The following is a 72,089-nucleotide window of genomic DNA, read 5'->3' as shown; positions in this document are numbered from 1 at the left end:
GGACAGAGGTCCACCCAACATAGTTTTAGAAAATCCTATGGGAAATAACGATCATTTATGAACTTTACTCCAGCATAGTATAACAAAGTTCATTCTAAGTCAGTAAAACTACAACTGTTAATGCCAAATTAAAATGTCCTTGGACAAACTATACATTTGGCCTGCCTAAGCAGGGGCCTACAAGACATTGTGCCCAGGGTCCTCTGAATTATTAATCCGGCCCTGCCTGAGACGTTCCCTTTCGAAAGTGAACTCGCACTGCGTCAGAGCGCTATGGGGAACGATCTACCCACGCTGCCATGCTGAGGGCAGTGCTTGCCAAATTATGGCTGTGACAAAAATACGTCAAAAAACGGCAGATTCACTGCAATGCCAAAAACACTCCCCCTTCGGGTCACATATAGGCTGTCAGTGACAGTATTTCCTATGGCCACTGCCCGAGCTAAGCGAGGAAGTAACTTTTTGCTTCACATAAAGGACTTGACCCAGAGCCAACTCAAGGGCATGGATACCACAGCCCAACTTTAGAGGAGGGTTCCTTTAAGGGAATATGGCCAGGGGGTCCAAAGGAGTCCCGTCCAGTCACTTTCTGAAGGGGACATGAAGTCAACCCCACATGCCACCAGGGAGGCTGACCTGGTCTAATTTAATGACCTAGTCTTGCCAACAACCTGTCTGTTTCCTAAACAGAGCCTCTGTCATATTTTGCCTCACTTGTGGAGCTAGGTTTTGCCTTTGCAATGCTAAGCATCCAACTCAATGTATGATCCAACTGTATGATCCAAGATGCCGGCGCGCGACTGTGCAGCGGCTCCTAGCTCTTCTGTCGGTGTTTATTTATGTTTCTCGTTTGTGTTCTTTGTAATGTTCCCATGTCGAGGTCTTAAGTATAGCCGCACTGACCTAATCAGGATGGGTATACAATATAATACAGCTGTTACGAGAGCATTCCAGGACGCTAATAACATCCCGGAGGATATAGCCAGACCATCGGGCGCTCCGTGGATTGTTATCGGCAGCAGCAGGCGACGAAGGCGGAGACGGGAGAGGAAGCAAAAGCGAGGATGCTGGTCGGGCCTGCTAACCCGGCTAAGGAAACTACCACACAGACCTCCGCTGCCAAGCCTTCTACTCACTAACGCAAGATCCATTGTGCACAAAATGGACGAGTTGGAACTCAGTATAGCAACTAATAATTACATACGGAACTGCTGCGTAATGATTATTACTGAAACCTGGCTGAACCCCCTCATTCCAGACGCTGCCGTGCAGCTAGCGGGCCGATCTAGCTACCGACAGGATCGAGACACGAACTCCGGTAAGATAAGAGGAGGAGGACTATGTATTTTTGTGCATAATGAATGGTGTACAAACAGCAGGATCATTGCTCAGCACTGCTCATCTGATCTGGAAGCCCTTTCGGTAATATGTAGACCATTTTATTTACCAAGAGAGTACACCATAGTGACTGTTACTGCTGTTTACATAGCCCCCGATGCTAATGTTAGCACAGGTTTGGCTCACTGCTGACCATAGCAAACAAACTGCAGCGTGATCACCCAGAGGGAATACATGTTATAGCAGGAGACTTTAATAAGGTATCTTTAAAGACTGTACTCCCCAGTTTTTATCAGCATGTTGATTGTGCTACTAGTGGGGAAAACATTTTAGACCATGTATACTCTAACATCAAGAAAGCATACAAAACTGCTCCTCTCCCTCACCTTGGCCAGTCAGATCACTTACAACTGTTTTTAATACCTGCATACATCCCTGTCAGGAGGGCTATAAAGCCAAGTAGAATGAGCATTAAAACCTGGCCTGACACCGCCCTATCCCAGCTCCAGGACTGCTTCCAACATACTGAATGGGACCTTTTCTTTAATGGTGACTTAGATGGTGACACAGAGGCTGTACTAAATTACATCACTTTTTGTATGGACAATGTTACGATCGAACGTTGCATCAGGACATATCCCAACCAGAAAGCCTGGATGACGAGAGAAGTTAAGAGACTCTTGAGGAAACGTAACATCCCCTTCAGGTCAGGGGATAAAGAACAGTACAGCTCTGCTAGAGCTGACCTGAAGAGGGGTATCAAGGTGGCAAAGCAGGCATATAAGAGGAGGATGGAGGACCACCTAGCGAACAACGATCAGCGCAGAGTGTGGCAGGGAATACAACAACTGACTAATTACAAAGGCAGCACTGTCAGTAGGACCACCAACACTGACACCTCACTGGCTGAGGAGCTGAATCACTGAAACAGATCTACTGTCTCTACCAGCCATCACCAGTCATACTCTCACTTTGCTGGAACATGAAGTGACACCTGATGGAGTGCCGGGCAAAGTCCTCAACTCCTGTGCTGACCAGCTAGCAGGTGTCTTCACCAGAATTTTCAACAGCTCACTGTCAAAGGCCATCGTTCCAGCTTGTCTAAAATCAGCAATCATTATCCCCGTGCCAAAAAAGCCAGCTCCAGAGGACCTTAACAGCTACAGGCCAGTTGCACTGACACCAGTTATTATGAAATGCCTGGAGAAATTGGTTTTACGACACATTAAATCTAGCTTGCCAGCCTCTTTTGATCCACATCAGTTTGCATATTGTTCTAATAGGGCCACAGAGGATGCTGTTGCCATAGCAACACACATGGCTTTGAATAATTTAGAACACCAAAACACCTACGTGAGGATGCTCTTTGTGGATTTTACCTCTGCATTCAACACCATCATTCCGGACATCCTCATCAACAAGCTGCTCCATCTGGGCCTCTCAACCCCTATCTGCACTTGGATAAGAGACTTCCTCACTAACCGCTCACAAGTTGTCCGACTGGGCCCCCACCTCTCCTCCACCATCAAACTCAGCACAGGAGCACCGCAAGGGTGCGTTCTCAGCCCTCTGCTATACTCTCTGTACACCAGTGACTGTTCCCCAGCTTATCCAACCAACAACATCATCAAATTTGCAGATGATATCACAGTTATCGGGCAAATTGTAAGGGGAGACGAGACGCATTATAGGGCTGAGATAGAGAGGTTAACAGGATGGTGCCATAACAACAACCTCAAGCTTAATACATTAAAGACCAAAGAACTGATCCTGGACTTTAGGAGAAAGCGACAGATGGACCCACCGCCACTCCTCATAGCAGGGGCTAGTGTCGAGAGGGTCAACACCTTCAAGTACCTTGGAGTCCATATCAACAATGATCTGTCCTGGTCCGTTAACACAACCACCATAATCAAAAGAGCACAGCAGCGTCTCTACTTTCTGAGACTGCTAAAGAGAAACAACTTAAGTGAGTCGCTGCTGGTGGGCTTTTATCGCTCTGCCATAGAGAGCACACTGACGTACTGCATCACAGTGTGGTATACAAGCTGCACTGTGGCACAGAAAAAATCCCTTCTGAGGGTTATCCGTTCTGCGGAAAAAAATCATTGGCTGCTCTCTACCCACATTGGACAGTATTGCCTCATCACGTTACCTCAGCAGAGCAAAAAATATAATCAACGACCCCACCCACCCAGGCCACGAACACTTTCAATTACTCCCCTCCGGAAGGCGTTACAGGTTGGTCAGAACACGCACATCCAGATTCAGAGACAGTTTTTTTCCCACAGCCATCACAACTTTAAATACTCACTTACTGAAATAGGACTATTTCATGATGAAATGATTGTATTACTTGCACTGCATCTGCACTTTCTACCATGTGACCAGTCTTATTATGTGTATGTGTTGGTATGATTCTGTGTGAGAGTATGACTTGAGAAAGTGTATGAATGTATTTTTTCTTTTTATATATGCACCAGGAGTAGCACTTTTAATTTCGTTGTAAACAACGTTTTTACAATGTTTTTTATGATGACAATAAATCAATCAAAAAAAAAAAAAAATCAATGGGGATCCACCTTCAAGGAGGCCTGTCAAGGCCTATCTACTTGATAGCGGGACTGTTAGCAGAGCTAGTTACAGAAGTCAGGTGCTCTCACAGACATCTCTGTGGGCCTGGTTATACTTATTTCACATAGCCAACAGGCAGTGTACTCAGCAAAAGTGCTATCGACCCTTTCAAGCAAGGGGAGTACAATCTTACGCTACCGGATTATCGAGGAGGCCTACTGTAAGGCCTACAGCATTGCCTTGTTCCCTAAACAGAGTCTCTAATACTATTTGCTTCACTAGTGGAGGCATCCGATAGGGAGGACTTCAGAAAGTGGCAGTAAGCACTCACAGACCGGATCATAGAGACGGGCATCCTGGAGAGTAGAACTTTCTAACCCTTGCAAACGAGGGGAGTGACTCTACTCAATCCTGGATCTACACAGTGCTTCAGAGCCCTGTGGAGGCTGGACACTCTGAAAGGGACCCTAATAAAGGGAGCACCTCCAACTCCCTGCCAACAGGCAGTGTACTCAGCAGACGTACAATCGACCCTTTAAAGCAAGGGGAGTACAATCTTACGCTACCGGACTATCGAGGAGGCCTAGTGTAAGGCCTACATCTTCGAATGTCATGGGCGTCAGCCCAGGCAGTGCTTCGGGTCTAAGGGAGCATACTCAACCATCCCAAGTCGGAGGGAGTAACTAATCTGTCTCTACCTGAGCCTGGGTGGTGAAGGGTGATATCATACGAGCTATGGGTAGCAAAGTACTCTAATAAAAACCCTAACAAGGGGAGTACTATAGTACTATCCCTGAGGAATGTATCAGGGTCGAGGCCTATTATCTTGTATTTTTTACAAGAAAGATTTCACATTCTCTACTAAACCCAAGGAAATGGAGGCCACATTAAGCGGCCAACGACATTCAACCTTATGACTTTTTTTTTTATTCAAGGGGCTCAGCGAAAAAAAAAATATTTTTTCAATTTTAAGGCCTAGCTGGATAAACTGGCTACAATAGTCAGCTCTAAAGGGCAGAGGCCTGAGCATACTGCTTCTTACTTTCTAGAAAGAAAAGGCCTGACAACGCCCATGAGATATCTGCATGGGAGGCTTTTGAAGATAGCCTGCTACCTATGCTGCTATCTACCCTGTAACACCACTACAGCCTTGGCTAGACAACTCTTGTAGTAAGAGGAGGCCAGTACTAGCAACAACTAGATTTACAGGAATAAATTATCCTGATGGGCTCTAGCTCTGAGGAGCCTACACTCAGGTACTAAGAGGCTCGAGGCGATAACGCTTAGCAAAGCCAGACTAGAAAACTAGAAAGATTACTAAGCCTAGCCAGAAATTGAGGCGGCCCTGTGAGTGCCGACACACGAATATAAGTGACTGAAGTTCAGAGCTATAATCTCAACGACTCTCTAAAGTAAGAGGAGAACTGCTGCTCAAGTATAAGGAGGCTATCAAGGGCCAATGCTTGACTTTGTAGTTCTATCTGGAGCTTGATAAAGGGGTGGCCTCAGTAGAATAACTCCTGATAGGGAGGAAGCCATCTCACACAAAAAATGTCTATTAGGTTCTCGGATGAACGGTGACCTCACTAGAGAATTTTTCCATACAGCTAACCTGTTCACTACTACAGATTGGCACTACCCGTTATATAAGCCTGACAATTCTAACATAAGAGGAGGCCTATGGGAAGGGTATGCATAGCCTACCTGTATATGGGAACATCAGGGCCCTAATTCCACCATCCTATGAAAACCATATTTAAATGCTTCAAATCTGTCAGCAGATCAGCCTAGTATGCTTGCAAAACCGTCATTGTGTGCAAGTCATCACCAGTCAGACCTGCCACCGCGTATGCCCTGTCATTTAAGCATGCTGTCATATTTAGTGGATTAAGAGGCAGGGCTGGAGCACTTAGTGTCGGTGCCTCTTCAACCGTGAGATAGTTCGCGAACATCTCGTCAATTAGGGCATCGACGCATACCTGTATTCGCGCATCCCCTCAACATCAGCGTAGTTCGCTGATGGTGATGAATGCGTGCTGAATACGGGTTCTTCCATGCTTTTCCGATCTCATTGTGTAGATCCAGTTCCTACCACAAGGCCCAAGAGAGCTGGAGCTTTATGGCTGGAAAGAAACCATTCCTGAAGTTTGTCACAAGCGGTCTCTTCCCTCACGCGCTCCAACGACAGCTTCTTTTTGAAGCATTGTTGAAGCACGTTCCATAATATTCAACAGCTTAACATACGTGGTTTGGGTTGTATATCCTCTTCACCCTCATCAGCCATCTCCTGCTCTCTTGGGCCGGTTGTTTTTATACACAGCAGAGCACTCGCTGCTGGATCAGAGGATGTTAGCGACAACACATCCTCATCCTGAAGCTCACCCTCGCAAGACTCTGAAGGGTGTGAGAGATTATCAACTCTCTCAACCTCCTCAGGGAGCTCCCTCTGAAAAACCCCATGATTCTAGTCTCTGCTCTGCCTCAGCGCGCTGAATGGTAACAGCGGGGCGTTGGAGGAGGGGTTTCCTGCTGCTATGGTGAACAGGATATCTGTGGGCAAACTGGAAGAGATGCTGACCATTCAATACAATCACGATTTCAATAAAAAGAGTATGGAAAAGAAGGAAATGTCCAGAGAAGATCGTAAGTTTCTTGAAATTGCGGAGCACTTGGCAATATTTCAAGATGGAAAATATTGTTTGAAATTGCCATTCAGGAACAAGGAAGTCTATCTCCCCAACAATTTTGCAGTGGCTAAGCAGAGGATTGAGGGTTTGAAGAAAAGATTCCTTAAAGATAAACACTTGCACCAGGAGTATACAGGATATATGAACAATCTCATTGGTAAGACCTATGCGGAGCAAGTACCTAAGCAGCAACAGCATTGTGAGAGCGGAAAGGTGTGGTATATTCCTCACCATGGTGTCCACCATTCGAGAAAAGTTTCCTTTCGTGTGGTGTTCGACTGTGGAGCCACTTGTAAAGAGGTCTCACTAAACAGTGAGCTCTTGCAGGGTTCTAACCTCACTAGCTCGCTGCTAGGAGTTCTAACTCGCTTTAGACGGGAACCCGTGGCTTTCATGGGTGATATTCAAGCCATGTTCCACCAGGTGAGGGTTGCAGAGGGAGACAGAGACTTTCTGCGCTTTCTCTGGTGGCCAGATGGAGACATCAGTAAGGATTTTGTGGAGTTTAGGATGACGGTGCACCTGTTTGGCGCTGTTTCGTCCCCCAGTTGCGCAAGTTACGCACTGAGAAGAACTGCTGATGATAATAATTCGGAGTTTTCAGCTGAAGTTCTTCAATGTGTTAAGCATAATTTTTATGTGGATGACTGCTTGAAGAGCTCAGCCACAGATGAAGAAGCTATCCAGATGGTAAGAGAGCTAATTGCTTTGTGTCGAAAGGGAGGCTTCATCTTAGAGAAATGGATAAGCAACAGTCGTATCGTCTTGCAAGCCATAGCAGAAGATCAGAGGGCTAAAGACCTTAAGGAGCTGGATCTAGACCAAGATACACTTCCAGTAGAAAGAGCTTTGGGTCTACAATGGTGCATGGAGACTGACTCTTTTAGGTTCAAATTGGAGATAAAACAACAGCCTCTAACCAGACGGGGCATGTTGTCAGTTAGATCATTATTCATGTCGGCACTAATGATGTTCGACTCCGCCAGTCGGAGATCACCAAAATTAATATTAAAGAGGTGTGTGAACTTGCAAGTAAGATGTCAAGGACTGTAATTTGCTCTGGCCCCCTTCCTGTTCACAGGAGTGATGAGATAGTTAGTAAATTGTGTTCGCTTAACGGTTGGCTGTCTAAGTGGTGTCCGCAAAATAATATAGAATTCATAGACAATTGGAAAAGTTTTTGGGGCAAACCTGACCTGTTGAAAAGAGATGGTATTCATCCCTCCTGGGATGGTGCTGCTCTTCTCTCTAGTAATATGGCTCATAGTCTTAGAGCTCAAACATGACAATCTGGGGCTCAGGTCAGGAAGCAGACAGACTGGCTTAACCGACTGTCTGCTAGCGGCCTCGCGTCACCAAGGTCAGATAAATCCCATCACATAGAGCCTCTTTCACCTAGCTATCATCATATAGAGACTGTGTCTGTTCCCCGAACTTGGAAATCCAAAAAACGTTTAAACCCATCTAAGGTTAAAAATTTAATTGATGTTCAACAAATAAAAAACAGCTATAATACAGATGAGCAAATGCTAAAGCTTGGGTTGCTGAATATTCGATCGCTTACTTCAAAAGCACTCGTTGTTAATGATATGATTTCAGATAATAATCTAGATGTGCTGTGTTTGACAGAAACCTGGCTAAAACCAAACGATTACATTACTTTAAATGAGTCCACCCCGCAAGATTACTGTTATAAACATGAGCCTCGTCTGAAACGCAAAGGGGGTGGTGTTGCTGTAATTTATAGTAATATTTTCAAAACCACTAAGAAATCAAGTTTTAAATACAATTCTTTTGAAGCATTGGTGCTTAATGTAAAAATATATAGTGTAAACGATAAATCACGTTTGAGATTTGTGCTGGCTACTGTATACAGGCCACCAGGGCACCATACAGACTTTATCAAAGAATTTGAAGACTTTCTATCAGAATTAATATTGACTGCAGATAAAGTACTAATTGTTGGTGATTTTAATATACACATCGATAATGAAAATGCATTGGGATTGGCATTTAAAGGAACACTCCAACTTTTTGGGACTTTAGCTTATTCACAGTATCCCCCAGAGTTAGATAAGTCCATACATACCTTTTTCATTTCTGTGCGTTCTGTAAGTGTTATTTGACGCACCCACCGCTAGCCTAGCTTAGCACAAAGACTGGATGTAAATGGATAAGGTAGCATACTAATCCCAATAAGTGACAAAATAATGCAAACATTTTCCTATTTACACGTTGTGATCTGTATAGTCACAGCGTGTACAAATAACAAGGCTATATGAGACAGAGACCATTTTTAATCGTATAAATACTGGGAACTATATTCTCACTAGGCGTAGGAGCACAGCTACTTGGAGTGGGTGGCTAGGAGTGGCTACTTGGGCGGAGTGATTAGCGCAGCACACGAGACGCCCTGTTGATGGTTCCGTAAACAAAACAAACGTGACTAACTAGCTAGTAGCGAACGTGACTCATGATCATGGCTGACTTTGAGGAATTGTCAGAGGAATTTTACTGGGTATCAAACCAAGATCCAGAACCATATAGTTTTGAGCCAGAATACACAGACGAGGAGTTACAAACTTTGGAAGCTGTAAGACAAGATGCCGAACAGATTGATGTCGAAGGGAGAATCAGAACGAACACGGACTGGTGGTGTAAATGTGGAACATGCCATACATGAGGTATATTAAGACCTCTTCTTAATATCATTAATTCGTCTTTGTCATTAGGATACGTACCAAAAAACTTTAAGCTGGCTATGATTAAACCGCTTGTTAAAAAAACGCAACTTGATCCTACAGAATTAGTCAATTACAGGCCGATCTCGAATCTACCTTTTCTGTCAAAGATATTAGAAAAGGCAGTATCCTCACAACTGTGTTCCTTTCTTGAAAGAAATGATATCTGCGATGATTTCCAGTCCGGATTTAGACCGTACCATAGTACCGAGACGGCTCTCGTTAGAGTCACAAATGATTTGCTCTTATCATCCGATCGTGGTTGTATCTCTCTATTAGTGTTACTCGATCTTAGTGCTGCATTTGACACCATTGACCACAACGTTCTTTTAAATAGACTCGAACATTATGTTGGCATTAGGGGAAATGCACTAGCATGGTTTAAATCATACTTATCTGACCGTTATCAGTTTGTAGCAGTAAATGAAGAGATGTCTCATCGATCACAAGTTCAGTATGGCGTACCACAAGGCTCAGTACTAGGACCGCTGCTGTTCACTCTGTACATGCTACCATTAGGAGATATCATTAGGAAACATGGAATTAGCTTTCACTGTTATGCTGACGATACTCAGATGTATATTTCTTCAAAACCTAACGAAACTTATCAATTCACAAAATTAACGGATTGCATAGCTGATATAAAAATTTGGATGACTAGTAATTTCCTACTTCTAAATTCTGAAAAAACAGAGTTTCTAATTATTGGACAAAAAACTTCCTCACGTAATAACCTAGAATACAGTCTAACACTTGATGGCTGCTCTGTTAAGTCTTCGTCGTCGGTTAGGAACCTGGGTGTGCTCTTTGATACCAATCTTTCATTTGAAAGTCACGTGTCTAGTATCTGTAAAACTGCATTTTTCCATCTTAAAAATATATCTAAATTACGACATATGCTCTCATTGACAAATGCGGAACAATTAGTTCATGCGTTCATGACCTCAAGGCTAGATTATTGTAATGCTCTACTGGGTGGTTGCCCTGCACGCTTAATAAACAAACTACAGCTAGTTCAAAACGCAGCAGCTCGAGTTCTTACCAGAACCAGGAAGTATGACCATATTAGCCCAGTTCTGTCAAAACTGCATTGGCTCCCTATTAAACATCGCATAAATTTTTAAATATTGCTGATTACTTACAAAGCACTAAATGGTTTAGCTCCGCAGTACTTGAGCGAGCTCTTAACGCATTATAGTCCTTCACGTCTATTGCGATCTCAAAATTCCGGCCAGTTAATAATACCTAGAATATCAAAATCGACTGCTGGCGGTAGATCCTTTTCCTATTTAGCACCAAAACTCTGTAACAGTCTTCCTACCATTGTCCGGGAAGCAGACACACTCTGTCAGTTCAAAGCCAGATTAAAGACACATCTCTTTGACCTAGCATTCACAAAATACAATATAGGCTTCTATAATTCAATGTTAGGCTGCATAGATTAGGTTAGCCGGAACCGGGAACACTTCCCATAAATCCAGATGTACTCGTTACATCATGAGAAGAATGGCATCTACGCTAATTTTAGTGTCTGTGTTTATCCCAAGGTTTTCCCGCAGCCTGCCATATCCAGGCCGTATCCAGATCTGACGAAGGTCCTTCGCCTGGACCCGATGACAACGCAGTGCTGAAGTGCCAACTAGTCTCTCTAAGGCGTTGTTGGGAAAATTCGTTTTGTGTTCCTACCCCAAAGCGTCAAAATAAAATAAGGAAAGACAAGTACTTTGTTTAGGCTTGGCTTGTACGGAATTCCAAACCTGCGCACATATATTCAAACGCACATAACTATAGAACCCATTCTAAATGCGCATGTGAACGCCATCAGCGTTTCTCACAGGTTCGCGTTTAAACTCTGTGTAGAGAGAATGGTGTCGTCTTAGCGGCTCCTAATTTAATAACAAATCGTTGCGACGGAAGCAAATCAATCAAAACTAACTTTAGCTGGAAAATAACTTAATTAAAGAACCGCTTTAATTAAGAATCTACATTGTTAAAAGCGCTATATAAATGAAGATGACTTGACTTGACTTGACTAACAGCTCAGTGTACGATCCGCTTGGGTTACTGGCACCTGTCACTTTGCTTGCTAAATTGATGCAGCAAGAACTCTGTCGGAGACATTGTTCATGGGATGATGCTCTGCCACAGGACATCTTGCGCAAATGGGAAAGGTGGTTGAAAGACCTGGAGCTGCTGACTACATTTAAGGTGGATAGGTGCATTAAGCCAGTGTATTTTGGAGAGGTTAGGCATGCGCAACTACATCACTTTGCCGATGCCAGTGAAGATGGATATGGGACGGTAACCTACATCCGGATGTTAAATCATGAAAACAACATTCAGGTCACATTTCTGCTTGGTAAAGCCAGAGTGACACCACTGAAGGTTGTAACTATTCCCCGACTAGAATTGACAGCGGCTGTCCTTGCTGTCAGAGTGGACTCAATGTTAAAGGAGGAATTGGATTTCCATTTGGAGGAGTCAATATTCTGGACTGATAGCTCTTCAGTGTTAAAGTACCTTAGTAACGAGGACAGGCGCTTCCACACATTTGTGGCCAACAGAGTCTCGACCATCAGAGAAATATCTGAACCCTCACAGTGGAGACACATTGGTTCTAAAGATAATCCAGCGGATGATGCATCGAGGGGTCTGAACGTTTCTGAATTTCTGAAGAAAAGCACGTGGCTAGGAGGTCCTTTATTTCTTTGGCAGCAGGAGGAAGACTGGCCTAAACCTGTGTCTGAATGGTTATTGGACATGAATGACCCAGAGGTGAGGAAAAGGACTACAGCAAATGCCATCAATGTGTGTGCCGTGTCTAGTCCTACTGACCAGCTCATTGCCTACTTTTCTGATTGGAGAAGGCTGAAGACAGCTGTAACGCAAGCACATGATCAGACGGCGTGTTGATTAAATTACTGAAATTACCCCGTGATTAAATCCCCCTCTAGTCTGAGACCTAATCAACTCGCTGACATCCTTATCCACAAACACCTCTATTGTATCAAGATTCTTCCTTGCAGGACGTGCAGACCAAACGGCGCCGACAAATGGCGTAAATCATTGACTGCCTATCGGAACACACAGATCCCTTTCTGCTGAATCAACAAGAACCTTTGGTTTATGGCTCGGCGAACATCCGCTGACCAATAAGAGCAATCCCAGAAAACCCCCCCGGGATTTCTCTGAGACATTGATTTGCATTTAGACGCTAATTTACACTCCGAAAACAACAAGACTCTGTTCGACCAGATGCGCTGGCTGATAATCTCATCAAAACCAGTAAGACGCACACACATAGCTTCTCACCCCGCGGCTCGAGGACAAAAGTTCAACGCGCAGGCATGAACTTTCAAGACTGGTCACACACGAAACACAGAGAAACTCACATCCCTGGACATTGTGATCAAAATCACTCTTTTCTATATATATTTTTGAAGTGTATTCGTGTGGTATGTCATGGTCCTTATATGGAAGACCATTATAACTAAGTTTTATGACATAATCAAAAGTGAAATGCTTATTATTATCCAGAACCATGTAACTGTTTGTTATTAACTGATATAATCACAATCCTTGGTATCGTTTTGTTCCAGAAATCCCAACGGCTCTGAATCTTTAACGCAAAATATCAGAAAATGTGTTATTCGACTAAATACCAGCGGTATCGTTGATAAGAACAGAATTATAATTCCAACATTCTAGTATGAAGGGCGTATACACGCAAAGCGTCAGAAGGTTGGGCCCAATACGTTGTTAAAGACGATTGGCCTACAGGCGTGAAGGGGCGTGAGATTGGCCCCTTCAAAATGCCGTGTTTCCCTCCTCTCATTGCAGTCGCCAGAGAGAGAGAAAGAAGACACGCCTCCTTCCTTCAAGGAAGCCTCGCTCGCTTTTATTTCGTTTTATTTTCCAAGTTTTATTTTCTTAAAACTACTCTACTTCAGTTGCTAGTCTTCTTCAACCAACCCACGAAACCAACTTAAAGCTAAAGATCATCTTTGCTGAGTTTTCGCTCGCTTCGGTCGCTATAGCAACCAGACGCTGGGCCCACGTGACTTCAGTGCCTTTGTCCACAGACGAAACACACAAGAGGGCCGATCTTCAACTCAGAGTAACGTAGCCTTTAAATTTGCAATCTGCAAAGAAACGCTGTTTTAAGGTTGCCTAAGAATTACTAGAGCTTTTGTTGATTTGTTGTTAATGACTAAACTGTTTATGCCTTTTCTCTAAACTCACACTTACACTCTCTTCCACACATCCACTCACCCACGTGTTTCGACCCAAACACACTACCACGTGCTACTAGACGTGTGGCACGGACACACACACACACACCCACATTTACCTACAAACTACCATCTTCCACATACCTAAAAGCATTCTTATTCTCACTGTTATTATTCTCGCATTGATCCTCTTATATTTCGTGTTACGATCGTTATATTGTTGTTTTGTTTATGCATATTTACTCCTGCGTGATTTAAAGTAGTATATGTAACCGTTAGCTTGTTTAAATAAACTTTGTTAAATCATTTGAATTAAGTTTGCCTGGTTTGTTCAATTCTGAATCACTGAGAGTGCAGATTTTTACCTCATAAGCTTTACCTTTGATTTCACTATTGAGATATCTAAAATTGTCTAAACACGAAAATAATCATTCTTTTGTGGCCACAAGAAAAGGGTTATTTATCGGTGTTAAGGACGCTAGATTTCTGTTCAAACATTATACATCCTGTTCGCTGGACGGATAGTATGCATAATAAATGAACATTTCTCAACTTCTACCTCAAATTTCCCCAAATTGAGCATAGTCTACCCGTCTATACCAGTGATTATTACGAGTAATTGTGTAATCACTGATATAAGTCGAGGTTTTAACCTATTCCCTATTTTGAATAATTTAATTTGTGTAAGCAGCATATGCATATTCACATAGATGAATATTACCGCTGATTTGAGCTAATTAATTCCCTAACATAAAGTCATTGTTGCTACACAGCAGTTGCTTGGTTTCTCAGGTTAAAGGTCATGTTGTTATCAAAGGGGCGCCTGAAGGGGCAGTTGGAGGCTGCTGTAGCCGATTATCCAAAGGAAACCAGTCAGGACGGATTGAATAATGCTGAAGGACAACGGGGCACAGTGACATCTAGGAGTGGAATCCTGACACTGGAAGATCAATTAGAAGCAGAGATTGCCATAATTCGGTATTGCCAGCAACAGAGATTCAAGGAGGAGATTTCCGTTCTGTTATTGAAAGCAGCATTGAGTAGACGGAGTTCCATATATAGACTGGATCCAGTGGTGGAGGAGGGACTCTTAAGAGTTGGAGGAAGGTTGAACAGAGGAGCGATGCCTGAGGAAGTTAAACATCCTCTCATTCTCGCCAAGGATCAGCATATCTCCATGCTTATTCTTAAGCACGTATATCAGACTCTGGGCCATGGTGGACGGACTCATACGCTGTCTAAAGTGAGGAAGAGGTTTTGGATTACCAAGGCCAATTCAGCAGTTAGGAAGGTTATTGCTGAATGCAGCTTTTGTAGACGGTACAACGGAAGAGCCGTGGAACAAAAAATGGCAGACCTCCCAAAGGTGAGAATCCTTCCAGATCTACCGCCATTTACGAACACGGGAGTAGATTACTTTGGACCAGTTGAAGTAAGGAGGGGACGATCGACCTCTAAGCGATACAGAGTTATATTTACCTGTATGGCAAGCAGGGCCATCCATCTGGAAGTGGCAGAATCCCTGGAAACGGATGCATGCATCAATGCTTTGTGGCGTTTTATCAGCAGGAGAGGACAAGTGGAACATCTGAGGTCAGACAACGGTACCAATTTCATTGGGGCGGAAAGGGAACTTAAGAAGGCTCTTGTTGCTTTGAAGCAGGATATGATTCAAGGAACCATGTCGCAGGTTGGAATCCGTTGGAGTTTTAATCCACCAGCTGGTTCACACCATGGTGGCGTGTGGGAAAGGATGATCCGCCTGGTGCGAAGGGTTTTGACTTCTATCCTACGGCAGCAGACATTGGATGATGATGGACTTCATACGGTGTTCTGTGAAGTGGAGGCCATTTTGAATGATCGGCCTATTACTAAGCTCTCGGATGATCCCAGCGACCTGGAACCTCTTACTCCTAACCATCTTCTTCTTCTGAAGGGTAAACCAGCTTTGCCACCTGGAGTGTTCAATCCTCATGACCAATATGGGAGAAGACGTTGGAGACAAGTACAATACCTCTCAAATCTTTTTTGGAAGAGATGGATGCGAGAGTATTTGCCTTTGCTTCAAGAGAGGCAAAAGTGGAATCAAAAGAAGAGGAGTTTGATTGCTTGGGACATTGTGGTAATAATGGATTCTTCAGCTCCTCGTGGCTCTTGGCCACTTGGCAAGGTTCTGGAGGTTTTTCCCGACAAACATGGGCTTGTGCGGTCTGTAAGATTACAGACTAAAACTAACATCATGGAAAGGCCAGTGACAAAGCTCTGTTTGCTGCATGAAGTATAATTATGTTTGTTCATGCTGGGCTTGACTGTATGGTCATTAACAATTAGGGGCCGGTGTATAGAAGCCAAATGTGGTGTTTGTGTATTTAGATATTGGGTGTTGTTTCTTGTTTGTACAGTGGGTGTCGCTCTAATGTTACCTGAGGTCAAAGTTATAAAGGAAGCATCCAAACTGCCAAAGGAAAAGGGGGTTTGACCCGGAAGGGCAAAAGGTTTTTGACCGCTGTGGCGCATATGCGCTAGTAACTGATTGTTGACAAGTCTATTGTATGTATATGTATACGGATATGGTTTGCCGTTGAAACTGGATAAATGGACATTTACCTCTGCACGGTAAAACAAATAAACGGAATAATCAGCAACACAACAAAGCCTGCAGATTCTTAAGACCAAATCAGTATGGTAACAGAACAACAAGGACACAGCGCGTCAGCCAGGCATTCCTGGGATAAACCACTTCAGTAGCTGTCAGTATTAGACTGAGCGGTTACAGGCCTTGATCTGCACAAGGGGATCTTTATTCGCGCTAGGACAGACGGCAAGTTTTTCAACTTAGCCTGACTTAGAGCAACCACCGGGAGCTGCTCTATGCAGATGATTCTGCTCTCGTGGCTAGCAACGCTGAAGACATGCAACATATAGTAGACCGGCTTTCGTGGGCAGCAGATCTGTTCGGACTGAACATTAACATCTCTAAGACCGAACTTTTGTATCAACTACCACCAATGTGCTCCAAAAATATGAGAGAGCCACAGCCAGTGACGGTGCATGGAGAGCCCCTGAAATCTGTCAAGGCCTTCACATACCTTGGCAGTACAGTGACATACACAAACTCCTCAGATCTGGAAGTTGAGAGGAGAATTCAGTCTGCTACCAAGGCTTTTGGCGCCTCTGGAGCTGTAACGACATCTCGTACAGCACAAAAGTGAAAGTCTACAATGCTGCTGTACTTCCTTGCCTGCTCTATGCCACTCTACAGCAGGCATATCAAAATACTCACACGAGTTCAGCTATGTCATCTACGTGCCATCTTACAAATCAAATGGCAGGATCGAATCCCAGATGTAGAGGTAATCCAACGAGCTGGCTGTGTCAGTGTTGAAGCCCTTATTACATCATCACAACTGCGATGGGCTGGACATGAGTGACAGCCGACTGCCCAAAGCAGTTTTTTACGCAGAGCTAAAAGAGGGCAAAAGAAGCCGTGGTGGTCAAAAACTGCGTTTCAAAGATGCCCTGAAAAGACATATGAGGAACACCAGGATCTCCCCGGAAAGCTGGGAGGAAAACAGCAGTCGCAGCTGTTGAGAAAAAGCGTCAGAAAGAATATGAGAGGCGACACTATTCCACTGCAGCAAAAGACTTTGTCTGTAGCAAATGCCATCGCTGCTGTAGATCAAGAGCAGGCCTTCTAGCCCACATGAGAGCCTGCCTACAATAGCCTCCAATCCAGACAGTCATCGTCGATACACAACGGATTGCCGATGATTATACAGAGATGTCTGTTGGATTCCTCTTGTTCCAGTGGTCACTCTAACTTCTTCCTACCATATTTAGATATTTTTCTGTATGATATCTGCATATTTTCAATGAATACCATATGAGCAGAAGCAACATGAGTGAATACTTGGTCAAACAACATACAATACAAAGAGTGATTAATACAAAAAATTAATTTAATAGGAAAATCAATTAGCAAATTTACACTGATAGTAAAAAAAAGACATATTATGTATTATCATGTTCTAGTGAGAAATTACCATCAAACAGTACATCCTAGGGTGTTGGAGAGCTTAAATTATAATTAAGTTTACATTAATAGCTTCCTTGACTACTGGAATCAACACAAATAGTATTAAATAGTTTACAAGCTTTCCATGATTACAAGTTTTCAGTGTCAGGACACTGAAATATGGTCTTGCAAGGTTCCTGGTCACTTGTCTCTGGAGACCCCCACGTCCCCAAGTAATAAAGTCTTATAATACATTAAATGACAGGCAATTTACAAGTTTCGGTAGGCTAACGATAGATGACTAAATATTAATAAGGGGACTTAGGCCCTAGTGGTCCCTGTGTGGGCTAAAGGTCTTCAGCATCCCCAAGGCCTCTGACAATCTGAGGCCTGGGTCATTGGCCCCACATGCCTGTTCCATAACCCAGCCCTGTAAGATCTACAACAGCCACTGAAAAACATGAGGACTAGTCAACGCTATCTCACGACCAGTTCATATGAATTTGTACGAGTAAGTACGATTTGGCTAATTCATACGATTTCTTTCGACCTCACTCGTACGAATTCATACGATTTGTCTAAAGCCCAATGAAGGGTAGGTTTAGGGGCGGGTCAGGGGTAGGTCATTCTTAAGGATACATACGAATTGGGCAACTCGTAAAATATGTACGATTTAGCAAAATTCGTACGAATTCGTACGAGCGAGGTCGTATAAATTTGTACAAATAAGCCACCTCGTACAATACGTATGAAATTGCCATGAGATCGGGTTGACTCAGTAAATAGAAGTGTTTTATTACATCCTGGCAGACCTGATACTTCTGTTAACCCTTGTATTACAATTGGGGCCTGAACAGTCCTGACAGACTGAAACACATATTTAACAATTTTAAATTTAATTTTAAAGGTAAATAAATAATAGGCTAATTTCCTATTGTTCTAAATTAAATTTACCCTTCTTATTTTTACATGTAGATCATGCAAAAATACATCACAATCAGTAAAGACAGGGTTAATGTGGCCATATATATATAATATTTAGGAGTCTAAAAGCTTGTTTTTTATCCGATCACTGTGATTATAAGAATATGTGGTGGTAAACATCAATATAAAAACAGTCACATCATCCATAAATTAAAAACAAATTATCTATATAATTTTTAGAGTCCAGTTTTCTGACATTGATAAATATGTTTTTTATTTTTTAAATGTTATAAACAAATTAAAACCTGACAATACATACTTGCAGTTAAATAAAACATAACTGCTCTCTATTTTATTATACATTCATAACCAATTTCCATTATTTACAACTTTAATAAAGCATTCCATTTCAGAGACCCAGCAGGTCAAGCAATAACCTTGATGATTTTCCTCCAGCACTTTGTTTATATTTCCATTTTGCAATAAAACTCAAAGTTTCAGTCTAATATAAAAAAAGAGTAACAAGCCACAAGAAAAAAAAGAAAAGCATCTTAACAACAAATCAGTACCCCAACTCTGTCCCCTTTTAACCCACACCTGTCCAAATTTATTTACAATTTCTTTTCATTTAAATTACTCTATTTGTATTGTCCTTCGATACAGAATAATTAGTCATTGTACAGTTTAGTTTTGAAACATGTGTTGTCCTGGATCATGTTGACAATCATCTTCTCATACATACGGTGTATGGATGACACGCTAATAATCCGACTGATTCTCTTTAGAATTTTTAGAAGGGGGCGGCGGGCGCCTTTCGAACGTAGTTTGCGAAGACTGTGAGATAAAGCCTTGGCCAGATCCTGACCTCCATTCTGAATCTTCCATAAGTGGAGGAGCTGTATAATGTAACGTTGTGAGGGACAGGAGTGAACCAGAGCCCGTACATCCTCGTCGCTCACTTTCTCACCAGGTAAACTGTCCATCAAGAGCAACAGGTCTTCCAGAGTGAGGTTTTTTACACTGGCACAGCGATTTACCTTCCTCTCGCAGTGTTTTACATCTAGGAGAAAGTGGGTGGATTATGTTAGTACTATGAACCTAAAGTACCTTGCACTGAAGTTAAAAAAATACATCAGAGTATCAGAAAAAATACATGTAACTGATATAATGCTGGTAGATGAAGTCAAAACTTGAACAAATTGTTCACCTTGTATTAGAAAAATTATGTGATACTATATTTCAACAAAGCTCAACTGGACAAACTGCATCGAAGTTCTCATCTACACACATCAAAAGACTCTAGTATAAATGTATCAAGCATTTTTGTTAAAGTTCTTGAACTTGAAAAATACTTCTCTTTCTTACAAATTATCTTTAAAAAAATATAATTATATTAAACTAGGCCTATGTGTTATTTTCCATACGTCTGTATATAAAATCCATTAAAAAAAAAAATCCAAATGCAAATGTGTGTCAAAAAAAGTTGTTGGAGGTGCAGTAAAAGCTCTTCATCCAGGTGCAGAAAGCTCTATATTAAAAAATCCAATGTTTTAATGTAGAATATTTTTTGTTTAGGTAACAAAACAATTATTATTGTAACATTACATTAGACAATATACATTTTAAATAAGGCATTAACCTAAATATAACTAACCTACACCTTCCCCTAAACATTTTGTACATTTTTGTAGTTTTCCCTTGTTAAAGTGTTAAAGTGTGAAATTTCATTGTACTCAATAACTGGGTAATCTCCCTTTGTAATTACACTGCTAGACTGAAAGATCAAAGCATTTACAGATTTAAAGATCTAATATTTATAGTAAAAATCGGGTGTTTTTTCCGTTTTATTAAGAATCCAAAACTTTTCGGAATACATTCTGTTTTATATTCATGCTGATACCTCAATGCTAGGATTTGAACTCAAAACATGATTAGTGTTGATTAGTAGTTTGAAGGGGATTTACATTTACAGTAATTGTTTGACCTTTTATCGACTGAAGTTTTATGGGTTTCAATTACTTAAATCTCTTGACCTAGGATTATCTGTAAACCACATTACCACAACGTAAGACAAAAAATTGCTTTCAGGATTGCTAATGCTTGTACTTTCCCACATGTATCCATGTTAACGATGCTGGTGACCACTTATGGTCTAACATTGAAAGGCTCTAAATTTGCTAAATTCAGTTCTGTTTTTTGTTTTTTTTTATCTCCAAGTGTCTGTTGAATCTATATAAGACAAACTGACCTCGGATGATGCTGAGGAGTTTATCTTGGTCCTTATTTTGTTCTCTCCAGAGATGGAGCAGATGTAATGCCTGCTGCTGAGCACTGCAGCTTTTCTTCAGCCTTTCAACACTCTTCCAGTCCACTTTGCGTCCTGGAAGGCTCTCAGAAAGACGCTCCACAGGGAAAGAGGCCAAAGGAGGTGATGCAAGGAACTGAAATATTGCTTCCTCACATAGAGTAATTTCTGGAAGGCCATGAAAGAGAGGTGTTATGAATGTTATGGAAGCCTGATAAGAACACAAAAGAAATCACAAGGTTTTGCAGAGACAAAATAAAAACAGATACCAGAGTCAATGAACCATATCAGTATTGCAGCTACCCTGTTCTCTTTTAGCCAATAGATTCTCATGTTCTAATAAATAAAATGTTCCCACATGTTGAGAGCAGCTTTGACTATTCACATCTTTAAACTGTAGTCCACCCATGTCTTATGGCTTTAGGGTAATGTGTAGGTTAGTAATACTTAGGGGAATACCTTATTTAAAGGGATAGTTCACCCAAAAATGAAAATTCTGTCAGTAATTACTCACCCTCATGTTGTTCCAACCCCGTAAGACCTTCGTTCATCTTCGGAACACAAATTAAGATATTTTTGATTAAATCTGAGAGCTGGATCTCAGTAACTGGGTAACTACTTACAAGATTTTCACTATTCACTAACTACTTACAAGATTTAAATACTGCGTAGACTGGATAAAAGAAACAACAGCAATTTTTTTTTTTTCAATGTGTCTCTGAGCATTTTCTTGAAAAACACGGGGGACATTCTTTTAACTTAACATCTTTTTTTGAATAATATCCTTAATAATTCAGAATAGTCATCATTTTGACTGAGCTTCTCCAATGTATCTGACAACACCATCAGTCCCAATTCTGAGTCAAATTGCTTATCTTGATTTCAGATGCTTTCTGAAAGCATTCTGCAGACTGCCAACAGCAAACTGCCAAGCATTTTAATGTTGAGCAACAAGCTCATTGGCTACTGATGCAAAAGCAACCAATCCGCTGCGCTATGTAGACAACAATGTGATTGCTAGCAGACTGAGTTAAGGACCTATCGCCTGAGCCATCTAGAGTTTCATAACAGAACTTTGTATTATTGTATTGTTCTGAATCTAAGACTCTCTTTTTTTCTTGGAAATGCATCAGAAAAAAATTAGGTTGTCTTATATTCAGGTTCTAGACTTTTACATTACAATAATACACCCGCAACAATAGGGAGAGCCAAATACGTGTAAAACGTGTGAACCCCAGGACTGATAAACCCAGCGGAGTCATCAAACAACTCTCATTAAGCAGCCAAGAAATTCGGTGTGTCAGAGTGTAATGTTAGAAGATGTCGAGCCCAAACAAACAGTCCTATAAATGCTACAGTCTAAGAAAAGCGGCCGCTTCGAAGAAATTGACAGGGAAGTTTGTCAGCACGTAGCCCAAAAAGAAATGAGGGGCTGCCCATAACCAGAGCCGTCATCCAGCTGAAGGCACTGGATATCGCCAAAGAGCTGAACATACCAACCTGCGAAATCGTACAAGTGATTAAAAGGTGGCTAATTTGTACAAATTCGTACGACCTCACTTGTACGATTTGACTAAACCCACGTGATGGTAGGTCATTCGTATGAATTCATACGAATTTGGCAACTCGTAAAATATGTACGATTTAGCAAAAATCATACAAATTATTATGAGTGGGTCGTATGAATTGGTACAAATTAGCCACCTCGTAAAATTCGTACGAATTGCCATGAGATCGGGTTGGAACTACAGGCTATTTTGGCTGCATTTACACTGCAAGTCTTAACGCACAGATCCAATCTTTTGACCATGTCTGATTTTTTGGCCCACCTGTTTACATTCACTTTAGACAGGACTGGTATCCGATATCTGTGTTGTAATTGTAACAAGTAAACATTCTTGTAACAAGTAATCTATTGCATTCTAACAATGCAATAGATTATTGTAATGCTATTACGGTGGTTGCACTGCACGCTTAATAAACAAACTACAGCTGGTCCAAAATGTAGCAGCTAGAGTTCTTACCAGAACCAGGAAGTATGACCATATTAGCCCGGTTCTGTCAACACTGCATTGGCTCCCTATTAAACATTGTATACATTTAAAAATATTGCTGATCACTTACAAAGCACTAAATGGTTTATGGTTTACTAAATGGCTCCCCAGTACTTGAGCGAGCTCTTAACGCATTATAGTCCTTCACGTTTTTTGTGATCTCAAAATTCCGTCCAGTTTATAATACCTCTCTGTGCTTCCTGGAAACCGGATGCGAGCACCCGAGCCGGTAAGGAGATTGCGCTGCTAGTTGTTTTTAGCTCATGAAGTGTATTTAGTTATGAGAAGTGCGTTCTTTTAATGTACCTTTTAGAGACACCGCTTTGCTTTGGATAGCGTGCTTCTGTCTTCCAATGCACAAGCTCGTTACGATTGTTATTGTTTGCGTGTACTGGATGTGGACTCTGGAGAAGGTAGGGAGTTTGCTAATCTCTCGCTAATCGTGCTCTGTTGTATGAAATGCGTGTTTTTGAAGTGCTAGTTTGTATTTAAGAATGTGTCCTAATCCATACCCTTTCTCAGTTGTGAGAACCTGAGTTCCCCTCCAGAGAAAGCTACGTTTCATTTTCCTCGACGATCGGTATGTATTAGTTTTACGTGCATGCTTTAAGTTAGAGAATTTATCTAGCAGAGTAAAAATCTTATGTTGTTTATAGGGCCCTGTTTATAGGTCCGTAAAGGGCTATAACTGCATTCCAGTCGGGGTGCTCCGTGTTCATTTACGGCCGTAGTGCTGTCCTGTTTCGATCCTGTTTCGAGCCTGTTTCGACCCTGTGTCGACCCTGTGTCAATCCGGTTTCAACTGTGTTAACTGTCAACTGATTCAACTGCAACTTGGGACTTCAGTTGATTTTTAGTTTCTTTTTGGTTTGTACGTAGTTTTCATTTTTCTTTGAACTGATATTAGCTACAAAGATTGGTGCTAAAATCTGAACTGCAATCTTTGCTCTTCTCTCATTCTAATTTATTTTGATTCTTTCTACTTGTTCTTTCATTTGTATTTGATTTTGGTTCTAAAGTTGAATTATCTATTCTCCAATTACTTTCTGAAATAATAATTCATTTCTTTAACTTGCTTTATCTTGCTCCAAATTGCTTGACTTGTTTGTTTGATTAATAATTTTGACTGAAGTTTGGGTTTTTTTTTTTTATTGATTTCTTTATATATTTTGCTGCCGTTGACATTCGGGTTTAGTTTCAACCAACTGTTTATTCCAATTTATTAGTTGTAATATTATTTTGGTTACTTTGATTTGAGCGCTAATAATCCTTCCAGCTATCAAAGTGACTTTCTTTATTTGATTATTTATTTTTGTATTTGATTATTTCTGTATTTGATGTATATCTTTTGTGTGTGTTAGCAGGGCCTGAGCACCAGGGGCAGAGGATTCTTATTTGGGTGACGGTATCTTTCTCACCGTGTGCAGTGCTTGGTATTAACACCTGTGCGTGTGTGTGTGTGTGTGTGTGTGCGCACAGTGAAGTGCAGTGGTCCTGCTTCTGCGGGTGGCATGCTACGACTCTCTGCCTCTGTGCCTCTCGTCCCTGCCTTGACCTGGTCCTAAACCTTTAGGGGTTCATTGAATTTGAACAAAGTGCCTTATATCCTTTTTATACTGTTCTCTTTTAAGAATTGTCAATAAAAGTTATTTTTGTATGATGTCTCTGACTCTATTAGGTGATACGAACCTGTGTGTGCCTTTTGTTGGGGCTTATTCTAATTCTTTGGGTGAAATTCCCAGAGTGGCATAGTCGGAGTGTGAATGATACAATCTTATTAATTATAATTCTTTAAGAAACCCCCCCTCATTGCCCTCGTGTCACCTGCCACATCGGGATAATTCCACACTTCAACTTATAGCACCAGAGTGAGAGCCCTATCCAGAGTAAGTTTATCATCTTCAATAAGCAGTCTCTCTCTGACTCATGTACTGTTGGTTTTTTCAATAAGTCGGTCTCTAATTAATTAGTTACGGACAGCACCGAATTTGCATGGCTCAGCAAGGCTTCTTAAATCAGCGACAGACTGGCTGGCTGACTCACCTGACCATTGGCATCTTTGTTTGAAAGTTAAATGTTTTAGCAGCATGCTAGGAGTCTTTTGAAAATGTCCCTTTATTCATGCAACAGCGTCAGAGTATGTATTTGCGATTGCGAAGTATCTGGTAGATCTGTAATCATTCCACTCTGAGACAATGGAGGAGAAGCATGCTTTTTCTATCATTTGGGAAGTCATCCAAGCCTGCAGCATCAAGTACGTCTGAAATGACACATACCAGCGCTCCCACGGCATGACAGGTTCACCAGCTTGGGACAGAAATGGCTTAGTAGGAGCTCTACAGCTTAGATCGGGCACAAAAAATCAAGCCTGACCCTACCCGAGCCTGTGCACGTTGTGTCCGAGCCCGGCCCGGCCCAACACATTAACTGTAATTATGAGCCCAAGCCCGATTTAAACCAGACCATTTTTTAATACATGGGCCGTTATAACTGACATTTTCAACTACAATTCCGAGTTGTATGAACTACAGAAATCTGTTTAGAATTATCTTAATGAACAATGCAACAAGGACGAAGCATGTCCTTCCGTTGTTTGTTTATTCAGAATGGAATGGATCGCAAATGGATCCGAATGAAGAAACGTAAAAAAAAAAAAACCCACGTGAACAATGATGAACACAGAAAATGAACAAGAATGAACTTTGGATGGCCTAGGAGTAGGCCTACTACTCTAATATAATTCAACCAGGTTTTAGAATATAGAATATTTTTTAAACAAAATAAATATTTTTAAAGCCTATTATAAAACGTAGGCCTAGTACAAAAACACTGCTTCATTCTGATGGTAGCCTCCTGCCTGTGTATGAGCCATGAAGTGTGAGGAATTGATTAGGCCAAGGCTATATGCTGCCTGCTATACATAAATGTAACCATTATATAATAGCATATTAATCACAAAGCTATAGCCTATTTACATGGTTCTACATGTTGTCATGCAAGAACAAGATTGCGTCCACAGCTGCGGGTTTCAGAGCGGTCCTCCTCTGCTTTATCGTTCAGTCAGCTGAGCTGAACACCCGCTCGCTGCTGCTGCTTGCTGGAATGCAGAGGACGGATCTTGCCAGCACACCCAGTTTTGGGTACACCAATCCGTTGACTTTCCATCATTTCAGTAGGTCCCTGTCGTCATCCATGGCATGCCTCTGTGAATTGTACATGGCCACTTCATCCTCATCTGGTTCGTTATCATCATCTTGGTTCTCCCACTCGGCAAAGTCGGAGTCTCTCCTGGGCCTGGCTGCTGGTGGTGTGAAGCCAGTACTGCTCATTGCACTGTCAGCTGCTGCAGCATCTTTCTCCACAGGCAAGAGTAGGGTGTGAACGTGGGCATGTGCTTCAGATATCTCTTCAGGAGAAATCATCCTCAATTTGTTGAATTTGGGCCAGAGGAAAAGAGCAACTTTGTGCAGCATGATCACCTGGATTTTTTGCACTATGAACTCGGCATGTCTCTGGCACACAAAGGCTTGCTGCGAAGAGTCGGTGGGAGAGGGCTGGCAATGTCTCTTCAGTCTCTCAAGCCAGAGGCAGACCAGGTTTATGGTTGCATATTTGTCGCCCTCCAATTCTCTCTGGGCATTATAGAATGGCTCCAAAAAGGTGACCAGAAAGCTCAATAAGTCAGGTGCAATATTTTCGATGCGCTCAAGCTCACCACAGGTCTCCAGCTTCTCCCATAGCTCTGGGTATATGTCAGTCCCTCCAGAAACTCGCGATGTTGCGATCGCGCCAATTCAGCCAATCCACGCGATTTATTTGCGGCCTTGCAATTTCATCCAATCACCGCGACTTTACCGCAAATTCGACCAATCAGTTTGGTCCGTCACTGCCAGGTCACTGCACGTGGCATTATTTTCACACAGAAGGACTTCCTTATCAGGGAAACAGGCATGAGCGCAAATACATCACACTTACCTTAATATAAGAATCAAATATCACTGCGAAAGACCGTGCAAAGCAATTCCCTAATGTTCTCCATGAAAGTGGAGGGAAACTATTTTGCACTGTGTGCAACATTGTCGTGGAACACAAAAGAAAATCCTCGCTTGACCGACACTTCTCTACAGCAAAACATGCCAGAAGGATGTCCGTGCAAGAGCCTACACGGCAAGTGACTATCACCGAAGCTGTTGCTCGCAAATCCATCGCAAGCAGCGAAAGGAACAAGGTAAACAACAAAACCTCATAACGTTTGTAAAACTAGGTCTGTGGTGGTTTGCTTTTGTCAGTTGTCAGGCAGGCCTTGCGTGGGCACAGGTGATACTGCTAGCGAGTTTGAGAGGGGCAGTTAAAACTATTTTTCATGCTTTCACACGGTAGTTTCATCAATCATTTATTCAGTGTTTCCCCTACATAGACTTAGCCGCGGCGCCGCGGCAACAAAATGCTAAAAGTCTAAATATTTTATGGGGACAACATGATTTTTTTCTTAATTCACCCTTCGCAGGGAGCTTGATTGACAGGCGATCTAACCAATCATAAACCGCCATCCGCCATTTTGTCCGACAAAGCAGTCAGGAGATATAGCAGATTAACATTGGAGGATTTGAACTTGAAAAACGGAATGTACTGATGCCTTTCCACGGTTTAAAACAACATTCCTTCTTATGTTCATTCATGTTTATTTGATGCTATAAATGAACTAGAAGGAAGAGATGATCGGTTCACGAGCAGCTTTAACTGATGCTCTACAGCGATCTGTCAGACACATTTAAGAGCCACAAAATGGTATTTATGTGTTTATAAATATGAATGAATGAATTATAAATGGTATTTGGTGTTTAAATTTCTTTTAAAAAATGACCAAATTTGAAAGGTGAGACTTTGTTTAATATGTTTAATATTAAAAGTAACCGAAAAGTAACCTGGTCTGTCCTGTCTGTCAGTGTGTTGTCAGTCTTTTCTCTGCTCCGCGATGTATTTTTCACTGCGTGAGAACATGGTGTGGCGTGAGAGCAGCGTAGCTTGTCGGACATAGCAACAATAACTAAGGGGGGCGGGTCTTTGCGAAGGAAAATTGACAAACTGATATCAGTATTCCTGCTGCTGCTCCTGAATAAAGAATAAAACATGACAGTAAAAGCTAAATTAGTTACATAACATAAATATAAGAGTTGTAAGGGTGAAGCATGAACTAATATTAATGTTACCAAGCAAGTGACCATGGGTGGACAAGTAATGCAAGAATAAAGGAGGAGATAATAGTGATAGTGAGTGAAGACACTATCACTATTTTTTTTTTTTTTTACACATCTCACTGGTGAGTTGTGCTATTTTTACAATTGGCCTGTTGGCAACCTCATTCAGTCCTTTGAGCTTACCTGGTGTTCTAAGCAGGGTCATTTTTAAAGTTTTGTACTGGTCAGTCTTTTAGAAACAAAATGGTTTACATTGTGCATTGGGCTGTACTGTAGACAGTAATTGTTTAATGTCATTAACAAATATGCATGTTCTGTTTACTCTTTGTCTCCTAAGATATGTGAAGACTGGGTTGCCACATGCACTGCCTTGAATATCCCACTCTCCAAAAGTGACCACCCAGCAATGAGGAAGTTTCTTTTTGAAAATGTAACGAATGGAGGAGCCATTCCTGGATTTCACCAGCTGCAAGAAAAATACCTAGGCAATGTTTACCTGAAAGAAAAGGAGGCACTCAGAAAACGTTTAGCCAAAAAGCCTGTTGCAGTCATATTTGATGAGACTCCAGATGTAGAGGGGAGATGTGTTCTAAACATTCTCATTGCACCCTTGGAAAAGGATGAATCTGGGAGAATACTGGCCTACTTGGCAGACACCGTCTTCCTAGAGCAGTGCAACCACTCAACTGTCTCAGTGTCTGTGGTCAAGTGTCTACAGGAATATGACATAGCAAATGAGGATGTCATTGTTTTTGACACCGACAATGCAGCCTACATGAAGAAAGCATATACAGCTGCTTTGCAGTCTTTATTCCCAAACTCACTGCACGTTACGTGCATGGCCCACATAATGAACCTCATCGGTGATGCCTTCCGCAGACCTTTTGACCAGCTAAATGCATTCATGCTCAGCTTTTCGCAGATGTTTTACCATGCTGGCTCTCGGAAAAGAAGATACCTCCAGTTCATGTCAGGAAAACATCCTACCAGACAAAAGGCAACCATGGCTCCAAATCCCTGTGCTACACGGTGGAACTCCTGGTTCAGTGCGGTGCAATACCACTCAGAGCACTTTACACTCTACAAGGAGTTCATAGAGATGGAAATAAAGGTAAGACTCTTCCTCCTTTCAGTACAAATTCTCACAATGATAACAAGTTTCCAATTCATCCCAGTTTAGACTAGCATGTGCCCTAATAAACATGTTAAAGTTTTTGCAGATGGTTGTGTGCTTTTGGATTTGCTTATGTAAATTGCGTTGAAGCAGGACTAAATTCTGTTTTAATTCTATTCACAGGTGTGTGGCAGCAGTGCACCGCAGTCTGTGGAGAGACTCCATGAGATGCTACAGAATGAAGACATGGCTCAGTGTCTCCAGGTTCAGCTCAGCATCATGGCAGATAAGTGTGAACGTATTCTACAGCTACTTGACATCTTTCAGAGCAGGAAACCTATAACCACCAAGGTTTTTGACTACTTCGAGGATCTACAGATGAACTTTACTGCAAACAAGGAGTTACAGTATGAATCCTGTGCTGAGCACTTTGAAGGGCTTGATGTCCATCATGCCGCCAAAACACACATCCTCAACTTAGTGCATCTAGCGTACAGCAATGCAGAGGAAAAACTCACCAAGTACATGTCAGAGGGACAACCTGCCATCAACTTCCTTCGAGAAGTCAGAGTGTTTGACCCTCGTTACATTTCATTCATGGAGGACAGTGTTTCTGGCTACACACACATCCCAGGCTTCAGTGCTGTCCCCAATGATGAGTTTGATGCCTACTTCCAACGCCTGGGTCCAGCAGCACTCAAAGCGTCAGCATGTGGAGTGGTAGATCTAGATGTGTTTTGGGATGGGCTTCTCGAGAGACTTCCTGTCCTCAGTGCCTTAGCCAAACGATACAAGGATGTCATCGTGAACTCAGCAGATGCTGAAAGAAGCAACAGCCTTTACAAGCTTGTGCTATCAAGCAGAAGAAGATCAATCACTAACAGCAACCTCAAAGCCTTGGTCTTCTTGTACCACAATCAGCGACTCACTAGTGGAGTGTTTGAGAGGGATGAGCTCAAGATCGATTGTGGGCCCGACTCTGAGGATGAAGTGGAGGACAGTTTGGATACGTAGGAAGTTAGTGTTGAAGAATGAACTGTCTTACCATTCTAATGAATGATTTTATTGTTGACGTGTTTTAGTCTGCATTTCATATGCTATGTTGGAAGAACATCCAGTTGGTTCATATTTGTTCACACTGGACAATGTCAAGTTGAATTTAAAAGAAATGGGCTTTTTTTATTTAATGAAACAATTTATTTTATTATAAGATTATTCTTTTGGAAACTTCTGTTATGTTCATTAATTGTCAGGGCTGAAAATAGCCTTTGCACTTTATTCTAATGCAACTGATTCACTGCATTTCATATTTTATGTTGGATTTTATGTTACCATCCAGTTGGTTCATACTTGTTTACACTGGGCAATGTCAAGTTGAATTGAAAAGAAATGGGCTTATATTTTTTGCCCATGAATTGTCAAGGTTGAAAAATAACCTTTGCACGTTATTCTGATGAGCAAATAAAACATATTTTGCCAGAATTTTTGAATTCCTGTGCTTTGGGGGAGTAAGCTTGCAAAGAACACTTAAAAAAATCATAACATGTTTGTGAAATCACAAGGCAATGCAATGCTGTTGAGAAAAATCTGTCTAAAAAATCGCAACTTTTCCCGCAACTTTTTGAAAAAGCTGCCGCAAAATCTGGCATTTTAGGCCGCAACAATCACAAAAAAATCCCGTTTCTCGTTTCTCCCCCATCTGTAGCACTGTCTACGATAATTGCCCAACCAGGCCAGATTGTTTCAGATATCTCACGAGTCCTTTAGCAGCAGATATGGTCTCTCCTATATCCGGCGCGTTGTCGGCCAGTGCGTCGGCATGCAGACCATGGCGAAGGACAGTATTAATTAGGTGATCGAGATAAGAAAGCCTCCTATATGGTTCCAGTGCTTTGATTATGTTGCTGCCTTCATCTGTTACTCACACTATTCGGCTGAGGGAGCTAGGGTTGAGACCAAATTTGTTGACCAGCAGGCACACTATCTTGTGTCTGATATTTTTCCCCCGTTTTAGCATCCTCCACGGGAAACATTGCTGTGGTGAGAGTTTTACCAACTAATATATAGTTGTCTGTGATATAATGGCACATTATTGCGATGTAACTTAGCTTTTTGTAGTCATCAATCCACATATCCGTTCTCATCCCTACGTCTCCATTCTTCAAAGCATCTTTGAGTGTCTGTGCCAGAACTTCCCTCCTCTCATCTGCCTTTTCTAGGCAAGCCTTGGAAACGGTGCTATGGTGAGGCAGGATGGACTGGGCCGATACATGACCATATGTAGCACCAACATTGATCAATTCTTGAGCTAGCCCCTGGAAGCCCTGGCCACTTACAACGTAAAATGGTCTTATGTACCTGCAGCAAAACTCAACACATTTCTCTGTGAGGGCTTGCCTTGCCCTCAGGGGTATGTTTGGAGAAGTAACAAAAGAGGACTTTGAAGGCTGACTATCATCCTTTCTGTCATGGCAAGCCTGCTTCATGTGTCTGTTCATCATCGAAGTCCCCGTTTTTTGGTGTCATAGGCAAGCAGTGTGCCGCACTTAATGCACTCGACAAAGCCAACATATAGGTTGTCACTGCCCACGACTTGTTTAAAATGGTTCCATACCTCCGACTTTCCTCCAAACTTGCTCAAAGTTAATTCTCCTGTTTTTCTTTTTTTCTTTACATCTTCAAGCTCCATGTTGCACTTAAGCTACACAATACAGCACAGCAGGTCTGGTGTGATGCGTGCGAGTGGAGGAGACGCTGTGCATGACACGTGACGAGTTGCATTTTGTCACTTTGTAGCCTAACTTGATGATTAAAAAAACACAAATGCTGGAACAAGGGCCCGGCCCGAGGATAGTAGCTAGAAATATCAGCCCGATCCGCAGGTCAAGTTCGGGCTCAGGCACGGGCAGAGAATCTAAGCTCTAGTAGGATGTATAAATAAAGTCATCCTTGTCACCAAATGTTTCGCATATAGGAAAAAGACACAAATTCAGCAGTTCAGCAGAATGCGTTCAACATGAGTTGAATGGTGCTACTGTATTTTCCAAGATGGATCACATAATTGCACATAATATTGCACATAATTTGGCTCATTCCGGCAGGTTTATACTTATACCAAAAGTGCACCACTGATCTATATAAGAGGAGCACACATAAAGCTGCCCCTCAAACAGTTCTCTGGAGTTCTTTTTCATGGTTTATTGCACTTAAACGGTCAAATAGACACAAAATATTGTCAAAATGCCTGTCTTGGCGAGTATTCAGGAAAACACAGGAATGAGGTCTGCTGTTGGCATTGAGAATTAAAGATCCGTGCAGCTCTTAAAGTGACAGCAGCCTAATGTACTGTTATCATGTTAATCAAAGAACAAGACAAAGAGAAAATCACTCACTGCTCTTGACTGATTAACTTTTGTAACTTTAATTGTAAGCATTAAATTGTATTTAATTTTTACAATGAAGACAATCCAGTGTTATTTTACGTTTGATTACTTTAATTAATTTCTGTAGTAATACTATTAGTATTAGTAATACTAATACCCTCCTGAAAAACACAAAGCCATGTTTATTAAATTTTTCTCTTAATTCTATTGTATTTATTTATGCTATCATTTGCAAATTATTTGTTCGTATTTTATTACAGACTTTTCTCTTGTCTTTTTTGTAAATTGAGTTCAGAGTTTCAAAAAAAGCCTCCCTGTGCTGTATGAAAGCTATTGCAACAAACTTACCCAAATTATCAAAAGAAAACGATAATAATAAAAATATCTATATGGCAGTATATATGACAGTTATCCCAGTGGTATCAAAAAATTATATCGAATATCGATATTTTTCAAGGTACCATATCGAATTTAGAAATTCCAGAACCGTGACAACACTAAACCTGACTGCACTATTCCAGCAACTCAAAGAAATGGGTCTCATATATACCACAGCAATCGCAGCACAGTGATGGCATGCATTGATTCTAGAAAAGACACTGAGCTCATAGTTGATGCCTGCCCTGTAGGTCTAGGGGCAATTCTCCTTCAGAACCACAGATGTCCATCATTGCTTATGCTAGTAGAGCTCTCACTGATGTTGAAAGACGATTCTGTCAAACAGATCGTGAATCATTCGCAATTGTGCGGAGTTGCAAACATTTTCACCTTTATATCTACAGAAATCCATTCACACTGAAAACAGACACCAGACAATAGACACTCAAGCTCATCAGTAATAATACTTGTTCCAAACTGCCCTCCCCCTCTAATTGAATGTCATATGCATACCATTCTGCTGAACGATTGATGCATTAACAATAAAAGTGCTCAGCATTGTGGGAACAATACATGGACATAGCAGCTCTGCATCTTTCTAAGGGAATATCATGCAACACCATATCCCTATATACACTGATTGTCTTTATCACTCTGTCTCCTCTCCACCAATAAGCTGGTGTGTGGTGGGCATTTTGTCTCTTCTAATCAGAATGTTGTACCATGTGAGCATGGTGAGAATCTCTCACATGTAGTGACATTACCAAGAAGCCTGATTTGGAGAATCTGACAACCTGTGTCATATCTTTCTGACTACCATCATGAGTGATATTTTCTTCAAGCATGTGTTTCGGATGTTTTCAAAAGCCTATACTCAATAGTTGAAGCTGAACATTGAGTTATTCATCCAGCATTATATAGTTAGAGATCAGTCTCTAAAAAAATCATGTTGCTGTTTATTTTGTGTTTGCTGTTTTGTTTTTTTAAAGCTAGGGTAGGCAATGTTTTCATTAAAAAAATCATAAATTTTCTTTTATTATAGAGGTTGAAAGTCTCTTTACATCCAAATAGCAATCAATAATTCAAGGTTTTTTTGTATATCTATATATATATATATATATCTTCTATGGAAGTCTCAGGACCAAAAACTGTTTGTCCAATCATTGCATTTGGTCCGAAATGCTATGATAGGATGTCCTACCTGCCTGACAACCTATGAGTTTGCATACCTCTGCACACCCTGCTTGCGCAGACATCACATGTCATCAGCGTGTTCCATCAGGCTATGCAGAGTTGTAGACACATTGCTAGAGTCACCGAACACTGCAAACAAACAGCAGCCACCTTTTACTCTTTCTCCTGAACCAAAACACTTATTATCGTAATTATGAGATGAGAACTTGTGACGTTCTATGGAGCTGTTTGCATCCTCAGACTCGGAATTATGCATTTCTATGGCAACCCTATCAATGCAGTTCGATATAACAGTCAGCCCCAACCCCCTGGACTGACAGTGATTGTACACCCCTTCCCCTGGTCCAATGGAAATCAGTAAGCAGTACATAGGGGGGCATGGCAATACACTATCACTGGGCCCAGCATGGGCAATTCCTAGGGATGCATCAGGAATCAGCACAGCTATTCCTTCAAAAATGTGTCCATTATTTACCAAAATTGGCACAAATGATCTTCAAAGCAAACAGCTTTTTCAATTATAAAACAAGGGCTGGAATTGTTTAATGAAGCTTACCAGTGCGACATTCTGTGTGCTGATGGGAGCAGTCAAAGGTGAACTCTTTATTCTCAGATTCACACAGTGTGTCCTGGGTGGTTGTGCCAAGTCTGACAGTCTTCAGGCCCAGTTGAGTGCAATCCCTGTGGGGCATACACGGCTCAGTGGATGAAGATGTGCTGGAGAAATAACCCTGGGGACACTTTTCACACACTGTGTTCCTCTCTGGTGTGCCTACAAGACATGTACATACACTCTCAATGCACAATTGTATGTCATTTGTAATTTTAGAATACAGAATACTTTGAATAGGAAAAACTAGGTCTACTTCTATATGCAAAGCAGGCACATTATGGCATTCATCTGAATATTTATTCTGAAGTATATGTATATATACAGCATACTGTATAAATAATCCTGCCCACTACATTGTTTAAATTCTATTTTGTGCTACTTTGTTATTATATTATATTGAAAGTGAATATGTATTATAATATGGAATAAGGTTGCTAATAAGTAATAATGCTACTATTTTAAACATGACTAAAGCTTTTTCAATGCTAAAACTCCCACATTTTCTCCAACATTCTTTATATTAAGAATGTATAATATGGATATCATATGGATGTACCCACTGTGAAAAGATATATGAGAAAATAATCAAATTTTATTCAACCTAAACACCCATGCTGTCTGGTGTATGAAACATAGGAAGTGAGAGTTTTATGAAGAATTGTTTAGGATTCATCACTTAGACAAATGTCATTCACGTCACACATGACTGAAAGAAACCATCTACTCACATGTTTAGGTCAAAAATGAGTCAGATCTATAAATGACTAAGATGAATAAAAAAATAAAAAAAATAAAACCCCCTGAAACTATTAGTGGAGTTTAATTATGTGAATAAGGAACTAAGGAATTTTGAGGAACTAGATTTTTACTTTTGGTTCTCATTCTTTAACTGTGCATAGCCAAAAACGTGACAATAAGCCAAACGTACAATAATTTGAGTTTTTTCTTTTTTTTTAAATATTATTCAATCTAATACTGGACAGGTTCTGTGGTAAGCACGGTTTGGGCATCTATTATGCTAATTGCTAACTGGCGTGTGCCTATTCATTAAGAATCCATCTACATTAGAACTATAGAGTTTTTACTCTATAGTTCTAATGTAGATGGATTCTAAATTAATAGGCCCACGCCAGTTTGCCTATTCATTTGACCACTGAGCATTGTGGTGAGTTTTCCTTGTGCAAAAACCAAAATGGGGTCAGAAAGATCACATTTATGTTTGTACGTACCTATTGCAAATCTGGTGAAAATATTGCATGATACCCTTTTCTGCACACACAAGGTAGAACAATTGACACAACTAAGTGACCCCATTTTGTTTTTTGCACAAGGAAAAATCACCACAATGCTCAGTGGTCGGCAGTGTTGGGAGTAATGCATTACAAAAGTAATGTATTACAGTAACTTATTACTTTTTGTTGTAACGCAGTAGTGTAAGGCATTACTAATCAATTTTCTGTAATATTTTACTCGGTACATGTTCAGTAACGCATGCGTTACAACACACTTTTAGCCCAAAATTTTATTGTTCAAAAAATAAATAAATAAATAAATAAATAAATACAGCCAGACCGGCGAGACATTAACGAATGAAAAATGCAAGTTATTACCTGTTCGTGGTCAGTCAATAGCCGCGTGCGTGTGGTGTCCAAGTTTGTAAATAATGACTAAATGACAGCTTCTGATATATTTGTAAGGCGATTTATTTCATTCATCTCCCTCTTGCTGGTGTACCTTTGTATTGTGTGACATAGTCCAGTAAAAGCGTGTTTAGGGCAGGTTTTACAGGAGTGCCGCGATCATGATTTCGTGCTCTTCGGTCTCTGTGCTCGCGCTGGCCAGTGGAAAAGCGGTTAATGGGAGAATATGGTAGAAGAAGTCTGTACATTCGCGGGATGGACGTATGCGCATTGCTCTGTTTGCTCTTCTGTGTTTTCTTTCTAACCAGAGAGCAGTCCGTTTTCTTTCACTTTGAATTGTTCTGTTTAAAAGTGTGAGTGAGGCAAGTAGACGCTGAGTTTCGGTTCATTTATGAGATGCCCGCGCCTCCGTGTCCTGGTTATCTCTTGTCTACTTATATTTACTTCTTACTTATTAAATCCAGGCAATTGGTAGATGAATCATTGATTAAAATTAAGATACAATTAATACAAAACGAAATTCACTTTAAAGAAAGGCTTTGTGCTTTCTGTTTGAGGTCTCTGTGAAAGCTTAAGCAGTCTTTAGTAACATTGTTTTTTCCTCATAAATGCGAACACGAAAAATAAAATAAAATAAAATGAATATATTATGTTCTGTGGAGAGCCAACCCTTCTTCATACGGTGGGTAGTATTAGGCCTACTTTTGGTTTGCTTAGTGTAATTCACAGAATTACTAAAAAATATTTTGCTATAACCTACCTAAAAGTTAAAGATTTTTTGTGTCACGCTATTTCCCTCATATTAAATATAAAATGCATGTGTGTATATTTTTCTAATGTCTGGACTCCTTTAAGGGAGTAGCCTAGATGTATAAACAGACGTTTCAATATATTGGTATTAAATGCATTTTCTGAGAATTTATATTTCAAGTTTTTACTGCAAATGTCACGTCCATAACGCTGGAATTGCCCAATTTTAAATAATTTATTCTCAACTAGTTTTGTGGTGTAGGTCTACAGTATTTTATAATGTTAATTTCAAATAATACTAAAAGTAATTTAAAGATGTGGTAGCTTTGGATCTGGACGTGTGGGGTGTGTCGTGATTCTGCCTTCTCACACCGCACACCGACACAGGTTCATGAATCTGAGTGTCGCGGTTTCATATCGCATATCTTTACAGCCCTAGTCATTTTAGAATGTTAAGTTCTACTTCTGTAGTTATTTTGGCTAAAGTAACTCAAAAGTAATACAGGTGTAATGTAACGCATTACAATTCTGAAGTAATATTGTAAGGTAAAGAATTACTTTTTAATAACAGTAACAAGTAATGTATAATGTATTACAGTTTGGAAGTAACTTGCACAACACTGGTGGTCGGCAGAGTGTTGGTGTGTTGTGGCTAAAGTGTTATTATGTCTTTTAGCATTTTTTTTTTTTTTTTTTGCTAGGGTGTTACTAGGGCATTGTGGGAGGTTGCTTACAGGGGTAAGTCAAAACAATCCAAGTCTCTATAATATTATGGCTTCTGGATAAGTCTTGAGTATGTAATATTATTGTCTATCCACCAGGCAAAAATTCCAATATGTTTGATTGGTTAGAAAAATAATAAAACACATCTCTCCATAAAGCTGCATAATTTGGGATTGCATTGTTTGTTCATTGCACAAACTGATTTGTGTACTGAAGTGTAACACTTGGTGTAAAGGGTATGCTCATCAAGAAAAACTCATACAGCCCATAAGCCAGAAGAGGACATCACAAATGTTCCAAAAAAAAGTGTTCAAGGACCTCTGTCGCCATCTTATGGTGAATGTATAAATATTTTTTTCGACTAAAAAGGCTTTTAGTTTTTTATTATTATTTTTTTTTTTTACTCAACTAATATTTTTTATTAAAAATGTATTTCATTCAATACTTTTCATTTGAAAGACACTGAAAACAATAATATATGAATATATACATTTGCAACAAACTATGAGATAAGCTTAAGGAAAATTATTTTACTCATATTATATTTTCATGAAAAACACAATCTAATGATGGAATCACCCATACTGCACTTGGAGATAAATCAGAACCAAAATCTTGCCATCTTCTTTGGTTACAGAAACCAAGTATTCATAATATATTATTCAATTTAAGGTTTTAGCCAGTAAATTCCTTTTTAAAATGTGATGTATGTGGGCTGTGAATTCAGTAATTCACAATGGAACACCGAGGGATAATGTTTGACCTAATTAAAAAGAGACAAAAATAAATGACAAAATTAAAACATCTGGTCTTGAACACAAATTCTGAGAATGAACAGATCATCCCCATTAGACTCAGGCTGGAGTCTGGGTGGGGTGGTCAATGTGATAACAACCAGCAGTGTCATTCTGTTTAATGAACACCTCTGTCACTCACACTCTCCATTGCTAACAGGGAAGTGATTACTTCCACTTACTCTGCTGGAATTCAGCCACTGTGAATTTCTCATGATACAACAAACAGCATGATTAAATAGCACCCTGACAGCACATACACACTGCCAAATGTTCCACCAGCTGACAAGAAAGCTTAAGTGAGCTACTGGCCAACTGCTAATGTATACTTTCTAATGAATGTACTTTCTTAACCTTGAAACCGGTTTGACACAAAGAATACTGAATACTGGATTAAAAAAGGTAAAATAAGGAATATGGGTGCATTATGGGTTTAATTCAGGGTCAGTTGACTGGCTGAGTGTGGAATTTTACTGAAAACCACTGAGGCTCCCCAATAATTATATTTAAAATGGCATTTAAAAGCAATAACACACCTGGATAATTTACAATAAAAGTGTCTCCTTGCTGAAGAAGCTTTTCTAGAGGCTAGAAATATTGGAGTGCTTGCAAGTTACATTCTGTAACATTTCTTCTTCATAATATTTTTGTGAATGAGATGTTTGATACATAACTTGATACATAACTTGCATCTGGCAAGTCTGTGACATTGCTAAATTACGCATTTAGACACACTGGTTCAAACATCGAACGTCTTGAATTCATAAATATTGTTCTAGCACACTGTTGACAAAAGAATGAGTGTACGTACCCTGTACAGCGACTCCAGAGCCAGGTAAGCAAGCTGTGTGATGGACACAAAATTCTACGACCAGGTGATACCCAGGTATACACTCACAGAGCCTGTCATGAGTGCTGTTACATTCCCTTCGTACAATCTGCCTTTCTTTGCAAACAGATGTACAATGTTGACAGCTGTCTCCCCAATGCCACTGTTCCGCAAAGCGTTTTTCTGGGCAGGGGACACAAATGGTGGGTTCCCCCATCCTGCAGTGGCGTTCCACGGCCGTGCCAGGTGGACACTGCTCACAAAGCAGCACCTTAGATGTCAGAGGGTCTCGGTGCTGGTACTTGGGTATTTCTTGGTAGGCCCATGCAAAAGACATGGCAAACAGCTAAGGAAACAAATAGGAAATACAGTTTAGAGATTGCATTTTGGTATGTATGTGAAGTGTTTTCTAAGTCATTTTGGGGATTTCCCCTTCACACTGCTGCCATGACAAACAATATGGTCTGGATATCGCACAGGCCGTGGTGTGACTGCTCTTGGCTCATGTCAAAGAGAGAGAGAGAGACCATACAGAAATGTAATATATGCACAAACATGAAATATCAATATATTTAATATATGCTCATATAAAGTAAAACCATATATAACCTACAGTACTAGAAATTGGAAGGATTCCATATATTGACATATAATATATCCCATATAAATATATGTTTATGTATGTATAATCCATATTTTTACATATATGTCTCATTTATAATTATTGATACACATAATCAATAATATGTCTTTGAATGTGTAACATGCAAATTGCACATTCATGCGTAGCATATTGTTTACATACATGTGACGTATATGTCACTGATATAGATGTCATAGAGTCTTAGTATGGATTTTACATACCAAAAATTAAATGTATTTGTGATAAATATGTGGGACATATAAATGTAATTTATGAAAAACATGGTGTGCACATGTATTTTGAATATATGTTACTTATTGTGAGGTGAGGTAAGGGATGTAAGGAGGACTCGAGGATGCAGAGTTTAATGAGCTTTTATTAGACTTTATTAGAAACCTTTAAGAATCTTTTGTTCCGAATCAATGGTTCGGAGCATGTATCAAACTGCCAGAGACACGTGAATTCAGTAAACGAGGCCTCATTATGTCAAAACTGTTTCTAAACATTTCGAAACACTTCGAAATGTCAATGGTTCACCGCTGGGGGCGATGATCATGTCAACCCATTACAGTTTTTTTCAATCGCTAACAAGCGCTTACCCATACTTCAGATACTTTTTCTAAACTCTTAACACAGACTCAAACCTACAAAACACAATTGGCCAAATGGATAATTTTCTTCTCAAAAACACACTAACTTTACCAAAACACTGGAAATCTGACTCAAAATGAAATTATTATGTCAAAGAATCATCAAGATCACATCTGATATCATCCAAGGCGATGCACCTGGGATAAAACTGCTTGGTATGTCGGATCCACCCTTGGGGCCAGCATCCATGGTTTCAAGGAGGGACATCTGGTCATGTGGCTGATGGTCATAAACCTCCACCTCCACATTACATTTCGTCCAGGTCAACGCCTTTTGGCCAGATTGAATCCTGCCTCATCTATGTATATGAATTCATGAGGGGCCTGGTTGGCCTCCAATTCCATAACTCTCAAAACAAAGTTTATGTAAATCACTGTCATTACTGTATACTATACTGTACTGTAACCTATTACTGTGTAGGTTACCTACTTGCAAAGTGCAAAGCTTATAGAACTGGACATTGAATTGAATATACAGTACACTATACCTGGACATATTGTCGTCGTAGCTCCTTGACTCTCTCACTGATATATTGTTTTTGAACTGATATCATTGCAGAAGCAGAGGTTTTTATACTGTATCTAAGCTTTGGAATATTGTTTTTGCTATTGTGGGATGTTGTGTGTTAACATTTGTAAATACTACAAAAACAATCCATAATTTTGTTGGGAGGTATACCTTGTCTGTTAAGAAAATGTAAGCATTATGGAAATGTGTTCACTGACTGCATATTGTGTGAAAACAACAAGAAATGTGTGAATGGTATGGCCACAAAAGACCGATGCTGTGCTAATTGTGTTTAGAGTTTTGAAAATGTGACAACTGGTTGGGAAAACGCTTGTTAGCAACTGAAAAAAAACTGTAACATGAGTGAACAAGTGTCACCAATGAACAAGTGTCTGTGGGTTATACTTGATCTCTGATCAGTTTTATACATTCGTAGATGTTTTAATTAGACATTAGTATGATTAAAATGAATAATGGTAGTTAATAGTCTCTTATTGGCCTGTTTAGCTGAGCCATTAAAGAACAAACAAAACAAACCCTGACAATTAATAAAAAAAACATATAGACAGTTGATAATCTTATTAGATGAGTAGATAATTGCATCTGAAAGATTTTACTACAATTTTTTTTTTTGCAAAAGTTGTTTTTATGCATGTTTGGCCCGGGTTTTTGTTGCATTTACACTGTTCTGACCACTAGGGGTCACCGGGGAGACAGGTGTCGGATTATTTCAAAGCCTTGACACAATACGGCACATTTGCTTCAAACTCTTTTAGTATTCCATGAAGCCTCGATCTGCCCACCACTAAGCAATGCACAGCATGACAGTACAGAACAGTACACTGCAACACCTACAGAGAAAACATCCACAACAAGAAACAGGACTGAAAACACAAGGAAAAAAGAAGGGAAGGAATTTAGGGGAGTAACGAGGGAGAGAGCAGGGGCCTGTTTCAATAAGGAGGTTCAACCAACTCTGAGTTAAAACTTGAACTCTGAGTTGACTTACCCTGAGATGGAAAACTCTGAGTTTTCGGTTACAGAACAGCTGAAATGAGTTAGTTCAATCAACTCTGAGTTGACCTACTCTGAGTTAAGCGCGTGCACCACAACTATAAAAAGCCATTATCAATGGAGCGCAGATATTACGAGTCACCATGGTAACAGCGCCAAACAAAAAGAGGAATTACTGTTATACAGTGTTGGGTGTAATTAATTACCAAGTAATCTAAATATTGTGATTTGATTTAATTAAAGGGATAACTCTTAATTCTTCTGTAATTTAAAATAAAATCTGATGTAATTACATTAAATAGGCTACTGCATAGACTATAGAGAACAATTATGTATAAAACAATAGTGGATTTAACATACATTTTTAATAGGTATATTTTTTATGTAACCTTCTCCCTCTACACACTTTGGTCAAATCAAGAATAGTTCATGCAATTGTATATTGTTTATTTGAAAGCATTAAAAGTGCAGTTTCTTGTCTCTCCTTGTATTGTTCAAGTGGTTGAGGTTGATATGGGATTTAGTAATTAGTAATAAGTAGACCAATACTTTCTAAAGATAGTAATTATTACATTAATCTAATTACACTGTTGAAGATAACATTGATAACTATTTTAGAGTAACTTACCCAACTGTTATAATATCAGAGGTGAAACTGGAAGAACAGTAGGCCTATGTTATTCAACCTAATTTTAATTTTCATGTGGAGCAATCCTGCAGGCATTAAAAGACCATGGCAGCAGCTGAAAATTAAATATAAAAACATAATTCAATCAGGTAAGGCTTGAGCATATCATGGGTGAAGGCTACCTGACTTTACAAACATTTGACATATTAAATAACTAAATAGCATCCAGTGTCTAGCAGTGTAGCAGCATTTTTGGCTGAGGGAATTCCAGGAGGGACTTCAGAGCCAGTCACTCCCAAAGATCCAAGGGCCTTCATAAAATGTAAGAGGTTTACATATGTGTTATTTTTTTAGATAGGCTATTTTTGATATTTCCGTTTATTTTACTTTGAGGTTGGGTTTTTTGTTGGTCCTAACAGATTCTGATGGTAATATCTGTCTTTTGGAGCCTCCTGTCCCAACAGAACCCCAGGTAGTTGTAAGTCGCCTACTCAATACACCAGAAATTAAATAGTGTTATAAAGTGCACTCGACCAAATGCTCATCTTCACAGGACGATGAGGATAAATAGTTTCTGCTGCCACAGAGAGGCCTACAGAGGTAATGTTAATATTATGTGTCTACACATCAAACAATCTACCCATTCAGATTTTTTCAAATTTTTATGTGGATAATCTAAGTTTAAATCTAAGTATAAACGGGTATTCTTATCTCTCCCTCCGCCCTCAGAGTGTGGAAGAACAGCAGGAGGACGGTCCATCAACTTCTGTTGCACAGATGAACACATTTCAGTGATTTCCAGTAAATGCCACAGTTTAATTCTGTAGAATTTGTTTAGAACTACATTATATAACTCTAATCTACTACTGTATTTTCAGTTGCCAGTTAAGGAGTTATATAGACTTCATCTTATTAAAAAAAAATAGAAAAAAACTGTAGTAAAAATAGCAATATTTTATTTATTAATAAAATATTAATTTTATTAATAAAAATTTACTGAAAGAATGAATGAGGTGTTTAAACACCGCTTCCCCTTTAAAAAAGGGGAGGAGACCGATAGAAACTCTGGGTTTACCGAAGAAAACCTGCTCCCGACCAGGTTAGGTTCACAGAGTAAGTTACCATGGTAACTGACTCTGAGTATAAGTTACCTCTCTTTCAGAAACGGGCTTGACTTACTCTGCTTTCTCAGGTTTAACATACCTCCCATTCTGAAACAGAAAACTCAGAGTTTCCCTCATTTCAGGGTTAACATACTCAGAGTTTTCACTTAACCTCCTTTCTGAAACAGGCCCCTGGTGGGACAAATGAACCAACAATCAGGTAACAAGAAGGGCGGGGTTAAGACAATAGACAGCTGAGCAGATGAACACGCAGCCAGTGAGAGCTCTCACTGACTGAGTGTCCACAACACCACATGAAAGCACCCAGTTGATGATAAACACGAGCCATATGCTACACAGAACACATCATGAAAGCAAACGGCTGATGATGAACACGATCTGCATGCTACACAGAACACAACATAAAAGTTCACAGCCAATGATAAACAGGAGCTGCTAAACATGCTACACAAGGAGATGATAAACATGCTACACAAAATACAACAACACACACAAAATAAGAACGTACTGCCCCAGCGAAACTCGAAACCGACAAATCCAGCCCATGCGGCCCACAAGTTCAGCCACAGACGTTTTGCTGGGGTTAGGGCCTTAAATTGGAATAAATAAATGAATTCAACAAATAGGACATAAACAAATAATAAAAGATGTTTTTTTGAGGAATGTATTTTGAAGAATGTTGGTAACTAAACCATTTTGGTTAACCTTGACTTTGGAGAAAAATAAAAAAACAGACATATTTTAAATGATCTTCTTTTATGTTCCACAGACAAAAAGTCATACAGGTGTGGAATCTCTGGAGGGGCAAACGGTGGTGATGATTCTAGGGTCACACATTTGTGTGTATTTGCCTTTTACCGTTACCCATGCGATCCAATTGAAAACAAAATGAAAAAATCTAAAATCTCTATATAAGCATACTGAATGTTTGCATATTTGTTGTTTAAATAAACTTGCATATATAAATTAGACATATATTGTTCACATATATGGTCTTAACATAGAGTATAATATACAATTTTTTATTTGATATATGGTATAATCCTATAGAAAATCATATATAAGCATACCGAATGTTTGCATATATGTTCTGTGAATAAACTTATATATAATAAATATATAATATATATAATAAATATATATATAATAAACATACATAAATATATATTGTTCACATGGCCTTAACATATAAAACGTCATCATATAAATCATTTCAATATATGTATAAATAATAATTCTACTATGGGAATTTCATACATGGTATAAACTTATATATTCCTATATATCCTGAGGATGAATATATGTGATAATAATATATTGCCTTATAATATGACAACACTGCTCGGATATAGGGACATATGAATATTACATTTCCGTATGGGAGGTGGGAAGGAGATAAAGGATGCCAAGCTACCCATAAATTGTGTTCTATACAGCAGGTGGTGGATTTCAGTGAGGAAATCATTAAGTCCTTAAACTTAAAAAAAAATTTAGCATAAGAATGCCGCAGATATAGAGTGAAACTGTGGAAAACGTTGTGAACTTTTAGCCTTTTGGCGCTCTAAGCAAGGTTGCCATTTGACGAAGATGTGTACAGTACTCTAACCCAAATTACATACTACCATGGAGTCTTTGAGAGTTGTAATTACACCGTTCAAATGATCTAAAGGAAACTCACAAAGAAACCAGTGACCTTCAGTCAGTGCTGAATTCAAATGCTTAATTTCAAGGTAAGCTACATTTATCTCAGGCAGACATAAGGCTCTCAGAGAAATCTCATTGTCCTAAAACAGGACACTGAAATTAAGATTTGAATCCAAAAAGATTCAAGTGTGATACAAGATGGCTAACAAGACTGACTAACAAAGATGGAAGACCATTCAATTTGCACTTAAATAGCTAATAGATTAGAAAGTGTGTGTACACCACACAATCACTAATTCTCCAATTATCACCACATCATCTATTCCTGATTAACAAGCGTGTTAAAATATAAAATAGCTGGGGAAATTAGAAGTGGGACATTTCAGGATCTGCAGGTGGTCTTCAAGGATATGCAAAGCTTTCTTAATTAAGTTACAGAGTTACATCATTCATACCTATCACTCTTAAACTGTTCCTGAAAATTTCCTCAGCTCTCTCTCTCCCTGTGCACTATCTATTCACTGTCTTGGACACCTGACATCAAACAAGGCTCTCCTTACATCCACATCATAAAGCCAGTGGAATGGATCATAGTGGATGGAGTTATTTCACTAGATCACCTGCCCATTCAGCCTTAAAGGTTAATAGTAAACTAACTTGGCTTGCTGTCCTTGGAGGAGGCTCGAACCCGAGGCTCGGCTTGAGCGCCGAGTTAACCCCCCCCCATGATGGAATTGCGCATAAGAGGATAGAGATAATGTACTGGATGAGAAGGGGAGGAGGAGGGCTGACGGAAGAATTTGTCAATATGATGACGTGACGTGGTGTCTGCTGCTTACTCATACTCTGTATGAGTAAGCATCATTATCCTTATCATAATGATGATTGACAGGACTGAATGTTTAGGCTCCTCCCGAACCCATGTTTTAAACTTCATTAAATCCCTTCACTAATATTATCTTCTGTAATAAAAGATACTCCTCTGCCTCTCTCTATATGTCATATTAGTGGCGTGCACAGGGGAGAGGGGCTTGTTTGAGCCCCTGCCCCTTTAATCGTGAAAGTGAAAGTGCCCTTTTTAAGCATATTGCGGTGCCCCCTCGATAGCCCCTGCCCCTGCGGAGGTCTGTGCACGTCACTGTGTTATATGAATATAGAGTTGTTGCATAAATCTCCTAAAGTCATAACCCAAAGTTTTTATTAAGTTTTTATTAAGTATAAAGTTTGAAAAAACTTCCAAACTGATACAAAGTTGCATCTTGCTTGTTTCACAGCAGTTTTTAAGTGAGTCCAGTGAGTGACGCTTGATGCATGTTAAATTTTCTGCAACAGATGAATGTGGCAACATTTTATTATTTTTAAATGAAATGCCCGATGGGTTAGGCTAAAGATCAATCTTTAGCCTAACCCATCGGGCATTTCATTGTGCAGTGAGTGATTTCTGAGAATCATTGTTGAACACTGTTGATATTTGAAATCAACCCAAACAAGCAAAATAAAGCTTGGCGAAAAATAAAGTGAAGATAACGAACGAACAACAAGAAAGAACCAAAAATGAACATACAGTACATGAGTACAAGCAAGAATTCGTTGTTAGTCACAAGAAGCACACATTCAAAACCAATGTTACTCACATATGAAGCAGAAACAAAGCAACCGTGGGGACCTTTTTCAGGCCTTACCGCTTAGGTCTCTCCAGCGCTGGAAAGCTTTTCTAATATTAACGCGGGGCCTTACCTGACCATTACCCTTCTTTTTACAATGATATTCCTCAATTTTTTTCTCTTTTGTAATGTCAAGTCAAGTCAAGTCATCTTCATTTATATAGCGCTTTTAACAATTTTATCAATGTAGATTGTTCCAAAGCGGCTTTATAGAGATACAAGGATAGTTTAAAGTAACAGAGATTGTTTTGGCTTTATAGCAGTTCTTGAATAAAGTTATTTTCCTGCTAAAGTTAATTTGACTGATTCACTTCCGTCGCAATGATCATTAGTTATTAACTTAGAGGCCGCTAACACAACACCGTTTTAACAGGAAACTCTACACAGAATTTAAACGCAAAAACTGTGAGAACGCTGATGGCCTGCATATGCGTATTACGAGTTCAGTCTATTGGTATGCGCGTTTGAATATATGTGTGCAGATTTGTAATTCCCTACAAACCAAGCCTTAAAAAACTACTTAACTACTGGCCTTAACATTTTTGAGACAGAATTTTATCACTTCGGGGTAGATACGTGAACCGAATTTTCCCGACAACGCTTTATCTGTAGAGTGGTAAAGGGATCCTCCATAAGGAGAAACTAGTTGGCACTTTAGCACCCCGCTATGACATCGGGTCCAGGCGCAGGTCCTTCATCAGATCTGGATACAGCCAGGAAACCTCGGGATAAACAAAAACACTAAAATTAGCGTAGATGCCATTCTCCTTATGATGTAACGAGTACATCAGGATTTATGGGAAGTGTTCCCGGTTCCGGCTGACCTGATCTATGCAGCCTAACATTGAATTATAGAAGTCTATAATGTGTTATGTGTATGCTAGGTCAAAGAGATGTGTTTTTAGTCTAGCTTTGAACTGACAGAGTGTGTCTGCTTCCCGGACAATGGTAGGAAGACTGTTCCAAAGTTTTGGTGCTAAATAGGAGAAGGATCTACCGCCAGCAGTCGATTTTGATATTCTAGGTATTATCAACTGGCCGGAATTTTGATCGCAATAGATGTGAAGGACTATAATGCGTTAAGAGCTCGCACAAGTACTGGGGAGCTAAACCAGTTAGTGCTTTGTAAGTAATCAGCAATATTTTAAAATTTATACAATGTTTAATAGGGAGCCAATGCAGTGTTGACAGAACGGGGCTAATATGGCCATACTTCCTGGTTCTGGTAAGAACTCGAGCTGCTGCGTTTTGGACCAGCTGTAGTTTGTTTATTAAGCGTGCAGGGCAACCACCCAGTAGAGCATTACAATAATCTAGCCTTGAGGTCATGAATGCATGAACTAATTGTTCCGCATTTGTCAATGAGAGCATATGGTGTAATTTAGATATATTTTTAAGATGGAAAAATGCGGTTTTACAGATACTAGACACGTGACTTTCAAATGAAAGATTGGTATCAAAGAGCACACCCAGGTTCCTAACCGACGACGAAGACTTAACAGAGCAACCATCAATTGTTAGACAGTATTCTAGGTTATTACGTGAGGATTTTTTTTGTCCAATAATTAGAATCTCTGTTTTTTCAGAATTTAGTAGTAGGAAATTACTAGTCATACAGTTTTTTATATCAGCTTTGCATTCCGTTAATTTTGTAAATTGGTAGTTTTTGTTAGGTTGTGAAGAAATATAGAGCTGAGTATAATCGGCATAACAGTGAAAGTTATGTAATTCCATGCTTCCTAATGATATCTCCTAATGGTAGCATGTACAGAGTGAACAGCAACGGTCCTAGTACTGAGCCTTGTGGTACGCCATACTGAACTTGTGATCGATAAGACATCTCTTCATTTACTGCTACAAACTGATAACGGTCAGATAAGTATGATTTAAACCATGCTAATGCAATTCCACTAATGCCAACAACATTTTCAAGTCTATTTAAAAGAATGTTGTGGTCAGTAGTATCAAATGCAGCACTAAGATTGAGTAACACTAATAGCGATTAACAATCACGATCGGATGATAAGAGCAATCATTTGTAACTCTTATGAGAGCAATCTCAGTACTATGGTACAGTCTAAATCCTCACTGAAAATCCTTGCAGATATAATTTTTTTCTAAAAAGGAACATAGTTGTGCGGATACTGCCTTTTCTAGTATCTTTGACAGAAAAGGTAGATTCGAGATCAGCCTGTAATTTACTAATTCTATTCGATCAAGTTGCGTTTTTTTTTAACAAGTGGTTTAATCACAGCCATCTTAAAAGTTTTTGGTACGTATCCTAATAACAAATGAATTAATGATATTAAGAAGAGGATCTATAACCTCTGGAAGCATCTCTTTCAGTAGCTTAGTCGGTATAGGGTCTAACATACATGTTGTCGATTTAGATGATTTAATGAGTTTAGAGAATTCTCCGTCTCCTATAGCAATGAATGAATCTAATTGTTCCTTAGGGAGACTACAATGCACTCCGTGATGCGATACTGTAGTAGACGGTTGCATAGTTATATTTTCTCCCTGATTTTATCAATCTTATAAGTGAAGAAGTTCATAAAGTCATTACTGCTGTGCTGCTTGGAAACTTCTGGGCTTGAATTACTTTCCGTTAGTTTAGCCACTGTTTCAAATAAATACCTAGGGTTTTGTTTATTTTCTTCTAATAGGGTTGAAAATTAAACAGATCTAGCAGCTTTTAAGGCCTCTCTGTCTGTAAAATCGAGCTCTCCTTCCATGAAATGTGAAATACCTCTAGTTTTGTTTTCTTCCAGTTGCGCTCCATCTTTCTGGCTGCTCTCTTAAGGGCCTGAGTGTGCTCGTTGTATACACGGCGTTGGAATATTTTCTTTAATCTTCTTTAAGCTCAACGGAGCAACTGTGTCTAAAGTGCTGGAAAAGAGAGAGTTAAAAGTTTCTGTCGCAATATCGAGTTCTTCTAAGCTATATGGGATGCTGAGATGATGAAACTGATCAGGAAGATTATTAATAAAGCAATCTTTAGTGGCAGAAGTGATAGGTCTAACATATTTGTAACACAGGGTTGGCTTTGCAGGCTTGGCTAAATTAAGTTTACACAAGACTAGATAATGATCTGAGATGTCATCGCTCTGCTGCAGAATTTCAATGGCATCATTCCATGTGATAATATTAGATCTAGAGTATGATTACGACAATGAGTAGGTCCTGACATGTTGTCTAACTCCAATAGAGTTAAGAATGTCTTTACAGTTTTTTTCCGATTGCTAAACGACAGTGGGCACAACTGGAGTCACATGTGCAAAACTCTAACTACAGTCTGCACAGCAGCAGTTCATGTGGACCAAACTCTAGTTCGTTTTTCATTGCTTGAACACAGTTTTCAAAACTCTACACACTTATCCCATGATTTTAACCACAACCTGCACAACACTGTGGATTTACAGCACTTTGTTCAAATGCTAACACACTGCTGTCAAAACTGTGAACCACACATTCAACACAGAATAGATTTCAGCCTTGTGCCTTTCAAACACTGCTGATTGTAATTTCAGCTGAAAGGCTAAGCAGGTGTCTTGTTTTAGACTTGTTAGTGAACACACACACACACACACACACACATATATATATATATATATATATATATATATATATATATATATATATATATATATGTAGAGCTCAGAAAGACTAATTTTGGAAATGGAACAAGGAAGACGGGTTCGTGGAGGGAGAAGGGTGGCAGGGAGGATGCGTGGAGGAAGACAAAGAAGACAAAGAGCTGTTATTTCAGATTAAATAAGGGCTACACTTATAGACCATGTCGTGAACCATGGTCTCTCATTGAGAGAGGCAGGGTTGAGGGTGCAACCCAATCTGCAAAGATCCACAGACAGTGGCATCTGTAATGCGAATTTTCCATCATACAAACAGGTGAGAGTTACATCCTTACAGTAAATGAAAACATTACAGGAATTTATTTTGTATTGCAATTATAGAATATTTACACAGATATATATTACAGTAAGTTTGACTGTCACCACCCACATGACCAAATGTCTCTTTTGGAAGCCATGCGTGCCGGATGTGAGGACAAGAGTCCAGAGGACTGCCAGGGATGGATAAGGCACTCCAGAAGGTTCTTCCCCAGGTGCATGGCAAGAGAGAACATTAGATGTGATGTTGATGAAAACCTGTGGCCTGATGCTAGAGAGAGGCAGGATTAGCCTCTCTGTTCGAATTACAGTATGTACTTTTAGTTTAGTTTTTTTCTCATTACTGTAATTACTATTGACTATTGAAGCAAACTGCTAATTTTCATTTACCTTAAAGAATTGTTATGTTCTAAAAATGTAAATAAATCATGTGAAAGAATGTCACTCTTTTCTTTGAAGAAAATATTACTTTGTATGAAGTCACTGAAATTGTTCAAACTGTAAAGATGAAAAGTTTGTATTTTCTCTATTGGTGTTTGATGCTAGTGTTTTTACTCTCAGTGTGTTCTGAGTGACAGTGTGTGTTATCTCAGTGAGGGTTGTGCATAATGTTTGGCTGCACTGAGCCTGTTTTGAGCCATGTGTTAAGAGTTGTGTTGCTTGGAATGAGTTTTGCAGGTCATGTGAACTGTTTAGCTCAGGTGACTGTTGGTAGTGCAGACTGTAGTTAGAGTTCCCTTTCGAGGGAACTCGCACTGCGTTGTTGAAAACGACTCTTTGGGGACGCTCCCTTAGCGTGCGCCTCTGAAGTATGAATGAAACTATTCCAATCCTGATTGGTGTTGTGTCATGACGTAACATGTAACGGCATAACCGGATGCATAAAAGTGACGCTGGCACAAACACACATTAGCTTTCGCTCTTCAGCAAGCGCTCTCTGTTATTGTTCGTTCTATTTGGTGTTGTTTGTCTGTGAAAGAGTGATATTTATATGATGGCGAGTGAACAGTTCAAGCAATGTGTGCACCCCTGCCCCAGATACATCACGGGTGGGGACACACATCAGCTGTGTGTGATCTGTTTGGGAGCGCAGCACGCCCGGGCAGCTCTCGAGGGGGCTGCTTGCGGCGACTGTGAAGCACTATCAATAAGAGTGCTGCGCTCCCGCCTGGCTTGTTTTGATGAGCATGATCAGGCTCGCGCTCCCCACGGGTCTGGTCCCGCGTCCGTTGAGGTGGCGTGGCGATTGAGCTCGTGGGGATCGTAGAAGGATCTTGCAGATGAGAATGAGACTGCTGCGGCACTTTCTCATTCATCATCTGAGGATCCTGAGGTTCCTGCTCGTGGTGCAGAAGCCCGCGCTGCGGCTTCTTCTGCCCATGATCAGGGCCCGATGCTTGAGCTCTCTGCTTCCGAGGAAGTGGATGTGCTCAGCATCGAGGCGGATGACCGTGAACAAAGCTCGCCGGTTCATGGTCATGCGTATGAGGAGCTGATTGAGGTTGTGACTCGTGCTGTGGCCAGACTCAATATTAGCTGGCCACAAGATGAGCAGGGAACGCATATAAAAAGTAAATTAGATGAGCGTTTCCTGCAGCACAGGTCACAGCCTCAGCGCCGGGGTTTACCGTTTTTTCTCGATCTCCACAAAGAGATTTCGAGATTGTGGGAAAAACCCCATTCGTCCCGTATCTATAATCCAGCAGTGGTCGATTATAGTAATGTTTTAGGGGCAAGGGATATGGGTTATGGGAAGATGCCAAAGGTGGAGGAGGCACTCGCTGGATACCACTCTCCTGAAGCGGCATCTTCCCTTAAAGCCCCGGCGCTGCCCAGTAAACCATGCAGAGATACCTCTGCATTGGTTGGTAGAGCTTATATGGCGGCAGGTCGTGCTGGTTCATGTCTGCATTCGATGGCTATTTTGCAGGCATACCAGGCCGACCTCCTGAAAGACTAGGATGAGGGGGAGGGACCAACACCTGAGGATATTGCCGAACTTCGTAAAGCCACAGATTTGTCTCTCCGGGCTACTAAAGAGACGGCCCGCGCTATCGGCCGCTCTATGGCAGCTATGGTAGCCACGGAGAGACATCTGTGGCTGAATTTGTCAGGCATCAAGGAGAGGGATAAATCGTTTCTCCTTGATGCGCCGGTCTCGTCTTCTGGCCTGTTCGGCGACGCAGTTGCAGCTGTCGTCGACAGGTTTCAGGAGACGAAGAAACAATCTGCGGCGTTTCAGCAGTTCCTCCCCCGTCGATCTAAACCGAAGTCGAGTAGGGTGGGGCAAAGGGATCAGCCCCAGCCGTCATCCAGCTCCTCATACCGCCAGGAACAAAAAGAGAGCGTTGCCTCTAGAGCCCCTCCTTCGGGAGCTTGGCAACAGAGGAAGCGTTCTCAGCAGAAGTCTTCCGGCCAAAAGGGCGACTTGAGAGACGTCCTTCAGGCTAGGAGGGCTTCGGGAAAGAGGTCCTAGCTGGGGTAGTAGGACCTCTGAGGGCTTTCCCCCCCACTGCAGAGCAACCAAGGTTGTTCTCGAGCGGAGCCCTCGGGGAATCGATGTGAGTTTCCTGCCGTCTCTGACGCTTCGGGCCGCATCAATTTCCAGTGAACGCACACCGTGTCGTTCGTGTCAAGAAGTAGAAAACGAGCATCAATTAGGGTCACGAAAACCGTATCGACTAAATCCTGCCGATCCCTCGCTTCAGGAGGTCGAGAACAGTGCTCGGAAAACACCCGAGGCCAGCCTCGAGAGGCTGGTTCCCTTAGTAGATTTTGTAGAGGCATGGTATCATCTTCCCAACATATCTGCATGGGTCCTGCGTATAATAAAATTAGGATACAGACTGCAGTTCGGGCACTGGGGTTGGATGCTATGGTACAGGCCTGGCTGAGGCTACGCCTGTATGCTTTTCCCCCGATCGCTCTGCTCCCGGGAGTCCTGGAAAGGGTCCGTCAGGAGGGCATCAGTCTTCTTCTGGTAGCCCCGTTGTGGCCGGCCCGAGTATGGTTTTCAGACATAATTTCACTCCTGATAGCTCCACCGTGGCAGATTCCTCTGAGGAGGGATCTGTTGTCTCAGGCGGAGGGCACAATATTCCACCCTTGTCCGGAGCTGTGGAGCGGTGGGTCTGGCCCCTGAGGGGGTTCAGTACCTAAATGCTGGTCTATCAGCCGGGGTGGTTGAAACCATACTTAGCTCCAGGGCTCCGTCTACTAGGAGATTATATGGCCTTAAGTGGAATGTGTTTTCCACTTGGTGTAGAGAACATGAGTTAGATCCAGTTAACTGCCCGGTGGCTTCAGTTCTGGAGTTTCTTCAAGATCGTTTCTCTACGGGTCTCTCCCCTTCCACACTTAAGGTGTACGTGGCTGCCATTGCGGCGTTCCATGCACCATTGAGTGATGGGCCTCTGGGGAGGCACCAGCTGGTCATTCGTTTTCTCTGTGGTGCATGGAGGATGAGACCGACAACCAGGTCCAGGGTTCCTGCCTGGGACCTGGCGGTGGTTCTCGAAGGGTTATCCCTGGCCCCCTTCGAACCCCTTCAGTCGGCTTCGCCCAAGGACTTGACGTTCAAGATGGCTTTTCTCTTAGCTATTACCTCTCTAAAGAGGGTGGGAGATCTTCAAGCTCTGGCAGTAACACCAGCTTGCTTGGAGTGTGCCCCTGGGGGAGTTAAGGCCATTCTGCACCCGAGTCCTGGCTATGTGCCTAAGGTGCCTTCTAACACGGCACGGTCTACGGTCCTGCAGGCATTTCATCCTCCACCTCATGTGTCGGCGGAAGAAGAGAGGCTCCATCTGCTCTGCCCTGTCAGAGCTCTGAGCGTTTACCTCGAGAGGTCCTTTTCTTGGAGGAGGTCGGACCAACTGTTAGTGTGTTTTGGGTCACCTAGAAAGAGGCTCCCTGCGTCCAAACAAACTATTAGTAATTTGATTGTTCAGGCTATTGCCTCGGCCTACAAGGTGCGCAATTTGCCTTCACCTTTGGCCATAAGGGCTCATTCTACTAGAGGCATGGCGTCCTCTAGGGCCCTCCTCTCGGAGTGCCCCTCCAGAGATCTGTGAGGCAGCCGGTTGGGCTACCCCGCACACTTATATCAGGTTTTATAGTCTGCACCTCCCTAGTACGCCTGGCGCACATGTGCTCTCGTCCTAGCTGGGTGCCTGAGATCAGTTTCACTCTAGGGCAGGCCTTTTCTCGGTGCGTGGCCTAGTGGGCATTCGTTCCCCAAAGAGTCGTTTTCAACGACGCAGTGCGAGTTCCCTCGAAAGGGAACGTCTCGGGTTATGACTATAACCCTTGTTCCCTGAGAAGGGAACGAGACACTGCGTCGTCCTGCCACGCCCCTCAATGCCTGAGAGCGGCTTGCTTCATCGCTAGGCTAATGTGTGTTTGTGCCAGTCGCCCTGTCCCATGTGCAGAAAAACACCCCCAAAGCATGATGCTACCACCCCCATGCTTCACAGTAAGGATGGTGTTCTTGGGATGGTACTCATCATTCTTCTTCCTCCAAACACGTTTAGTGGAATTATGACCAAAAAGTTCTATTTTGGTCTCATCTGACCACATGACTTTCTCCCATGACTCCTCTGGATCATCCAAATGGTCATTGGCAAACTTAAGACGGGCCTTGACATGTGCTGGTTTAAGCAGGGGAACCTTCCGTGCCATGCATGATTTCAAACCATGACGTCTTAGTGTATTACCAACAGTAACCTTGGAAACGGTGGTCCCAGCTCTTTTCAGGTCATTGACCAGCTCCTCCCGTGTAGTTCTGGGCTGATTTCTCACCTTTCTTAAGATCATTGAGACCCCACGAGGTGAGATCTTGCATGGAGCCCCAGTCCGAGGGAGATTGACAGTCATGTTTAGCTTCTTCCATTTTCTAATGATTGCTCCAACAGTGGACCTTTTTTCACCAAGCTGCTTGGCAATTTCCCCGTAGCCCTTTCCAGCCTTGTGGAGGTGTACAATTTTGTCTCTAGTGTCTTTGGACAGCTCTTTGGTCTTGGCCATGTTAGTAGTTGGATTCTTACTGATTGTATGGGGTGGACAGGTGTCTTTATGCAGCTAACGACCTCAAACAGGTGCATCTAATTTAGGATAATAAATGGAGTGGAGGTGGACATTTTAAAGGCAGACTAACACTGCCGTGCAAAGGCAAAAGACCTTAACTTCAATTTTGGTCAAAATTAGTTATTGCCATTTTTGGAACAATGGACATCAGTTTTATCATGTGGAAAAATATCTTGAGTCAATTTTGTTCTTTTCTGCTAAAAATAAGATGTTGTTTTTGTCATAACTTCCAAAAGCAGAGGGAAAGCAAAGGCAGAAGCCCTTAACATCAGTTACGGTCTTTTAGCTTTGTTCCGCTGCACTCTAGAATGCTGGAATCAAGTTACAGTTGGAGTTAAGGCACTCTGCCTTTGTTTTACCAACGTTACATTTTTGCCGCGCTGAAGTTACGGTGTAATGTTAATGCCTATATGTAATTGAAAACAACGCGAGTGGGTTGGGGACGCCTCACGATAAGTAAGGGGAGGAGAAAACATTACCACGCAAACAAATAAACCCAGCAGATATAACTTAGATTGCAGCTTACCTTTTTTTTTTACATGGTCAAACTCAAAATCCATGGAAAACGACATCCACTGAGAAGACAATCCATTGTTTAAATCCATCATGTGCCGGCTGGCTAACCTAATCTATCAAAGTGCAAGTTGTCCGGAGGTTGACATTTTAAGTGTCGCTGTAGGTAGGCTATTAGTAGGCAGACGTCCGGTTAAACAGTTAAAATTAGGGTGACCCAAACGTCCTGTTTTCCCAGGACATGTCATGGTTTCACGTCTTGTCCTGGCCGTCGTGGCTGTTTTTTAAATTTTTTTTATAAAGTGATGAAAATGTCCTGGTTTTTGGGCCGTTAAGCATATACTTTAAATTTACTGGCGCTTATCTTTGCACACACAACATATGAAACCGGCTAATCAGCGCGTTCCTCAATCCGCAACGGCAAGCAGAGAGCACGTCAGAAAACAGAGGCCTCTGTGTGTGTGTGTGTGTGTGTGTGTGTGTGTGTGTGTCAAATCAAATCTTTCAAATGTAAGAAATATTTGTGAAAGGTTACTTTAACTTCTTCTTTAGTGTTTTTTTTACTTAAATTAAGAACACCGATAAAGTTTTAAACCGATCCAGTACAGTAGCCTTCTCATTATTTTTTATTTTATAATATTCTATTGATGTAATATTAAGCCTTCTAAACAGAACTCACTAAATGTTATTTTAAGACTATCATTGTTATCATAGAAATGTTTTTATAGAGTGATAAAAGTCAAAATGGTCAATAAATTAGAAGTTAAGGTACTTTGCCTTTGTATGAGCCATTATTGTTTTGCAGATAATGCAAAGGCAGAATGCAGTAACTTCCAAATAAGGGTCAAAGGTCAAGTTTGAGCTCAATTTTTTTTTATGTAGATAAATATATTCATTATGACAACTACTTGGCAAATTTTCAGTGTCCTACCTATCATACAATTGGCTGGACAACAAAAAAACTTTAAAGTCATTTTTCTCAGTTTCACACTCTGGTGAGTTAAGGTCTTTTGCCTTTGTAGGGCAGAACAGGTCTTTGAGGGTCAGAATTCTAGCTGATAGACAGGTGTTCAAATACTTATTTGCAGCTGTATCATACAAATAAATAGTTAAAAAATCATATATTGTGATTTCTGTTTTTTTTTTTTTTAGATTATGTCTCTCACAGTGGACATGCACCTACGATGACAATTTCAGACCCCTCCATGATTTCCAAGTGGGAGAACTTGCAAAATAGCAGGGTGTTCAAATACTTATTTTCCTCACTGTATATTGTTATATTAAGCACCAACACTTCAAAAGAATTATATCTGAAACTAGAGTTCTTAGTAATTTTGACTATCTGAATATTACTATAAATTACAGCAACACCTCCCCCTTTGCCTTTCAGACGAGGTTCATGTTTATAACCGTAATCTTGTGGGGTGGACTCATTTAAAGTAATGTAATCGTTTGGTTTTAGCCAGGTTTCTGTCAAACACAGCACATCAAGGTTATAGTCTGTAATCATATCATTAACAATAAGTGCTTTTGAAGTAAGGGATCGAATATTCAGCAACCCAAGCTTTATAATTTGCTCATTTGTATTATATCTGTTTTTTATTTGTTGAACATCAATTAAATTTTTACCCTTAGATGTGTTTGGAAGTTTTTTGTATTTCCTAATTCGGGGAACAGACACAGTCTCTATATGATGATATCTAGGTGAAAGAGGCTCTATGTGATGGGATTTAACTGACCTTGGTGACGTAAGACAGCTGGCAGACAGTTGGCTAGCCTGTCTGTCTGCTTCCTGACCTGAGCCCCAATTCATGTTTGAGCTCTAAGACTATGTGCCATATTACTATAGAGAAGTGCAGCACCATCCCAGGAGGGATGAATACCATCTCTTTTCAACAGGTCAGGTCTGCCCCAAAAACTTTTCCAATCGTCTATGAATTCTATATTATTTTGCGGACACCACTTAGACAGCCAGCCATTGAGTGAGGACAATCTACTAAGTATCTCATCACTCCTGCGAAGGGGAAGGGGGCCAGAGCAAATTGCAGTGCCTGACATCGTACTTGCGAGTTCACACACCTCTTTAACGTTTAATTTTGGTGATCTCTGACAGGCGGAGTCGAACATCATTAGTGCCGACGTGAATAATAATCTTAGAGAATTTACGATTAGCATTAGCCAGCACTTTTAAATTTGCTTTGATGTCAGGCGCTCTGGCTCCTGGCAAACATGTGACTATGGTGGCTGGTGTCTCTATTTTCACGTTCCGCATATAGCATCACCCAATTGCCCTTCTGCACGGGCTCTACTACAGCCGGAACCGAACAATGTACAGAGTTCACTAAGCTAGTCGCATCCAAAGCAGTATCTAAAGCCCTTGCACTCTTACAATTAACCTTGATTAAAGTTTGGATGTGTATCTCTAGTTCTGAAATCTTCTCCGCCAGCCTGACTATCTCCCTGCATTTATCACATGTAAATCCTGTGCTGGCAGAGAAGGGTATGCTATACATGTTACATGAAGTGCAAGTGACAATAAGAGGAGAAGATGACATGACTCACCGTGTTTGTTGACTGATCCTACTCACCTAAGGTTTGATGAACTAGTAAAAGGCGTGAGAGAAAAATAAATAAATAAATAAATAAATAAAGAGCGCACGGATGACACGCAAACAGGCTAGCAAATTACTAGCGTGTTGTGCTAGCAATAACAATTTAGATTGAAGCTAGTGATGTCAGGTTAATGTGTGATGTTGAGTAAGCTATATTTAGCAGTATAAACAACAAGGAATGATAGTAAATAATGATTCAAAACAGAAAGATATATGAAGCTTACAGACGCTTGCCAGTTCAGCAGCAGCAACGAGGCAGACAGGAGCAATCGATGAGTGTCCCCATCCTACCCTATCACGAGTGTATAGGCCCCTACTGCTGATGTGCTACAAGTTTGTTAAGTTTGTTTGTAAGCCCATTACACTTTCAACAACATTTTTTTCAGAAACAGCTTTCTGCAACTTTAGGGTGTGTTCACACTTGCCATGTTTCGTTAGATTAAAATGAATCCTGGAGCGATTTCTCTGTTAGTGTATTTCATTTGAATAAATGTCAACACTACCATCTGAACCCTGGTGCGCACCAAACAAGCGGACCAAGACAGCTGAAATGATGGGTCTCGATCAGCTTCCAAAAAAACTCTGGTGCTGTTAAAATGAAATATGAACTCAACACGGACCAAAGACATGTAAACAAATCAAAAACATGACATGGTGTCGCAAGGCTTTTAAATCGCTCATTTGAAAGCGAAAGAAAAATGTGCACATCCGCACAGGCAATCATAATGGTGTGGAGCAGAGTGAGTGTTTTTAATTAATTCCTATGGAAGTTGAGCTTCCATAGGAATGAACTGAAAATGCTCGCTCTGTTCTGCTTGTTCTGCTCCAGTGGACACACACGTTATGAATGCCCGTGCGGCCATGCACATTTTACTTTTGCTTTCAAATTAGCGCAGTTAATTTTCGTTTTCAAATTCGGGGGTGGATTGCTTGAATGGTGAGTTCATTAGCCTATTATTCTTAATGAAAAACACAACAACAAAACAGTAATATGACCAATTCGCTTAAATAGGCGCTTTTACATTTCGCTTTGACACCAAATATTCTGCCATCATCTTGTCAGTCAGTTCCTCACTCTCGTGATGAATGAAATCTGACTCCTGCTGCTGATCTGTGCTGCGTAACAGCTTCAGAATCATGAATACTTTTATTCTGGTGTCACCATTGTCCTGTGCATTGGGTTACCAGCACCAAGTCCAAGACTATTCTTTTCCACCCCCAATGTAAAACCAATTTAGCATTGTATCAAATGTAACAGTACATTTTTCGTTAACCTTTTACCATATGTCTTGGAGTATCACAACAATATCGTATTGTGAGTTGATTATCGTGATATGTATCGAATCGTGACATGAGGGTATCGTTACACCCCTAGTCCAATCTGATTGAAATTTCAATCAGTTTGAGAGGGGTGAGATAAACCTTTTCTAATCCGTTCGATAGGATACGTGAACACTTGATTGGATTAAAAAACCGAAGCTGAAAAGTTTTGTTTATATGCAAAGATGTAGAAATGGCGTTAATGAGTTATGATGCACAGAACGAGCTGATGTTGTTGTTGAATATGGTGCGGGAATGGGTGTTTTCATTGCTTGATAAACATAAGCATCATGGCACAAAGCTTTGTGTCCTCATCATCTCCTAACTAGGACACGGAATATATACTGTATATTAAGTCTGCATTTTAAAACAAAGAAAATGAGGATGGTTAGGTTGGGACAACAGCGGGAAATTCGGATTAACTTTATTTTGATGGTCCCTTTAACACACTCTGTTGACTATAAGTAACATTGCACCTACATGTCTACTAACTCTCATTAGACTGGTAGGGTTAGAATGAGCTGACATGTAGTTGCAAAATTACTTATGGTCAGTAGAATGTCTGTTGGAGGACCATCACAATAAAGAGTTAGCAGATATTAAGCAGACAGTCTACTTATACTCTAATGAGAATTAGTTGACATGTAGTTGCAAAGTTACTAATTGTCAACAGAATGTTCAAAAGGGACCATCAAAATAAAGTGTTACCGGAAACTCCGTATATACGTGCAGACATCAACCAGATCACTTTATTTCACATTCATGTAAACATAAAGTCAAAAAAAGTGAAGTGACGTGTAGCCAAGTATGGCGTCCCATACCTGGAATTTGTGCTCTACTTTTCACCCATCCATGTGCACACACACAGCAGTGAGTATTGAACACACACACACCCGGAGCAGTAGGCAGACATTTTTGCTGTGGCGCCTGGGGAGCGATTGGGGGTTAGGTGCCTTACTCTAGGGCACCTCAGTTGTGGGTAATGAGAGTGGAAGAGTAACTTCAGTGCTGTTCATTCACTCCCCCCACCTACATTTCTCGAACCCACGATCTTCAGGTTACAAGTCCGACTCTAACCATTAGGCCACAACTTCCCCCATGTTGAAATCATGTTGATTTCGTTCCAATTGAAAGAAAAAAAAATTCATGTAATCGTGGCTAATGTATGCATGGAGCATATTAAGCTGTGAATTAATTTCAGACAATTAAGGTGGGGAAAAAAAAGACAAATTAAGAAGTATTTCATACAGTGCTGTCTAGCAATCATTAAAAATAGCCTTCAGCTTGATTAGAACTACTAGCTGGTATACATGAAGCTACACTATTATCTGTTATCATATTCAGAACTTATTTAATGTATCATGGCCTCTCCTATTGTACAGATGAACTGTGAAAACAAGTTTTATACATCCTCAAGGTAATAGCATAAGCCGAATAGAGAGACACCATTTATAGGGAAGTTCACTCTTTCACCCTTTCATGATAACTGATAACATCTCCTTGACAACAACTTCACAGTTTCCATACTAAAGCCCAGCTCAACCACCATTATTCGAGTACCTCATTATTCGACATGGCCTCATAAAAAAAACGTCTTCCTAAAAAAAGGCACATGGAAAGTCCAATGATGTTTGATAATCTCCAAAACATGGATTCATGCAAATAATGTTTCAGAACCACAAAGAGCTACACATGCAAAGCACTCTACAACTGTACAAAAAGTACACAGGTAACGTGAAGGACAGTGAAACCATGCAGATCAAACATTGTATCAGGTGCACCAACATTAAAATGGAAAGATATGATCAATGTACTCATTGTGTACATACCTGATGCTTTGCAAATCTATCAGGGGATTTATATTTGTGGCTATAATGATTATTGTTTGCATTAAGGGTATGAGTAGGATTTAGGTTTAGGGGTAGGGTAATATTCACTCCATCGTTTATACACAGTCTCCATCGTTTCCTGTCTCCACTAACACTTCATGAATAAAAATTCCAAAAACCACTATTATAAATACTGTATATCCACATTATTATAACATACTATTATACGTATTATTACATACTATTATAATAATACTCTAATAATAATATATGTAACTATTTACACTCCAAATTACTGTAAGATGCATATTATCAGGAATATTTTCAACTCTTTTATAACACCTTTAGGAAAAAAATACTAAAAGAATAAACATGATGCCACATTACAGGGTTCTTGATGCAAATACAGGGACACTCCAATACACAATGTACTTTTGGCACACGAGAAGCCAAAGTTATTTCTGTGTAAATAAAGCAACATAAATGTATCAAAACCAAGTAGGAAGCCAAAATAGACAGCATTCTGGGGCATCTAAAAAAAAGATTCGACTCCAAACTAGCCGATATGATTCACCAAATGCGAACGTTTTTGTAGATTTCGCGCGAAAAGACCAATTGATTGGCAGGTTCATTCACCTGCGCTACTTGACAGAATATAAAATATCCTGTAAGTTAAAGTATAATAAGTATAATAAGTATAATAGTAAGTTAAAGCATCAACCACAACGCGATTTAAATAGCTTTCAACATAATTTATAATCGTTTCATATTATGTAAAACAGCATCATGTATTGAGGAAAAAACACAAACTAAGCAGAAGGTTTACTGAAGTGTCGCAGGCACTGAGTTTCATCATACTCACCATCTGTAATTTCACTGCTGTCAGTGGAGGCATATTCAGCACACTCATAAGTCTCGCAGAAGTCCGCACGGACAAGATCGTTTCCACACTTATAGTTTAAGGGATAAGGTCAGAATGTACCCACCCACTTTGTGGCACTGCAGTCCGTCCTCTGGCTGTTTCTCTGGTTTGAATCATTTTTACCTGCGGAAAGTACACTTTTGATGAAGCCAGTATGAAATAAATGCGTATTTTTAGATTATTCGGGAAATGTGGTGACTGGTGACTGGTGAAAGGCATGGATCAAACTACGATGGGATATTTCAGGCTATTTATGCCAGTAACTCCTTTCATCACATGTTCCGGAAAGATACAACCAGAATGAAAATTGCTATTTGTAATGTCTGGATTTTTCTTACTCTAAAAGTTATAGTCCCAGGCAGTGGCGGCTGGTTTGCGCGCAAACAAACTGAATCACACTGTTAGTAATGGAAGACTGAATGTAATTGATAAATAACCATTTAACAAGTGATATAATAATGTATCATTACTGCTTAGCTAAAAAAATGGAAGTGGAAAATACAAATGTTAAAGCATGAAATAATATACCACGAATCAGTGAATTTGAGTTTAATGTGGGTATGTTATCAGTAATAAAGTAATCATTAAAAAAATGTGTAATCATTAAAAAAAAAAGAAAAAAAAGTATCAGCCATTTGTATCAATGCGATTCAGAGATGAAGAACATAATACTAATGTTATCCACTAGAGGGAGCCACAGGATAGCAAATCCTTTGAAGATCTTAGTTTAAAGACTGTGGAAATTGTTCAATAAATTGACTTTTAGTAAAAAGAAAAAAAAGAAGAAAATAGCATATTAATTCATTATAGTTTAATAAAGTTTAATAAAGCCCAATATAATAAGTTTGCAAAAACTCTGTTCTCCAAAATACTTTAGACCATTCTTTTTTTTAAATCCTATATATTGACAACATATTTGTCAAGTTGCAGACATGACTGAATGTATGTCCAATTGCAGAAGAGACACTATATTATTTGTTTTAATATAGTAGCATACATATAATAATACTTCCATAAAGAGACACTTAAAGACAAATATATTTTTGTCTATTTTATTATAGTAGCATACATATAATAATACTTCCATAAAGAGACACTTAAATACAAATATATTTTATTTGGAAAGCAACATGCCCATTGTATCTACACATTTACCTTCTGTGCCGCTGTTCACAACACTTCGGTAACAGGACTTTGAAATAGCAAACAGGAAAAACGTCTCGGGTTACTTGACCGTAACCCTGTTCCCTGAAAAAGCCGGAACAAGATGCTGCGCTTGATTTAAGTGCTATTGGAACGTTTTTGTGCGTGACCAGCTGTGAATATATGTGTGCAGCACGTCAATGGAATTGACTTTGAGCTTTTATAGCCTCGGTCAGTGACGTCATTGGAATGCGCGCATATCAGAGGCTATAATTAGATGTGCCACAGGTGCATTGGCAGGTATAATTTTTTCTGAAGAGCAGTCCTGGGACATCCCCAGTGCGGCAATAAAGCGCAGCATCTCGTTGCCACTTTTTCAGGGAACAGAGTTACAGTCAAGTAACCAGAGACGTTCCCTTTCAAAAGCTACACTCAATGCTGCGCTTGATCTAAGCGCTATGGGAACGTGAATACCCACGCCGCCGCACTGTGGGTGTCTGGACCTCTTACGGTTGAGTAGTGTGTGCTCACAAGAACGCAAAGAAGAACGCAGACATGAGCTTGTGATGTCGACTCATGGACGTGAGAGCCCGGAGTGGCTTGAACATCCAAACTATAAATCTTATGAATGTGTGTGGAGAGGACCAGTCTGCCACATCACAAACATGCTACAGGGGGAACCCCCCGCCAAGGCTTGGGAAAAAGTGACCCCCCTAGTAGTATGAACCCTGATGCCTACTGGCGAAGCTTGACTACACGCCTCATAGGCAGAGGGCAATAGCATCCCTCACCCAATGTGAAATTGTCTGTTTTGTGGCGGCCGCCTCTATTATGGCCATCATGACAAACAAAAAGTTGCTCTGACTTACGCCACTGGCTAGTGCGTAAGAGCACGGACTGAAGAGCACGGACTGAGTCTCTCTTGATCCGGCCTTGTGAACGGTGGAGGGCAGAAGGCCTCAAGGTAGCCAGGATAAGAATGCAAGATTATTTTTAAAGAAGTAATAACCATAAGAAAACCATCTTAAAAGTCAGAAGTTTATCAGACGCTGACCCTAGAGGTTCCAAGGGGGTCTCAACCAGACCCTCCAGGACTATAGCTAAGTCCCATGAAGGAATCTTGGTTTTAACGGGAAACCTCAACCACCTGGCTCCACGAACGAAGCTGGCAAGCAGAGGATGTTTCTCAAGTGGCACCCCGTTAATCAAGGCGTGGCAAGCCGGAAAAGCGGCCACATAAACCCTGAGAGTGGCGGGGGATGTGCCTGCTGATAATTTTTTCTGCAGGAAGTCCAGAACTGAAGCAATCTGGCAGTTAACTGGATCTGCATTACGTGCAGTGCACCACCTTTCAAAGACACCCCATTTATTGGCAATACTTCCTCTAGTGGAGGGAGCCCTGGCACTGAGAATGGTCTCTATGATATCAGCTGAAAACCCAGTGTCCCTCAGTTGGTACCCTTCGGAGGCCAATGCAAGCCGTCGGGGAGAGATATTATTTCTGAGAACCAAACTCTGTTCAGCCAACAAGGCGTGTGCCCTCGGCGTCAACTTATTAGACTATCGTGGGTGCAGGGGCGTGTGGTTATACGATGATGCGCCAGTCCAAAGAGACCGAAGAGAGCAAAAACTAACTAATATCAGAGGAAACAGAGAGTTTTTGAGAGCTTGAGAAGCAGACACACATCACAGTATGGTCTGAAGACAAAAGATCTGCCGATGCACCTGTGGCTCATAATTATAGCCTCTGACATGCATGCATTCCAATGATGTCACTGTCAGAGGCTATAAAAGCTCAAAGTCAATTCCATTGACGTGTTGCACACATATATTCACAGCTGGTCATGCACAAAAGCGTTCCCATAACGCTTAAATCAAGCGCAGAATTGAGCGTAGCTTTTGAAAGGGAACAATAAAAAAGGCATGACTTACATCACATCCAGCTAGCTAACTCTGTCCAAGCTCCGTGATCCTTATTTTTTCTTAATTTGAATTTATCCATTCTCACTTCATCATCAACCCAACCCACCCGCTTCATTTAAAACACTTAAGATAAAAAGGGAACATTTTGACAACACTTTACAGTTAAATTTGTTCACATAAGTTCACTAATAATGGACAACCTCTTTTATTTATTAATCTAGTTAATATTAATCTATACTATATGTCATGGTTATGGACTCTTATTTGATATTCTGTTCTGTTTCCTTTAGTTCATGTTTTCCTGCTCTGTTTAGTTTCGGTTTATGTCCCGGCTGTGTCCGAAATTGCCCCCGATACCCTTAAATAGGGCACTATTTGACGGGACAGCCATTTGTAGTGGTGTCCGAAACCATAGTGGATGTTTTGAGTGCACTCATTCAATCCCTCAATGCACCGGAATAACAAGTGTACAACCGACTATTTTACATTTGATGCACTGTGAGAGTTGCAAGTCAAATTAATTCCTGTGTCTCGCCAGAAGACGGCGCTAGCAGCTGAATCCATATATATACATATATGCCTCATTAGTGGCTGTTTTTAATGAGCCGCTATACGTAAGACATCCGCCATATTGGAACGGTCACAACACAAGTTGACTGTCCATCTGCAACCGTAGTTGGATGCATATAAAATTATCCATATCTGCAATAGACTTTAGCAGATGATTTTGCTAAACTTAAGCTGGGTGCACACTGTGCGCTTTTGGCCACGATTTTGCAGTCTGGGACAAATTTTGCTAATCCTAAAAGATTACTCAGATCCTAGGCTAAATCTGAAGTCTTTGATCGTAAGTTTGACATGTCCACCGACAGCCGCTTACTGACCATTGAGATCAAATTTTACCTCCGATGAAATTCTGGCAGTGTCAGAAGATTTGGCTCACAGTCCTGCAGTGTAACTTCTCCTACGATGACCGTCAAATTGTCTTAGTTTTTCAAGACAAGCCGTGACCAAAATTAACGTTAGAGATTTCTTTGTAGCCACCATTTCAATACAGCGTGTAACGCAGCTCACCGTCACTGAATGTCATTGATTGATGATGTAAAACTCTGGACAAATTTTCTTGCACGCGTCCATTTTTAACGCATCTTGACTGTCGTACAGTCTGACATTAATGGATGTAGAACCAGAGGCCAGCCAGGACAAGGCCCCAGGGTGGAGTCGAAGGCAGGAGGAGCCATGGTGGAGACAACTTGATGGTAAGCACCAAAGCTACGACCGTTGGAGATTCCACCACCGAAGATGGAGACCCAAGTGGAGATGACAGGCTTATGAGCCCATGCGAGACCGATGGCACTGGAGACCAAGGAGGAGCCGAGGCGATGAGCGTCCAAGGTGTAGCCGGATAAACAGAGGACAGAGGCGGAGTCAGTGGGACAGAGGACGAAGGTGTAGCCGGGGGAGGGCGGAGCTAGACGTAGCCGAAGGTGCAGGAGGGACGATGTCCAACCAAGGTGCAGCTGGAGGGACGAGGGAACCCGGTGGAGCCGTATGGGCGATAGTTTCTGGTGGAGCCGAGGGAGGGTGAAGCTAGGGCAGAGCCGTTGTGTCGACAGGCTGTGGTGGAGCGATGGGCACAGAGGCTGAAGGTGGAGCCAGGGGATCCTCTGTGCTGAAGCTGGTGGCCTGAGGACACTAAGCAGATCCTTGCTACGTGTTGGAGATGCAGAGGGGCTGAAGGACACCAGTGATTCAGGTTTTACCAATTATAATAAGACTTGAATGATTATGACTGCACTGCACTATGATGCTGATATAATGCATTTTAACAAATAAAGAGAAAATGAATAATTTAATTATAAATATTGTATTATATTGTTGTTTAATGAAAAAATAAATAAAATAATGATGTGTTCTCTCTATGGCTTCTAGGTTTCAACAAATGTATTAGACTTATTGTAATTGTAATGATTTATGACTGCTGTGTAGGCCCTATGCCTAATAAAGATAACGCTTTATAATGAATGAAGGTAAACATGATATAAAGTTTTTAATAAATAAATATATTCTTTCAATCGCTTCTAGATTTCAACAATTAAATTACAGTTACATTTATAGTGACTAGTATCAACTGCTATGTATGACAAATAAAGCTGTTTTTTACTGAACAGATTAAAATCTAATCTTTAATGTGGTTTTATGGGCACCTTAGTGACCAGTAATCTGCAGCTAATAGAGCAATTTGCGCTCTTTTTACCGCCCAGTAAAGCACATTCCACAAACATTTCAGTCCTAACTTTACTAGCAATAACACCAAATATAGAACATTATTCACAACTGACTTCACTGCCATTATATGATAGGATGAGGTGCCTCATGTGATCCAAGTTAGCCGTTACGCTTTTTCCAATGGTTAGAACCATAGACCCTCTCATATTCTAATAATAAGACAATTTCTGTATATACCCCCCCGTTCAGTTTAGTCCTTTGTCGGTTATCGTTTATGTTTATGTTGATGGGTGTATTCCCAGTGTTCTCCTAAGTGTTTGTCATTAAAAATGGTTCTAGTTCATTCTCTTTGTCATACACGTCTTTAGAGCCATTTATATATAATATAATATAATGTAATAGAAATATAATTGTATATATTTATATATACATTTTTTGTTTATTTATGTTCACATATAATGTTTTTTTGTACAACTTGAAATGCATTAGTATAAGTAGATTATTATTATTATTATGTATTATTATTATATTCATTTTATATTAGTTTTTACACCATCCTCATTTGTAAAAGAGTATAAAAATCAAGTAAATAAAGTTCTCTTACGAGAGGTCTCTCGTACTGCGTAAGTATCTTACGCTAGGGGAAAATCCCTTTTCCGCGAGATATTGAAGCCAAAAAATTATCCTTAATTTTGTATTAATGTAAAACGCGTTGCAGCAGCATACAGACATAGGCAAGACGGCTCGCGTGCCTATTGGCTGTCCTGCGGCAACTGCAGCAGCCTATCGCGCGAGGCCAAGCGCCGAAACGGGCGTGGCTTAGGCCTATAAATAAGGCTCGCAGGCAGCTGATATCTGATTTTTCATCTCTTCAGCGAAGCTCTCGCATCGCTGGATCCGGAGAGAAGCTGCGCCGTCTGAAGAAGCCTTTTCAGCGGGACGAGCCATCACACTGAAGTCACTGGCCGCGCCGCCTTCAGTCGCCGTTCCTGCTGCGCTATCCGGCGCCTATATCCTTTCACTCTCTGATCTGTTTGTGTGTGTTGGCCGCCGCGACACACACTCTCTAAAAGAGCCGGCGTCTTTCTAAAGATGCCTTCTTCCTGTGGCTCGTGCAGAGCCCCACTCAGCGATGGGGACCGCCATGTGATCTGCGTTTCCTGCCTGGGTGAGGATCATGCAGCTCTCGCGCTCGCTGACGGCGCTGCCCTCACTGCGAGCTACTGCCTATGGTGACTCTGAGGACTCGCCTGGTATTTTTCTCAGAGGCTGAACCCCCGATCTCCTCGGAAAGCTGGAGGAGAAAGGACCAGAAGCAATTTGCGTGCCAGACTTAAGAAGTGCCACGGACCTCGCTCTCCGCGCTACTAAGTCTGCTGCACAGGCCATAGGACGGAGCATGGCCTCTCTCACCGTTGCTGAGAGACACCTGTGGTTAACGCTCTCGGAGATGTCTGAGTCTGAGCGCACCGCGTTCCTCAACGCCCCGCTTTCTTCTGCTGGCCTCTTCGGATCTTCCGTCAATGACTTTGTGGAAAGATTCGCTGAGGTGCAGAAAGCGTCACAGGCCATGAAGCACTTCCTACCGAAGCGCTCCAGTTCCGCAGCAGGCCGTGCGAAACCGTCTGCTCGGAGCTCACAGCCACAGCCTCCGCCCACCGCCGCCACTTCGCAGCGCCGACAGGCCCGAAGCTCGAGACCGCGCTCTCGCTCGACTAGCCGCCGCCCTAGGAGAATTGCGGTGAAGCCCGAGGTCCCGAAGTCGTCCTAGCACGCCTCCTGCCGCGGCCGGACTTCCACCAAAACTCATCGCTCGTTCAGTTCCAAGAAATGTGACTGTTCCAGTGTATTCTGCAGTAAACAAGCCGGAACCGCTGCCCGCTTGCCTGCACACAAATGCCGTTTTTACGGCTACCCAGATAAATCCCATAAAGAGTGTATTTTCTGGTGTTCCGGCCACGGCCGATGGTGTTATGAGTGTAGAAAAAATGCCCACTGCCCAGTGCTCATTCCTACACACAAGCACAGCCCGTCACACAGGGCTCGCGCACATAAAATCGACCCAGATCGATTGCGCATTAAACGTAGTAAATGTGCCCACTGCCCAGTGCCCACAAACACTACGCTCTGCATGTCTCACGGTTTCTGTAAAAACGAAACCAGCACGCATTCACTCTGCTCAGGCAGACAATGCACTCAGTGCAGTAAATGTGCCCGCTATCCCGCGCCCACATTCAATCACAGACATGACAAGTCCTATGGGACTCGCCCAGCCCTCCCCCTCTCGGTTGACCGCCGCAGAGGAGTCGAGCGCGGGCAGTCTGCCCGCTGTGATCAGCGCGCCCCCTGCCTCAAATGTCGTAAGCACGATGCTTACGTTACAGCACACCGAAGCTCTTCTGTCGCCAAGCGACCAGACACGCTTCGCATTCAACCCCTAGCCATTCATGCAGATGCATGGGCAGTGCTTCCCGGGGTTTCGGAGTGGGTGCTAGACATTATAAAGAGAGGCTATTCGCTACAGTTCTGTCGACGCCCTCGCCGTGGTGCGACGCGCGTCGAAACTACGGTGAAAACAGAAGTAGCACACCTACTTCGAGCCGAAATATCGAAACTGTTGAGCAAAGGGGCCATAGAGCCTTTATCTCAAGCTCAGAGCGAAGGGGGGCTGTACAGCAGATACTTCCTGGTACCGAAGAAAGACAGGGGTCTCAGACCCATACTAGATCTAAGACAGCTGAACAAAGTGCTTGTGAAACGCCAGTTCAGAATGCTCACAACCAGAAAAATCCTCGCGCAAATTCGCTGAGGAGACTGGTTTATGTCAATAGATCTGAAGGACGCGTATTTTCAAATATAGATAGCGTCACGTCACAGGCGATATTTGAGATTCGCCTTCGAGGGGCAGGCATATCAGTACACAGTCCTACCGTTCGGCTTGTCCCTAGCACCCCGTACATTTACGATGTGCATGGACGCAGCGCTCGCACCCCTCAGACTCCGGGGCATGCGCGTATTGAACTACTTGGACGACTGGCTGATTCTAGCTCAATCACACTCGGAGCTCATAGAGCACAGGACCATTTTACTCGAACACCTCGAGAATCTGGGTCTCAGAGTCAATTGGTCGAAGAGTTCTCTGTTCCCCAGTCAGATAATATCTTTTCTGGGCACAGAACTGGACTCGCTGTCTATGATAGCGCGACTGTCACCGCAGCGCGCACTGGATATTCAGCGCGCAGCG

At 41.1% G+C, this 72,089-nt stretch overlaps 2 protein-coding genes across 2 annotated transcripts; one reads left to right on the top strand and one right to left on the bottom strand.

Moving 5' to 3' along the window:
* Positions 1-17,510: 17,510 nt before the first annotated feature.
* Positions 17,511-63,586, bottom strand: LOC311067757 (tumor necrosis factor receptor superfamily member 11B-like). The gene is made up of 5 exons (XM_084089820.1): positions 63,491-63,586; positions 39,469-39,832; positions 34,694-34,909; positions 20,760-20,984; positions 17,511-19,571 (listed from the first exon to the last, which is right to left on the bottom strand). Exons 1-5 carry the CDS (start codon positions 63,536-63,538, stop codon positions 19,180-19,182), a joined length of 1,245 nt encoding a protein of 414 aa, XP_083945946.1. The 5' UTR covers positions 63,539-63,586; the 3' UTR covers positions 17,511-19,179.
* On the top strand, positions 28,834-30,342 carry LOC311067758 (uncharacterized protein). The gene is made up of 2 exons (XM_084089821.1): positions 28,834-29,179; positions 29,366-30,342. Exons 1-2 carry the CDS (start codon positions 28,844-28,846, stop codon positions 30,194-30,196), a joined length of 1,167 nt encoding a protein of 388 aa, XP_083945947.1. The 5' UTR covers positions 28,834-28,843; the 3' UTR covers positions 30,197-30,342.
* Positions 63,587-72,089: the final 8,503 nt, after the last annotated feature.

The sequence above is a fragment of the Abramis brama genome (genome assembly GCF_963993115.1).
Source record: "Abramis brama genome assembly, chromosome: 17".
Taxonomy (NCBI): Eukaryota; Metazoa; Chordata; class Actinopteri; order Cypriniformes; family Leuciscidae; genus Abramis; species Abramis brama.
This window is presented reverse-complemented; position numbering and strand designations above follow the sequence as displayed.

Bases quoted from the DNA above. Each gene is read 5' to 3' on its own strand.
- LOC311067758 (XM_084089821.1), top strand. From the start codon at position 28,844: ATGAAGAAAGCATATACAGCTGCTTTGCAGTCTTTATTCCCAAACTCA. The intron at 29,180-29,365 runs GTAAGACTCTTC...TTCTATTCACAG, and splicing joins TCATAGAGATGGAAATAAAG to GTGTGTGGCAGCAGTGCACC.
- LOC311067757 (XM_084089820.1), bottom strand. From the start codon at position 63,538: ATGAGTGTGCTGAATATGCCTCCACTGACAGCAGTGAAATTACAGATG. The intron at 39,833-63,490 runs GTGAGTATGATG...TTGTTTCCTTAG, and splicing joins CAGCAGTGAAATTACAGATG to CTGTTTGCCATGTCTTTTGC. The intron at 19,572-20,759 runs GTCAGTTTGTCT...ACTTTCTCCTAG, and splicing joins ACTCCTCAGCATCATCCGAG to ATGTAAAACACTGCGAGAGG.